This window comes from Pyrus communis, chromosome 10 (genome assembly GCF_963583255.1).
Source record: "Pyrus communis chromosome 10, drPyrComm1.1, whole genome shotgun sequence".
In the NCBI taxonomy this organism is placed as follows: Eukaryota; Viridiplantae; Streptophyta; class Magnoliopsida; order Rosales; family Rosaceae; genus Pyrus; species Pyrus communis.
This window is the reverse complement of record NC_084812.1, coordinates 14,528,649-14,600,737: the sequence shown is the minus strand read 5'-3', so window position 1 is coordinate 14,600,737 and position 72,089 is coordinate 14,528,649. Positions and strand designations below refer to the sequence as shown.

The 72,089-nt window shown below is 37.5% G+C and overlaps 5 protein-coding genes across 6 annotated transcripts; 3 read left to right on the top strand and 2 right to left on the bottom strand.

The window, feature by feature from the left end:
• The first annotated feature begins 12,269 nt into the window (after nt 1-12,269).
• LOC137747213 (putative zinc finger A20 and AN1 domain-containing stress-associated protein 8) lies at nt 12,270-13,010 on the top strand. Its single transcript, XM_068487280.1, has one exon. The coding sequence runs from the start codon at nt 12,522-12,524 to the stop codon at nt 13,008-13,010; it is 489 nt and encodes a 162-aa protein (XP_068343381.1). The 5' UTR covers nt 12,270-12,521.
• Nucleotides 13,011-13,238: 228 nt separating this feature from the next.
• Nucleotides 13,239-16,727, bottom strand: LOC137747212 (glutathione S-transferase zeta class-like). Its single transcript, XM_068487279.1, has 9 exons — nt 16,592-16,727; nt 16,105-16,161; nt 15,773-15,858; nt 15,587-15,658; nt 15,021-15,074; nt 14,829-14,904; nt 14,099-14,160; nt 13,720-13,779; nt 13,239-13,377 (listed from the first exon to the last, which is right to left on the bottom strand). Exons 1-9 carry the CDS (start codon nt 16,704-16,706, stop codon nt 13,279-13,281), a joined length of 681 nt encoding a protein of 226 aa, XP_068343380.1. The 5' UTR covers nt 16,707-16,727; the 3' UTR covers nt 13,239-13,278.
• Nucleotides 16,728-24,140: 7,413 nt separating this feature from the next.
• On the top strand, nt 24,141-27,201 carry LOC137746802 (uncharacterized). The gene is made up of 7 exons (XM_068486811.1): nt 24,141-24,372; nt 24,486-24,542; nt 24,670-24,795; nt 26,263-26,329; nt 26,611-26,703; nt 26,852-26,965; nt 27,064-27,201. The coding sequence occupies exons 1-7, from the start codon at nt 24,203-24,205 to the stop codon at nt 27,115-27,117; spliced, it is 681 nt and encodes a 226-aa protein (XP_068342912.1). The 5' UTR covers nt 24,141-24,202; the 3' UTR covers nt 27,118-27,201.
• A 10-nt stretch (nt 27,202-27,211) lies between these two features.
• On the bottom strand, nt 27,212-30,242 carry LOC137746803 (proteasome subunit beta type-1). Its single transcript, XM_068486812.1, has 7 exons — nt 30,087-30,242; nt 29,876-29,983; nt 28,281-28,362; nt 27,951-28,080; nt 27,728-27,870; nt 27,532-27,618; nt 27,212-27,436 (listed from the first exon to the last, which is right to left on the bottom strand). Exons 1-7 carry the CDS (start codon nt 30,131-30,133, stop codon nt 27,362-27,364), a joined length of 672 nt encoding a protein of 223 aa, XP_068342913.1. The 5' UTR covers nt 30,134-30,242; the 3' UTR covers nt 27,212-27,361.
• A 12,716-nt stretch (nt 30,243-42,958) lies between these two features.
• On the top strand, nt 42,959-46,606 carry LOC137748814 (protein cornichon homolog 4-like). 2 transcript variants are annotated; one of them, XM_068489003.1, is made up of 5 exons: nt 42,959-43,330; nt 44,206-44,387; nt 45,468-45,590; nt 45,683-45,751; nt 45,970-46,068. In XM_068489003.1, exons 1-4 carry the CDS (start codon nt 43,259-43,261, stop codon nt 45,714-45,716), a joined length of 411 nt encoding a protein of 136 aa, XP_068345104.1. In that variant the 5' UTR covers nt 42,959-43,258; the 3' UTR covers nt 45,717-45,751; nt 45,970-46,068. The 2 variants fall into 2 exon arrangements, with proteins under 2 accessions (XP_068345104.1, XP_068345103.1); XM_068489002.1 differs by lacking the exon at nt 45,970-46,068 and adding an exon at nt 46,112-46,606 and having other exon boundaries at nt 42,961-43,330.
• Nucleotides 46,607-72,089: the final 25,483 nt, after the last annotated feature.

Below are 72,089 nucleotides of genomic sequence, written 5' to 3'. Positions count from 1 at the left end.
AAAACTTATATTCAAGTGTCCCAAATCAATTAGGAACCCTCCTTGCAGCTGGGAATTAAGTAGGAAAAGATTAGGATTGACTAAGTCAAAACAAGGAAGTTTGACTCATGTTTCCTTCTTTGTGATTGATTCCTTTTCTTCCAAGTCTTGAATTAATTTCTTCCATCTTCTTAGCAGAAACCTAGCTTCCTTTGGACTTCAATTTCGTCCATCCATCTTGCTCCAAGCATATGCAATCTATTTAATGCCCAAAAGTGCTCCAAAATGCACTTTCTTGCTACTTTAACCATATGGACCTACAAACACATGAAAATAGCTTAAATCACTATAATAAATAGAAACTAACTCACTAAATATAACAAAACAAGCTAACTAAGTCACCTAAATATGCTCCTATAAGTTAATGGGTCGTGCAAGAAATTACCAGGCCTACGTGTGAGTGATAACTTTCATGCTTTTGAATGTGGGTCTTTCGTGGCTAAGTACGTAGTTGCATCATAATCTTGACGAGTTTGTAATTGTGAAGTTGCAATATTTCTTTTACGTGTTGATTTCTTGGTCACTTTTGACATATATGTCCTATATACGCTACTGATTGTTCTTGATAAAATGTCATGAGTTTTTCTGTTTACACCTCAAACACATATGAATTCATGCATCCAACAAAATTTACCCTCATAAGCTCATACAAATCCAATATACACTAACAAAAACCAGCAGATAAAAGGAAAGAAGGAAACCCTAGACAAAACTATAACCACAAACCGTACAACACCCTCCCCTTTCGGCACCAACCCCGAAGACACATTGTTTTTCTTTATCTGTGAAATTTAACCATATGCAATTACCTGAAGTGTCGAACTTTTGCTAGGCTTCATGCCTTTCCCTCTTTATCTCAAATTAAACAAATTCTGTATCATTTGAAAATGGATTTGCGTGATCTTGTTTTGGACATGGATTGGTTGACAACTTGTGAAGATAGACTGTGAAAAGCGGAAAGTCAGCGTAACTTCAAAAGGAAAAAAGAAGTAAAGCCTCGAAGGCTTACCTGATGAAAAGAAGTTAATTGTCGGGCAAATTCAGTTTTGTCCGACGAAATAAATCGCTAGGTAAAGATGCGTTGATCATCTTGAATACTATTAAAAACTTGACCAAATGAAAATATCTTATGACGACGCCTTTTCCTCACCCCACACCAACTTAAATACTATTAGAACCTTGACCCAACGAAGTTTTCGTAGGGTAACAATTTAAAACCAAAAAAATAATATAAAATAAAAATTTGTTCAACGAATAAATTCATCGGGCTAAATTTTTTTTATTTTTTTAAATATCTGGTTTTAAAATAATATGTAATGTGAAAATAATCTATTTAATTCTAATTACATTAACTTAAAAATCTAAAATTAATGACAACTTTAATGTAAAAAATTATTTAATTATATTTAAAATAAATTTGTCGTACAATTATGTAAAAAAACAAAAAAGAAAAACAAAACAAAACAAATTAACCTAAACTTTTCGAGTGCCTGCTAAGGTTGTTGGGCGAATGGCACATGAAGCTTCCCAGAGTCTTCTCTTTGGTGTGCTAGCACAGTAATGTACTTCGTTGAGCTAGAGTAGAGCTTCTCGCTCGCAAGTAGCTTCTTCTTGCAGGTGCACTCCTTCTTTTTGGCGTCAGCTTCTCTTCTTTGACGTGCTAGCTCCGATCTCCACCTATTGCAGTCTGGAAGATGTATTGGTTGAAGGATGAGAGCTAGGTGAAGAAAAAGATCCCATGACATCCCGAACCCGACCTGCTCCTGGGACGCTGACTTCTTCGCCTTTCCATCGCCCAACCTTGTCCACCAGCAACTGTAGAGACACCTCTGAATTAGGTGTCAACTCCTCCATTGGCACGTTCATTCAAACTTTTTTTATTGCAATGAAATTTAAATTTAAAACGTAGAATAAAACACTTACATAAATGTCGTCCGCGACCTGGTTGCCGTAATTGCATGTGTATCCCTCCAAACCTCCACTTGCAAGAGATGCGAACGACTCACCCGCCATTCCTTGACCCAATAAGATAGGGGTTAGGAACTAGAGTGATGAACATACCGCTTCTTCTCCTAGTTACCTTTATTTTCCACCAACTTATGTTGTTAATTAAAATAATAATAATAATTAAACTCGAATAAAAAAATAAAAAAAAATAAAAAATAAAAAATAAAAAAACAAAACAATTGAACTAAAATGATGACTGCACAGCCACAACCACTCGCCTATGCTCTCTCGAATCTCCATAAGTGGATCGGTAGGAGCTGCATCAGGAGACTCACAAGTCTTGTAGTAGCAATGCAACTCGTACTTCCACTCCTTATGATGCTCCCTCCACGCAAGGTTTATGTACTCGGCAATCCCCGAATCCACCATGTTGATCTCGAAGTTGGCCTGAAATAGGAAAAAAAAAAAAAAAACCAAATGTATTAGATTAAAACCACATTAAATAAGTAAAGGTAAGAGAAATAATAAATGAAGAAAGTTCTACACTAACACTATGTTTGGATAGAGAATTTCTAAATTTCCAAAAAAATCTAAATGACAGGAATTAAAATTTATAGTAATTAAAATTCATTAATTGAAATTTCATTGTTTAGATGTTGGATACATAGAAATTACAAAATAAAAAGAATTACAAATTTCATTGTTTAGATATTCGCTATAATTTGTATTCTATAGAAGACTACAAATTTAAAAAAGAAAAACGTTAAATTAGTTATATGCAACATCCAGTTTACCTTTTCTACAACGTTGCAATCTTAAACACCCAAATACAAATTAGTGCAATCCTCAATGAGTGCATCAGTGATAAAGTCATCAAACCAAAAATTGGGGCTGCCAATGCTTAGTACATAAAGGAACATACTAAAATTTCCAACAATTAACTACTTCTCGAAGCAATACTTTACAAAAAGTACAACTACAATAGTATGATAGAGTTGATTGAAGTAGAAAAATTCCAGTAAAGCACACTTGCTGATGTGAAAATTAACTTGACACACAAATTAAACCCAATTTGTGACAATTGTAGTATATATGCAAATAGGGATCGTTCTAAACCGAGGATTAACTAGGGATGCTAATCAACTCAAATAAGACTCAAAAACACTAAACTAGACTCTATAGACTCAAAACTAACTTAAAACACTCAAAACAACAACAAACAATCAAAAAGACTCAATTCTAGACCTAACAAGTTATTTGGACGAATTTTAACTAACTTAGACTCAAAACACTAAATTGGACAGATTCAAACACTTTTCTAACTAATCTAACACACTTAATGAAAGGGGGAATTGATTTGGATGAAATTAATTAAATTAGGCTGATTGCAAAACTAAATAGATTAGACACTAAATTAGGTGAATTGAATGGGTAAAAGGCTAGTTAGAGGGTCCTTCTCCACACATGCACATATGAAACACAAATTGATTTCCAGTTATTATCTCTTTAAACCATGAATGACAATGCCCCAAATTAATTGTGAGAAGCACAAATTAAATTTCAGATTTTCCTAGTTTCATTGAATTGGATGGAATACGCATCGACAACCAAATTATTCTTATCAAGTTCCCTACATGAACAACATAATAGAGATACAATCAAAGATCATTAAGCTTTTTGAAAATCATAAGCATTGACTAGCTAGACATTCGTAACTATGAACTGCATAATACTCTTGCCTAGAATTTACTTAACACAATTATGACTTGTGATTTTTACTACTTGTGAATATAAGTTCATAACGATTAGGTGAAATTCCTTTATACTCTAGCATCAAATTCATGCATGAAAACTAAGTATGCATCCTTAATCAACACACAAGAACAAGTTCTCAATAAATCAGTTAAGTAAATTGCATTCACAACTCAAGAAACAAAAACTGGAGGAAATCAAATCATATAAAACATATGTCCATGGCTTTGAATTCACCTCTAACTAAGAAAAACTTATTTACACATGTTCATAACAATTGAAAAGCAATTTAAAATAAACATGGAAACGAAACGAGGGAAGAAAGAACTTTGAAAGTCTCCAATGGATGCAAATTGCTTGCGGCACAAGGTCCTCTTTCTCCTATGGAATCCACGGCACACTCCTTCTTCTCCCAAGGTTGCGGCAAAGCTTATTTCTGAATGTATGGTGTGTGGTGTGGTTGAATCAATGAATGGAAGAATGAATGGATGCATAGGGTGTGTATGGGGGTGCGGCACAATTGAGATATATATATATATATATATATATATATATATATATATATATAGTGCACGGCAAAACCCTAGGAAATCAGAATTAGGGTTAGACTTAGCAGAAACAAAGGATTGGGGTTCCTAGGGTGCGGCAAGGCTTGGGAAATAATTCATAGCCCAATTAATTTCTGATATGGACTTATACAATCCAAATCCAAGAGGAAAAGGGCCAATTCAAATCAGAATCCAAGAGGAAAAAGGTTTGGGAAATTCGCCAAAAATTAGGCCTTCTAGAAACTATGTGTTTTGTGGCTGATTTTGGGTCTTCTAGAAGAAATAAAAGGGGGAAGGGTGCGGCACTCTTTTAGGATCAGATAAGGCTTTTAGAAATCATGTATTTAGGTCCACTTGCAGCTAGAATTAAGGTGGAACAAGATTAGGTTAGGATAAGATAAGGTTGTTAGGATAAGTTTCCATATTTCTTGCTCTTTCCTTATCTTCTTTGTCTTGAACTTGTCTCTTTTGATATGTAGCATGTTGCTAGCCTCTTTTGACTCCAAATTCGTCCATCCACCTTGCTCCATATACAAGCTATCCATAATAAGCCCAAAACTGCTCTAAAAGGCTCAAAATTGCCTTTTCTTGCCAACTTTGCCATTAGGACCTACAAACACACGAAAATAGCTTAAAACTCTATAATAAGTAGTAATTAGCTAACTAAATGCAAGGAAACAACACAACTAAGTAGCATAAATATGTCCTATCACTTGCAAATGTCAACAAACTTTCATGACATTAAAGACTTTTATTCTAACTAATATCTTACTAAACAACACTAAAGTGAGAAATATAATGAAAACAATCTTGTGCACCTCGTGAAGTAAGCAACAATACCATATCCTTTTCTTCTCAATTGGGATTGTCTTCAACATGAGAAATTTCTTGTCATTTTCGATCAACCAAGCACATGCTTTGATTTGTTCTTCTTCACTGAGATTTGGTATTACATTTACTTTATCATATACCTCGTTGGATCAAGCTTCATTGTGTCTACACAATAGAGCCTTGAAAGGATGAAGCCATCTTGGCAAGTGAATTTGCAATCACGTCTTTAGGGGTGGTTGGTTTTCTTGTATGTGGTACATCAACAAAACTTGGTAGTTTTCTCTTGCTTTAAGTCTTTTGACCATTGGTTGAATTAGGGAAATCTCATTAATAATTTCAATATCTTCTAAACCTTGTGTATCACCAACCAAATCAATATCATTAGGTTCATTATGTGGAGCAATCATAATCTCAACAACTTCTACATCTGTTTTAGCACCCTCAATCGTGGCTCTATCATTCCCACAAAAAACCACTATATCATCCCAATTTATAATGACCTTCAAACGAAAGCTTTTAGCACCACCATGTAACAACCAATCAAAATATAAAAAATCAATAAGTAAATCATAAGTATAAGAAGAATTAAAAGAAAATCACACACATAAAAGAAAAACAACAAATTTATCATATATTTACATACTCTTTCCGGACATGATCTTGATCTACACTTATCATCTTTTTAGTTGCCTCTCTCATACAAGTCACAATCAGAAAAAGTTTGTCTAAACACTATATTTCTACGAACTCCTAACAGTTGGTCATAAAAAGATAGAGTGTATTCTAGAAAGAGTGTAGAATATGATGTCGACTTTCACGTTCTTCTCCTGCAACTGCAAAACTCTACATTTTATTAAGGGATTTAGAATAAATTCAAAATTTCCTCAAAATTTCAAATTTGAACTTACTTTTTGGCTGATTGTAAAAGCCAAAATCTATTCACCCTATACAAACTCCTTTTTTGAAACTCGAGTGGGTTATCGCAATCGTGATGAAGACTATTGAGCCTCCAAAGGAGTGGCTAATCGAGGTCCAATTCTGATTTTTAAAAGTAGAGTGTATTCTCCCCCACCCCACCCGAAACCAACCTTCGTAAACGTTCCACCTTTCACAGATAAGGGTATACCAAACCCTTATCTTGATTGAGCCACATTTAAATTGAATCTCTAATGGGTATTTTTATTTTTCTTAATTAATGCTGACGTGGCATTTCGAAGCATATTGTTAAGTTTCATTTTATGTTCGAATTGGTATGTTAGTTTTTATTTTTTGGGAAATTGACATAAATGATCCATTTTGTTTTTTGGGAAATTGACATAAATGATCCATTTTGTTAATCTTAGGTCAAATCTGGTGTCTACTTTCTTGGTTCTAAGTTTGGCCTCCTTCGAAGATGTGACAACGACGGCAATGCGGTCTTTGCTGCTAGAGATTAGGGTTTTTTATTGTTTGGTTTTTGGGCCTTTTACTTTCTCTGTAGTTGTTTACCCAGTTCTTTTTGGACCTTGTACTAGTTTTTTATTATAATGAAAGTTGTCTTTGTGATAAAAAAAAGGTCAATGAATAATAAAGCATATCCACAAAGTTAAATCTTTTTTTTTTTTTGTCAAACGATAGACTTGTTAAATTAGTAAGCTAACGAGGTTCGAACTCATGTTGTAATGCAAATACAACACTCCTCTCTACCGTTGTGGTAGAGAGCCACTTGCACAAAGATAATCTACTTATTGTTAAGGAATCTGCTCCATCCTGACAGCAGACATGATCTGCTCCATCAACTGCTGCTCCATCAACTGCTGCTCCATCAACTGCACAACTGCAATATTCCTGACAGCAGACATCATGTGCTCTGCTGCTCCATCAACTGCACAACTGCAATATTCCTGACAGCAGACATGATCTGCTCTGACGTGTTGCAGCATGGGCAGCAAGCACGCCAGCTTTAGTTTATTACATGTGTCTTTAGTTTATTGTATATGTGTGTGTGTAAGATGTATATAAAACATTTAACTGTTATTACAATAAAAATCAACAGAAAACATATCATTTGTACATGGTATCACGAGCCCAAAAACTCCAACGAGCAATTTTTTTTTCTGATCCATCTCCTCCCTGTCTTCATCCATGGCCACTGACGCCACTACAACCAACCCTCTACCAGACCTCAACTCCACTACTCCCACCTTGATCACCATAAACGCTACAGCCCAATTACCTGTGAAACTCACACCCACCAATTACCCATCCTGGCGTGCTCAGTTCAACGCCCTTCTTTATGGCTATGATCTCATGGGTTATGTGGATGGTTCTCATCTCTGCCCATCAACCACTCAAACCGCGCTTCGCACCTTTTGGATTCGGCAAGATCAACTCCTCCTTCATGCGATTCTTGCTTCTGTCTCCCCGCAGGTCATCTCCCTTATTGCCTCTGCCAAGACATCCAAGGAAGCTTGGGACAAGCTTCTTCATCTCTTTGCTAGCAAAGCCCGTGCCCGCGTTCTTGGTCTCAAAGAACGCCTTACTCTCCTGCGTCGTGAGAACAAGCCTGTCTCTGAGTATCTACAAGAAGTCCGCATTATTGCAGACGAGCTTGCCATCATTGATGTCCCCCTCTCTGATGATGATCTCCTCCTCTACATTCTTAATGGTGTTGGCTCGGACTTCAAGGAAATTGCTGCGGTAGTTCGCTCCCGCGACACCTCAATCTCTTTTGAAAACTTGCATGACAAACTGGTTGAACATGAAGCTGCTCTCAAGCGTGATGATACCATTGTTCTACCCCCAGTGATCACTGCCAATGTCACTCAGACATCTCGCTTCCACACCTCAAATCGTGGCTTCCGCTCTCACAACTCCAACTCCAACCGTGGGTCCTTTCTCCCTCGCAATCATTCTCGTAGTTCCCTTGAGCACCCCCACACTTCTTCCACTGCCACCAATTCTCGTGGTTCCTACAAGTCCATCCAACAATCCTTCACCGACAATGGTCGCCGCTCTACCAACATGAACAACACAGGTTATCGTGGTTTCTGTCAATGGTGTGGCACTCAAGGTCATAGTGCCAAACGCTGCCCTCAACTCCAATCTGGACCTTCCAGTCCGCTCGTGGCCAATCCTACCACCCATGGCCGGTCCACCTCTTCTCCAACATGGTTACTTGATTCTGGTGCCTCTCACCATGTTACCTCTAATGTCAACACTCTCTCTGGTGCAGCCATATATGATGGTCCTGATGAAATAATTATTGGTAATGGTTCAGGTTTGGGTATCACACATGTCGGTTCAACCACTTTACCCTCCTCATCCTCCCAATCTTTCAGCTTATCAAACGTTCTATGTGTTCCTTCTATAAAAAAAGACATTATTTCTATCTCTAAATTTAATAAACAAAATAATACCTCTATTGAACTTTTTCCTGATTTCTTTCATGTCAAGGATCTGAGCACGGGGGCGGTTCTTCTTCAAGGCCCGAATAAGGATGATGTGTACGAGTGGTCTCCTAAATCATTTCATCAACCACAAGCTATGGTGGGTGTGGTGGTCTCTCCCAACCTCTGGCATCGTCGTCTTGGTCACCCCAGCCATCAAACTCTCCAACAAGTCCTTCGTATGTCTTCCATTAATGTGTCTTCCAAGCTGTTCAAGTCTGTTTGTCATTCATGTCTATGTAATAAAAGCCATCGTCTCCCGTTTGGAACTTCGTCTCTCACCAGTCATGGTGCATTAGACCTCGTTTATAGTGATGTTTGGGGCCCTGCTCCATACTCTTCAATTGATGGTTTTTCTTACTATGTTATCTTTGTTGATCACTTTACAAAATATATATGGCTCTACCCTCTCAAAAAGAAATCTGATGTGTTTTCCACTTTTGTCACCTTCAAAGCACTAGTTGAAAATTACTTCAAAAGAAAAATCACTAGGTTATACACTGATGGTGGGGGCGAATTTATCAAACTCCAACATTTTCTCTCATCCAATGGTATCACCCATCTTCTTACACCACCTCACACTCCTCAACACAATGGAGTCGCCGAACGACGACATCGTCATATTGTTGAAACTGGTCTCACACTTCTTCATCAAGCTTCTTTACCTCTCACCTATTGGTCTTATGCCTTTAAAACAGCTACCTATCTTATCAACCGTATGCCCACTCCGATTCTTAATAATCTCTCCCCATTCACTCAACTTTGATGAACAACCCAACTACTCCCGTCTTCGTACATTTGGGTGCTTGTGTTTTCCTTGGTTACGTCCTTACAATTCCAATAAATTACTCCCTCGTTCCCGCCCATGTCTCTTCCTTGGTTACTCATCTAATCAAAGTGCGTTTCAGTGTCTTGATCTTTCCTCCCACAAAATTTTTATCTCTCGGCATGTCCAATTCGATGAGTCCACTTTTCCTCTTGCTAACCTCCCTTCCTCCACTCCCCATGTCACGGTTGATAACTCTCACACTTGGGTCTCTTCTCTTTCTCCAGTTACTCATGTTCCTGTCCACTTACCCACCAGGCCTGTTGAGTCGGTTGTTTCCTCTTCGCTGCCACCACACGTCACATCATCATCATCATCCTCAGAATCTGCCCCTGTCTCAGAACCGTCACCATCCGCTGCCCCGATCCCTATTGCTGATGCTATCCCTTCTCTCTTACCGTCACCCAATCGCCAAGCATTGGTCCCTACCTCTATCGCACCTATATTCACCCCACCACATTCTCCAACCCAAACTGATCACGTCCAGCCACCTCCCTCCAACAACTCCGTTCGTACATACACTAGAAACCCTCATAGGACTGTTGTCACCTTTCCATCCTCTAACCCAACCTCCCCCAACCCCCCCGTACCTCCTATGCTCCCCAATCATTCCATGATCACCCGTGCCAAAGCCGGTATCCACAAACCCAATCCTCGGTATGCTATGACTGCTACTAAACATCCCATTCTCTCTTCAGTTGAACCGACATGTGTCTCTCAGGCTGTCAAGGATCCCCTGTGGCGACAAGCAATGTCCAATGAGTTCAATGCGTTAATTCGCAATGGTACATGGGAGCTCGTTCCTTCCCTTCCCTCTCAAAATCTTATTGGTTGTAAGTGGGTGTTTCGTATCAAACGGCATCCTGATGGCACTATTGACAGGTACAAGGCACGCTTAGTTGCCAAGGGTTTTCACCAACGTCCTGGTGTTGATTTTTCAGATACTTTCAGTCCGGTGATCAAACCTACTACCATACGCATTGTTTTGCATCTTGCCGTGACTCATAAGTGGCCAATTCGTCAGTTGGACGTCAACAATGCTTTCCTTCATGGCACACTCCGTGAAAATGTCTATATGGTCCAACCACCTGGTTTTGTTGACTCCAATCATCCATCTCATGTGTGTAAATTGAGGAAAGCCCTCTATGGCCTCAAACAGGCTCCCCGGGCATGGTACAAGGAATTACACTCATTTCTGCTCTCCCATGGCTTTGTCAATGCCATCTCTGATGCCTCACTCTTTCTCTTGAATAAAGGGACTGCTGTAATTTATTTTTTGGTTTATGTTGATGATCTTCTTATTACAGGAAACGATTTCTCACTTATAGCAAAGTTCATTCACCTGTTGGCAACTCGGTTCTCCGTCAAAGACCTGGGCTCCTTACATTACTTTCTTGGTGTTGAAGTCCTTCCCACAGCCACTGGCCTATTTCTCTCTCAGCACAAGTACATTCATGATCTTCTTGTCAATGCCAAGATGGATGGTGCAAAGGCTGTCAGTACACCTCTCTCCACCACTCACTCACTCATGCTCCATGATGGCTCCTCCCCAACGGATCCCACTCCCTACCGTCGTCTTGTTGGTGGACTTCAATACCTCAGTCTTACACGCCCTGACATCTCCTTCACAGTCAATAAGCTCTCTCAATTCATGCATTCTCCTTCCGAGACTCACTGGCAGGCACTCAAGCGTCTTCTCCGCTACTTGAAGGGTACCCTTTCCTTTGGCCTTCATCTTTGTCATCGCCCCTCTCATCGTCTCTATGCCTTTTCCGATGCTGACTGGGCTGGTGATCGTGATGATCGCAAATCTACGACTGGCTATGTTGTCTATCTTGGTGGCAATCTCATCTCTTGGAGCTCCCGCAAGCAGCGGTCTGTCTCTCGCTCCTCTACCGAAGCCGAATATCGGGCCATTGCTGCCACCACTGCTGAACTTATATGGATTCAGTCCTTACTGCGTGAACTTGGCATTTCTCTCCCCACAACACCGGCTGTTTCTTGTGATAACATTGGAGCCATGTTCTATTGTGCTAATCCGGTTCTCCATTCCCGTATGAAGCATATCGATATTGATTTTCAGTTTGTACGGGATCGTGTCACTCGTGGTCTTCTTCAAGTCTCTCATGTCTCCACTACTGATCAGCTTGCAGACGCTCTAACCAAATCCTTGCCACGTCCACGTTTCCATCTCCTTCGTTCCAAGATCGGTGTCTCCGATGGTGCCACCGTCTTGCGGGGGCGTGTTAAGGAATCTGCTCCATCCTGACAGCAAACATGATCTGCTCCATCAACTGCTGCTCCATCAACTGCTGCTCCATCAACTGCACAACTGCAATATTCCTGACAGCAGACATCATGTGCTCTGCTGCTCCATCAACTGCACAACTGCAATATTCCTGACAGCAGACATGATCTGCTCTGACGTGTTGCAGCATGGGCAGCAAGCACGCCAGCTTTAGTTTATTACATGTGTCTTTAGTTTATTGTATATGTGTGTGTGTAAGATGTATATAAAACATTTAACTGTTATTACAATAAAAATCAACAGAAAACATATCATTTGTACACTTATTACAATTCTTATTTATTTTTGCTTCTCTATTCTCTACAGCCAACCTATAGCATCTTAATTTTATAAAGTTATTACTTTGATTCTTTTTGTTGGAATTCTCCTTCGGAAGTAAAGCAAAATATCCATTGATCAATACTTATCCAAAAGATTGCCGGAAGAGGAATTAATTCGAACTTCTTGGACTCCTTCCACTGTTGGGAAATGAAATACATCATGACTAAAATCCAAAAGTTTCTAAAACAATAAATAATAAATAATGGCAGAAAAAGTCTTACGAAGTAATCCTACTCAATTTTGGAAACGAATTCCCACAACAAATCCTACGCGAACCATCGCCCTTGTATTATATAAATCGCACAGGCCATACAAGCTTTTGTATTACAAACTCAACAAAGTGTGCTGCTAAATTTACCCAGGAAGAAGCCTTTTGTATTACAAACTCAAGAAATTGTGCTGCTGAATTTACCCAGGAAGAAGCTTGGTTTTTGAGTTCGATCGCCGGAAGAAGAAGAGAAGAAGAATCACGGTTACTTGAAAAACAAGAAAACAAGGAGAAGGAGCAATAAGGCATCGATATGGAGTCGCAAAACAAGATGACAGAGCGTCTCTGCTGCGCAAACGGTTGCGATTTCTATGGCTCTGTGGAGACCAAGAACCTGTGCTCGAGATGCTACAGAGATTACCTGCAACAAGAGTCCCGAGAGAATATGAGGGCAGAGTCCGCCATGGTGGCTTTAATGAATAACCTTGATAGGGGTTCCGTCGCTGGGCGAATAAATCCCTTGCCTTCTTTGAAAGCATCAAACTCAGTTTCTCCCTCTGTCGCCGTTGCTGGTTGCTCCAAGAGTAGTAGTGGATCAACCTGTGTGAAAAATAGGTGCGAAAGCTGCAACAGAAAGGTTGGAGTGCTCGGCTTTAGCTGCCGGTGTGGTGGTGTGTTCTGCGGGACGCATCGCTACCCAGAAAAACACTGTTGCCATGTAGATTTCAAGATGGCTGGACGAGACGTTTTGGCCAAGCAAAACCCACTTTGCAAGGGTGACAAGCTAGAATACAGGATTTAGAGAGAATGAAGTTGTAGTAAAGATTGGCATGGCTGAATTTGTTTGTACTTTTAGATATTTTGTTTGATTTCGGAAATAGATATTTACGTTCTTTCTGTTCGATACCAATGCATCTGATTATACAAAGAATTTGAGTGATGTTCTCTTACAAAGAAGCAACCGATGTTTCAAATTTGACCTTATATAGATACAATAACACAGATGCCAGTATACATAAAGCAAGAAAATACCGAACTGTTTCAAGTAATATGGCGGCAAAATTGCAGACTTAATGCACAGCATCAGGTTGCATTTCTGGTAATGAAGCTTCGAATTCTGGTAAAATCTTGTATGATTCATACAGTCTACTTAAAGTAGGGAACTTGGACTACACCAAAAAAGAATGTAGCAAACATTAAGGACCCAAATAAGTAAAATGTTGGCTGATACTGAAGAAAGTGATGCGAAAGAAAACCAATATATAACCTTTTTCTAAAAAACTAAGACATCCACGCGTTACTGAACGATTCTTTTAGAGGAGGGAATAACTATATAAACAGTTAAGAGTTGCCCTAAAAGAAAGAAAGTGCCCCCATAAGTTTACACACAGCAGAGACATACACACACGCACACACACATACAACTCTCAACGTACAAAGAGCGGAGTGAAACTACTGGTACTCAAACCTACAAAATAAAGTTGGCAAATAAAAAAGTGGAAAGAGTTTACCATGTTAATATTAAACCTTGTGGTAACTACAGCGATCTGTGGGGCTAAGAACACGTCCGCCTGCAATTAAACCCCTTTAATTGGTTAGTTATACTCTAAAGAGGTCAAATGGGTGATAAAACGAGTTCAATTGAACGATAACAATTCTGTATAAAAAGAGGAAAAGAAAGCAAAAAGCAAAGGCTAAAGTCTCTTCAACTCCATGTACATAGACATCCAAGCATCGTGGAGATATCAAATTGACACTATTGATGTTCTCCAACAATGTATTGGGTTAGAAGCAGTTTGCTAGTTCAGATTTGTTCAAATTAAAAGAATTAAGATAAGATTGCAGTTAACGAAATGTAAATAACAATCACACAGCGTTCAGAAAAGAGACCATATACACATCATCTCCTGTGGCGTATCTGCTATCAAAATCCTTCAGCAATGTCTCGAGAGCTACATATGAGAAAAGAAATAACATCAATGAATAGAAATCTTTTGTAGTTGCACGTAACGAGATATTAATGAAGGTAGTTGAAGTCCCACTAAAACCAATTAGAAATATGGACAGTAGCACAACTCCTTCACATGCAACCTTAATTCCCCGATCTGGATTCACTCTCAACAATTACGATACATTTACATAGATATATGTAAAGCTTTAGTACATAGTTTATGACTTAACACTTCCAGACATAAATCAGCCTGGCAAGGTCTCCCATATAAGTGATGTAACTAATAAAGTCAAGCAGAACCCAAATCTAGTGATCCATTTTATACTTGACCGACACAATCATAAGCAATTTTTCATGTCAATTCTTTTGATCTCTCTTTAGTCCATAATTTGCACATGGAAAACATAATGACAGATGAACTGCCAATCTGCAAGCGGCCATTCATAGCAGTTGCTATCATACATCACTCTTACAGATCACAGGAACTTACAAGTATAAGCCTTCTCATGCATAGACCACAGAAAAGTATATATGGAATACATTACAATAACAAGGCTACAACATAACGACCAGACCCCACATAGCGGTAACAGGTTCTCCTAATAAGCATCCACAATGCAGAGAGTTTATGCTTAAAAACTGAACATGAGCATTCAGAAATTCACTCACCGAAGAAACCTTTATCTATATTCGATTGAGCCCAAGACAGGGACTCTTCAGGACCAGACTTCTCCGTAAGATACTTCTACAGAAACAAATGGTACATGATAAATACATATTAAAACAAATCAAGGTCTACATAGCTATGAATGTAAAGCCAAATTTCGTTCTTCAGATAAGGTATAAAGAAACAGAATGTACCAGTACTGATAGCATGTGAAGTGGCTGAATACTAGAGCTAATAATGCTTGCGGCCTGTGACAATATTCACTAATTGGCAAATTAGAAAAAACAATAAGTCCATGACGAAGTCATTCTTAACTTCAACAAAGACTTCACCTCTCTCATTATTTGAACAAGATACGCAACTTACATCAGTTCACGTCACGACATGGTTTAATTGAAGAATATAAAAGGGACAAGCAGAGAATAATTTGCAAACAAAAAACAAAAAGATAAGGTCTTTTAACACTTTGAAATACTATTTTTCTGAGCCCACTCATAGCTACTTGATTAGCGTTACTGAAAGCCTTCAAGGGCATCTAAAATTAGAAAATTCTTCAGCCTAGGACATAACATCATAAACTCCTTTACGTGGCAGCAACATATGTTGTTATTTCTTCAAATCCTGGATCAACAGCTTAGATTTGTGCACGGTGTAAAGACCAACTATCATTATAAACTAGGCTAGTCAACTTCAGGTGCAGAATATTCTAAAACCAAATTATTTAAATTTGATATGGACTTCACATTTAGTACAAACATACCTGGAGATTAAGAGCTCTTAGCCGAGGATCAGCTGGCAATAACGGTCTCTGAGGATACTTATCCTCTAAATACTAATCGAGCATCACAAGAACACATTGTACCCAAATAACAGAACACTTAGAGGCACAAGTAAAACCTTCAAAAACTGTAAACAGATGATCCATTTCCCAACAAATTACACTAACCAGCAATATCGCAAAGGAGTCTGAAACCACCGTATCCCCATCGACCAACACGGGAACAAAATGAAGAGGATTCAACCGCTTAAACTCTGCAACTCAAGCACAAAAAACAAGGCTTAATTATTTAAATCTTGCAAACATAGGCATCATTATTAAATGGGTTATCTCCGGCATATGACATTGCCTGGCAGTGAATTTGTAGCACACATTCGATAAGTATCCAGTATCCACCAACGCAAGCATTGATAGTTTTATAGTAACACTAACAATTTGACAACGGATTGTTTGGCAAGAGAATGCGACTTGTAGTGAGCATAATATCTCTTCAAACTCACCTGGACTGAATTGCTCTCCAGCTGGTAGGTTCACCGGTTTGTACTCGAACGCAAGTCCTACACATTCAATTGAACTAACAACAAATCAAAACCAAGTAAAATCCAACCCTAATAAATTGCACCACACATTTGGTAATTGATTCATGAATCAAAATAACCATCAACCAGAAATATTATTGAAATTCGTATACTAATCCAATTACTCCGGAAACACAGCCGAATCCCAGACAAAGTTCGAATTTTTAGCATATGGCGCTTTACGGAAAGCAATAATGCAACTCGCTATGGGTTCGGTCCTACCGATTTCCCACCCCCTAACACCTAACTATTTAACACACCAACGCTGCTAAAAAAAAGTTCGAATTTTTAATTCAACCAAAATTTTACACAAATTGAAATCGAGTGACATTAAATTCCAATGAATCATAAAACATTCAGGAGCACAAAAAATGCAAAATTTACACTAAAAGTAATCCTTTTTAAAAACCTTTAAGATTGAGAGCGAAGCGGACGCGCCAAGAGCAGGAGCTTTGCCAGTAGGAATAGAGGAGGAGCTTTGAAGCAGCAGGTAGCTGATTGCTGCTGCTGCTGCTGGATGCCATGGCTCTCCGTTGTTCAACACTTTTCTGGTAAGAAGTCAACTTCTAATGGAGTTACTGCGACTGTTTTTGTTTTCTGCTGAGCTGTCACTGTCGAAATGGCAAGCAAAAATTTTATCGGTTGGAAATTAAAATATTATTTTCTTACCCAATGTTATTCTAAAATAACTTTTAATATATGTATCGAAATATATATATATATATATATATATTTTATAAAAGTAATTTTTTTAAATTTTAATTACCAAAAAAAAAAAAAAAAAAAAAGAAAAAAAAGGGAAACCTCTAATACAACCATTTTCAGTACAATCAAACAAAAAAAAACTTCTAGTAGTAGCTGGTAAGGACCGGTCTCAAATATATGTCTGCTATATCAAGTGACCAACATTAGTAACTACATCGGCAAGAAATTCGCCTTACAAAAGACATGAGCCTAAGAAATAAAAGAAAAAGAATTGGTCAGAAATCTGATGTCATCAATGATTGTCCTCAATCGCCAATGTAGGTGTACTACACTTGACTAAAATGGCATCAATGATAAGCTTAGAATCTTCTTCAAGACGCATCTCCTTGAAACCCTTAACCTTTGCAAATCAAAAAGTATCATGAAGAGCAAGAGCTTCAGCAACAAAAATGATACTTTCTCCAAGATTGCGAGCACCAGCCACAATAGGTGAACCATAGAATCACTACTTATGACAAAACTAGTTGCAGCTTGTGAACCCACAGCAGAGCTAACAAAATTAATTTTGAGTTTAGGAGCATGAGGCAACCTTCACTTGATTGTTTGAGATGAAACATGAGTTGCATTTTGCGTATGAATTGATCTTAAGTTTTTATTGGCATGGTAATATTGTCTACCCTCTTTCTCTCGCGTGTGATGCAAAACAAGTAATTTGATGCAGGAATTCACATGTGAGATCAGCATTTTTGGTAACTAAATTTTTATTTGAACTCATTTAATCTCTTTTTACACTCAACTTAAATTTTAAATGTGAAATGTCTTTATCAATAAACTCACACTCAATAATCAAATATTAACCATCATGTAATCTTTCTTTGACGTTCTATCGTGGCAAAAATCATAATACGCATTCATAGAAAGAAAAAAAGGCCCTTTTTATGGATAAATAGTGATTTTGCAGTTTTAGATCCTCTAACTTTATTATCGTCATCATGACTACAACCACCATCATCCACCAACCCTACCACCACCATATCTCCAACACTACTCATCACCCGTAGGAAACCTAGTTCTACTTCTGCTGCTACTATTGCTGCCAAAACAACAAGCAACAGCTAATCAAGATCAACGGCAAGAAAAGGTGGAGGAGGAGGAGTGAGAGGGTTGGCATATGCTTTCACTAGTACTGCTACCTCTTATAAATGAGATCAAAACCCTACTTATTGCAAGAGTAGGGTTTCTCTGACAAAAGGGTTATCCAACTCTTTGGCTCAAGGGGAATCAAGCGTTTCGGTCCGATAATTTAGCTACATCAACCCAAGTAAATCCACACATACCTAGCTTGTTCTGAATTTTTGGCTACCAGTAGTTCTGAATCAAGTGTTTTTCTTCACTTTTAATTATCCCTTTTAATTAAGTAATTAAAGTTCTTTTCTTCAATTAACATCTAATTTGTAGTCTTGTTGTCTAGACGCACTGCAAACATGTGAGAGCATCATAATTATTGCACTTCGTTTTATTTTGTTTGTAAGATTTTGTTTGCACACTGTTGAGTGTTTATAATTGATGATATTCTGAAAGAGTTTCCATTTCTCAGTTTCTAACTCCTTGAATGCCTTGCTAGCTATTATTCCCATTACTACAAGTCGGCCTGCAAAACATTTGTGCATTTGTTAAACTAGCTAGGGTTTAGTTAATTTAGTTTGACTCTCATAGTCTCATGGCACTGTGTTTAATTAGATTAATAGATTTAATTAACATGGATCTTCATGAGACTGGTCCGGGAATCTTCTAATGTGAAATACAATGGGTGTAAAGATAAATTTTCATATTGAATTTGGTTTGCAAAGGTAGTTTAGGTAGTAAATTTGGGTTTAAAGAGATATTAATAGTTTAATTAAAAATGATATGGGTGTAGAGAGTAAGCTGTGAGTAGAGAAAAGTTATATGGGTTTGAATAAAATTTCAATTTTGGTAATTGATGTTGTAATATGGTTTCAAATTCACTTTGTGAGGATCCTCACATCTTAGTCATTCATTGTGTATCGTGCAATAAGAAATTATTTGACTTTTTTATTTAAAATTAAACACAAATAGTATCTGACAAAAATTAGCCGCACGATGTACGATGAACGGCTAAGATGTGAGGATTCCTAGGAGGATCCGGAGAGGATCCTCTTCTGTGACCAAGTATAGTCCTATAATAATTAATAAGGGGTCATGTAATATTTAAAGCAGTTTATGTTGATTATATAAAACAAAGTAATGTGAAAGAGATCATAGATTTGTATTATTATATTAGTTATTAATTGTGGCAAAGTGATATTCAAAAGCAATATTCAATAAGATAATTAAGTTCATCAAATAACACGCGCGGTATGGACACATTACTTGCGACATTATGTTGTACACAATGATAATATAAAAATGTCCCTAACATTTTTCATATAAAATACATTGATAAAGTGTGGTATGGATACAATGCTTATTTTTTGATAAAAAAAAAAAATTACTACTATTAAAGGGATGGGAGAGAATTCGAAATTATTACAATTATTTAGGAAATGTTCGTGGGAGTGTCAAACCCGGGACGCATGAGTAGAAACCTAACCTCTTATATACTGGATATTAGACTTATGAAAGAAAAAATAAACTTTTGAAATAACATATCCCATCTAAGGGTAACCACATTTTAAAAGACAGAAGAAGTCATCGAATGAGCCTCCATTGCACCGTCGATAAGCAAAAAAGTACCAGTCACACCAACTCCAATTGTTTAGCTAATTACAACAGATCAAACACAATACTCTCAACAATCTCTATGACTAGTGAAATTACACAAGACAACATATAAAATACTAACAATAACCACAACAAGGAATGAAATTGGAGCCGAGTAGAGGAGGCCAGCAAAGATGATGGCAAGGAAAAGAGTGGTTATTAGTTCAGGTCCTACGGCAGAGCCATTAGAAGTAGCAACTTGGTAATCATGCAGATCATGAGAAATGCCTCTGGTCAAACTCAGATTTATTGACGTTCTGATGGCCTTAATCTCGTCCGAACCGGAGATTCGATCATCAGCAGCAGCAATGCCTGGCGGTTCTGAGTCTTGGTCTACTTGCTTTACGTGAACGTTTTTACGATTGCATGCATGTTCTGCATGTAACAATTATGAATAAATAAGTTAATTAATAAACTCTAATTAATTAGTTAGAGATTTAATGTTCATTAACTTACGAACAATAATTTTTTGATATAACAGATATAGTTTACACTCAATTAATCTAAACTGCGAAAAGAGAGATTCGAGCTTGTGTACATTAACAAAGATTGAGGGAAAAAAAAACACTTACCAGTGTCAATCCATCCTTCACAAAGAGTCAATGCCATCAAGAAGAAGAAGATCGCAGAAACTTTTACGAAAGCCATGCATTCGATCAAAACACTAAAAAATTATGGAAAAAGAGAAAGAATGGGTAGATGAAGGATAGTTTGAGATTAATTGTTCTTGTATATATAGGTGAAAGATGTGATTCTTTAGCCTATAGGATTTTCTCCATGATCGTGAGGGAAACAAAAACTTAAACTTTCCTACAAAACTTAGGAAAGTTCATTAATTTCCGATTTTCCTTTCGTTAAAGAAAAGAGGAAACATTTGATTTATGAGTTATGAATCCATGGGGCTGGTTTATAGATTAGGGAAGGTAAACGATTTACCACCTTGATTATTGATAATCTATGATTTTTTTTTTTAGTACAACAATATATTTTACACTAAAAGGATGGAAGAGTTCGGCTAAACTATACAATGGACAATCTAATTTGGTATCGAATTCGCCATCTACGAGATTCGAACCTAAAACCTCTCGCTTACAATAAGTGCAGAGAAATATCACCAGACCATAATACTAAGTAGCATAGTCCAAGAAATTTTGAATTCAATAAATTAAAAGAGAATTAAGGAACAAAAATAAACGGGACATGCTAAAGAAGAAAAGGGTATTCAGAAATCTCTTAGCTATTTTGACCAATAAATAAATAAAAATCTCTTAGATATTAACCAAAAAGGAGATCCTATATGCAGAAACATAATCAACCCCTTTCCTAATATGATCTTTTTAAATCGGTCCAATTTAAACAAAATAAAAAAGAATAGTCAACGGCTTCAACAAAAATCGTAAATGTAATTTTCTCAGATAAAAAATCTAAGCCTTGTTAATAAAAAAAAGGATAAATTACACAAAACTACTTTAACTGAGGGTCAAACCACAATCTCATAACTCATGTTTGCAAACATTACAATGTCATACCTCCCAATTTCCATCGACAACAAAGATGTCCCTAAACATGTCCCTAAACTAGGCCTTGTCTTTGACAAGGGACATCTTGAATGTGTAACTCTCAGACAAGGCTAGGTCTGGTTGAGAAGTAGTAATGGTCATCAAAACGCATCATGAGGATGTGCAGTATCTTGAATTTTTGAATGCCAAGGTAGGCTCCATACCATTTGATTTAGTAATTCGAAGAAGGTGATAAATCTGAAGGTTGCTAGGGAAAGATTACAAATGGCCGTGTTGCAGCACAACAAGATACTTTTCAAGAAATCAGAAAGAGGAAAATGAAGATCGAAGTCCAAAAACCAAGGATAAATCCTAATGTAGAGATACTGAGGATCAAACAATACTGGGAGTGCTGCGTGAATATCTTGACCCCGCTCACACCAGATTTTAGATTGGCCCAAGAGATCTTGGTAATTTTCAATGAAGGTTTGACCTTCCTCCTAAGTATGAACCCTCGTTAGTGGAAGGCTATAAGCAAAATTTCAAGTGATTTGGTACTTTTGCTTGAAGAGGACATGGGTAAGGCTTCGAAAAACAAGGAGAGTTTTTGAATTGGTACGAGAAGAAAGTTGATTTTTTTTTAACGACGAGTGATTAGTTCTGGTTGAACGAAAGGAAATGATTTGAGGATATATAGGCGTCATTTGACAGAATTATCTGGCTGTCGAATACGGACTGACTTACTTAGGGGTTAGTGAATTCGACGGTTAAAACATTAGTACTGAATATCGAAGGAGATTGCTTATTTTTCGTGTACCTGCCACAAATGCAAAGTCTCATAATTACGAACGTTATGGCATGATACTCAGAGACGCACGTCTAAATCCGAAACACCTTCATTTTAACGCCAAGATTCAGATCAACACGCGAAGATAGAAAACCAAGCGGCACGTATTTCAGCTTACCCCAAAAGGTATATATGATTTGTGGATAATAATCCATCCTCGAGGAGAACAAGTTGCCTCTCAGATGCATAGTTAGGGGCAACTGTGCAACCATGATTTTCCAGGGTCGAAGTAAGGCTGATACACGAATTGATCGGGATATAATCATATCCTTTAAGTCGTAGAATTCCTAATTTAGAAATTGACGTGCACCACAAGTAATTATAATCCTAAGAGGGTGCAATATCTACTTCTAGATATCCTCTAAGATTCTCCCAGCTTAGAACGAGGATTCTATCCTAAAAAGTTCTCTCTCATGATGGTATAAATACACATGTCTAGGGTTCATCTTTGATAACATAATCTAAACACTTAAATTCTTTTACCCACTACTTAAGTTTAAAACTGTTCACTAACTTGACCATCGGAGAGCCTTTGCTCGGCACATTTTCCCCCCTCTCCCCCCCACTACCCCACCCCACCCCCACCCCCACCGCTCCCATCATAGGCTTGCTTAAGGTTGTTTATTGTTTTGTAGTTCCAACACTTACCCTTGCTATCTCTCCAACAAAACCGCTGGAAAATAAGTAGACAAAAGCCTAATGTTGGAAGGCTCAAGCTCTATATCATAGGGTTTCTTCACATCCTATTAATATGTGAGTTCCTCTAAATCTTTCACCCCTTGATTAGCTGTTGTATGGAGCGACAATTCACACACCAATTGGCCATTAAAGGCTAGTCTATCGCCACTACCTAAGTGTCCGAATAGTGATGCCCAAAAACCAGCAAGTTGTGTGCCATTAAACTTTTGATGCATCATTCCTAGAACATGACTTGCTTGAGAAAGGTCGTTAACCCTTTTCCTATATTATTCTTCCTCTTTTGTTGCTAGTTGAACCCATGAGTTGCCATCTTCTGTACACATAATGATATAAGCATTCAATACAAACAAATTGAACAATATATACCCTAATAACAACCAAATTCAATAATGTATAACATTAACAAAACATGTCAACAAGTTTTCATAACAATATATCTACAGTAAACAAACCTTCATGACTTCAGCAATATCAAGTTAATTAAAAAAATTAACAAAGATTTTATCAACACAAATCATTCCCTACTCAATAACATTAGCTTCAACAAAACAAAACTGAACGACCTATCCCTTTTACACAACTTGTCAACAACATTCCATAAACCCACATCCCACCAAAATTTCCAAAAATTCCACAAATATCCACAAATTTCAACTAACTTCATCAACCAACTTACATAATTAACCATAAACACCAAATTAATTAATCAAATTTACATAAATAACAAAATTTACTTCTAGGGTTCCAAATTTCCAAACTCACCAAATTTCAAATTTACTTTGGGGAATGAAGTATGACGTCAACTATTAGGGAATCAAGAACTCTAAACCCAACTCTAATCAAGCAAGCACCACGTCCTTTTTGTGGACCCGACTGCTCACCCTCGAACCAAAGTCACCTAAATTTCTAAACTTCTGTATGGAAGTGCAGTTAGGTTGGAGACAACAAGCACAACAAAACTACGACTGAGTTTTGAATGCAAGGAAATTTTCGAACGGTAAGCAAGTTTTCGACAGGAATGATGTTTGAGGGTTGGCGGAAGATGAAGAGTTTTGGGTGAAGAAGACAAATTTAAGATCGTAATTGCTAATGTCCCAGGGTGGGGGGAAGAGAGAGTTTAAATCCTAAAAATTTTGAATTGATACCAGGTGCCGTTTTCAATTAGTGAAAGATCATTTATGACCCGAATTTACCCTATACTTATTTGGATATTTTAGTTTTTAACCGTTCAAATTTGATCTACCGGCCCAAGTTCGGTCAGCATACAAAGTTCGCAAAGTGCGGTCCGCACTTTAGAAAACGCGAAGCCTATCCCTGCACACGGTCCAACCCAAGAAGTAGGACCGAAGACGAAGAGCTTGTCCAATTTAGTGACAGAATAAGAAAAAGGCGACAGCAATATGCTGATAAATACGCATAAACTTACATTGAACCCTGCACACACACCCAGCACAAAGAAAAATAGAAGAAAGAAACAGAGAGTAAAAAGATGGCTTCCATGGCATACCCAGCAAGCTCCTCCTCCTTCTACAACCACTACAAGAATTACAGCAAACTGAAACAGCGTACCAGTTTCTCCATTCCCCATCGTATCATAGTTTCTCAGAAGCAGCAGCAGCAGCAAAACGACCATAAACCCACCGACCCAATTGGTCGAAGGTGCTCCTCTCTCTCTCTCTTTACATATACATACATACATACATACATACATACATACATATATATATAGATACATAATTTCTGATAAAAACGTTATAATGTAACAATTGAAGGGAAATAATACTGAGGAGCAGCGAATTGGCAGTGGTAGGAGCCATCTTCAACTTGAGGTACATAGTTCAATCTTATCTATTACCCCAGCTGAATTTTTGGATCATTCAATTTATAATTTAATTTAAAAATCATGTTTTTCCAGAACAGTTTTTGTGTAATTTAATTGGGTTTGATGGGGTGCAGTGGTAAAAAGCCCGAGTATCTTGGGGTGCAGAAAAATCAGCAAGCTTTGGCTCTTTGCCCAGCTACTAAGAATTGCATATCAACCTCTGAAAATGTCAGTGACCTTACCCATTATGCCCCTCCCTGGTATCTTTCTTCTTCTTCTTCTTCTTCTTCTTCTTCTTCTTTAATTTTTATCCATTTTTCTTGCTTTTTTTTTAAGAGGTTTAATAGAGTTTGGCGATGCGATGAATTCAGGTTTCCAGAAGGTTTACCGACTTCCTAAACCTCATGATGTTGCTAATTCTCATGTCTTGCTTTTCTATTGTTTTAGTTTAGTGCTCATGTTATTTTATTGAGAATTTTCCCAGATGCTTTAATTAAGAATGTTAATCAAGTTGTCCAAAAAAAAAAAAATGTTAACCAAGAACTTTATATTTTATATTGTTGTGGTGTTTTTTTTCAAATCAAGAATTTTAATCAAAAGCTTTGGCAATCACAATATTTATACATTTTGATACACAAATTAAAATATGTTGAGGGATAAGAGATTTGGGTTAGGGTTCATTTGGAAAGTGTTAAATGACCGGTTGTTTTTAAAGAAAATATTTTTAGAACTAATCTTTAATAAAACTGCAAGTTAATTCTGAAGAAAAAAAAAATGCACGCTTTTGGAACACAAAAATATTTTCTTTATTATTTAAAAGCAATTTTTCAAACGAGTCTTCAACCTTTGTGTCGAGCGCAGAGTTCACATGAATCAAATCTATGACCCTCTTATTTACGAGGAAAAAACATGAACTATACTAAAAAGACATATAAAAAACATGGATGCTTTTGGTGAATGAACCATACCAAACATATTGATAAGTATAAATATTGTCTTTTTAGTATGGAAGGTGTCATACATATACTAATCCACTACATTCTCTCTTCTTTATTTATCATTGGAAGGTGTCATACATATACTAATCCACTATACTTGCTAAACCTTTTGTCAAAGCCCTAACAAGAACCAAATTAAAAGGACAAATTCGAAACATTACAAAAGTAGATAAACTAAACCAAGAACTAATTAAAGAAAAATAATGATCAAAATAAGTTGAGATATGATCAAATGAAGAAATTGGATTCACTTCGAACCTCAGTATTCAGAACCTAGAGATCAAAAAATTTGGACCACACAAATTAAATATGACAGTTCTCATTAACTCATTCTAGTGATACACCTCATACAAATCAACGACTTTAATTTCTTTTCCACACAAATCAAAGATCTAAATTTTTTAGTCCTTAAGCTGCGGACACTGAGGTCGGAGCAGATCCAATTCCCTGTCATATGAGTTAGAATTCGTACTTTTAGTATTTTTTTAGCTTAAAATTGTTTTGATCGGTTTTGGGTGTCTCAGACCCTAAATCGATGCAATGAGAAAATGAGATGGTTGAACTTTGACCAAACGAAGGGTCAAACCTGGAAGGCTGCAATCCACTAAACTTTCTAAAGGAAGACGCCCATGTGGGGAACGTATGATGGAGTCAATAGACCAAATGTCTCCTCATCCTTCCACCGACCATCAAGTAAAATGTGCTCTCTTTTTTTATATTAAATTACAGGAACTACAATGGAAGTAGGAAAAAGCCGGTCAGCAGAGAAGTTGCGATGGAAGAACTTCTCCAAGTGGTAAAAGCACTTCAAACATGTTTCCATTTGTCATTTATTTCCACTTAAATCATCAAAACTCGTGCCACTTAATACTACAGAATAGTAGTATTCCTCTTCATTTGTAAGTGAGAAGTCTTAGATTTGATTCTTCCCAAAGGCGAATTTGAACCACATTATTGATAGTCCATTGTGAGACATATCTCACTTTCTCAGCCCTTAATGTAGATAAATATTGTTTGTTTCAATAAAAATAAAAATAAAAAATCAGGAAAACTCATATCTCATAACTCAATTTGCAGATTAAATCGACAAAGCCAGACAAGTTCACACCGCAGATTATGGAGAAGAGAGACGACTATGTTCGCGTGGAGTACCAAAGCGCCATTTTAGGGGTAGGTGTAACCCGGAACCCGGATTTTAGAATATAAAATGAGCTTCTGACATTAGTGTACGTGTACGTGAATGACTGCCAGTCATCAATCAATGTAGGATCTATGGTCGAGTAACAATAACACATGGATTGTTCTTGTGTTGGTGCAGCTTGTGGATGATGTAGAGTTTTGGTTTCCACCAGGCAACGACTCAATAGTCGAGTATCGATCGGCATCCCGGTTGGGGATATCCGATTTCAACATCAACAGAAAAAGAATCAAGGTGAGCACTGCAAACAATCTCAATATTGTCACCTATACCTAACAACTGCATTCATAAAAGCAACCTTCAGTTGAACAAATTCCCGGCTTTTATGTCAGGCATTGCGGCAAGAGTTAGAGAAGAAAGGTTGGGCGTCGAAAGACAGCTTTTGAGATCCTGTTACCGTTACACAATAAGATCATATGCAATTCGATCAACAATCATGCAGATAGATCAACATTGAATCTCAGATTTTCAGATTTTGGCAACCAGTCGTGTCATGATTTTTGTATTCATACCAAAGATATCAGATATGTTCTTTTACTCAAGACATCCAATAAAGAGAAATTCTAGTCTTACTGTCTAAACACAACAAACAGTGGAGCATATGAATTTCCAATTTCTTTTGGGCACACATCAGTCCTTCCTCAGCTCCATATACTCATATCTGGTGCCATCCGCATTGAGGACAACAATCTCTAGCCTGTCGCCCTGTAACGCATCCATGAGTCAATGACACATTAAAGAACGAGGTTCATATGAGCTTGATACAAAATGGACAGATATTAAAAGGACCGGAAACTTACAGTGTAAATATCTCTTTCAGTTGCAGATGCAAAACAAGTTTTGACCAAGTCGATCGCTTCTGCTTCAGACAGCGGTGTGACAGCATCCTGCAAATTAATAACAAACAAATATGCAGTCCTAAATTGTGGGGTAGATTAATAACATACAAACAACCAATAGTATGATGCAAACTAGTAATCAAAATCGAGAACAAACCTGGGCAGGCAATAGGAGTGGGCTAGGAGACTTCAATTGGTTGTCCAGAAAAGGAATGATAAGTGTAGAACCAGAACCTTGGGAGCTATACCCAACCCTCTCATAGGAACCAACAGCATCATATGTGAAGACGCAACCCTTACCTGCAGATTAGTAATTAAAATGATTTGTTAGCAGCAAAAGTCTCAACTGGCAACCAAAGGTTTTAAACTCTAATATTTACCTTCACTATCTAAGCCACCCAAAACATTAAACGCGTAGTAGGGGAAGAACCGCTTGTAGTAAAGGGTGTTGGAAAGCAGTTGAGCCATCGCAGGGCAGCTCATTTGTTTGTTATGTTGATGCTGATAAGTCTGGGAAACAATGACAAAAAGGATGTATCATCAGTTCTTGGCATAACTCAATATTTATTACATGCCAGCATAAATAAATCTAGCCTATACATGGTAAAAAAACATCTGACACCATCTGTTGCATTGCAAACGAATAGCGTTCAAAGAAAGAAAAAAAAAAAAGAAAAACAAAGTATTGTAATAGGATTTTGAAGCCTCACCAAGTGCTTAGCTGCCAAATGCTTTTGCAAAGCTTTCACATCAGCTTGAAAACCAGAAGAAGCCAATACAGCTTTGTCCGCTCTGCAAGTTCAAAAGACAAAACAGTAAGACACAAACAATATCAACTAAATCTGTAAATGTGGTGAACAAAAAATCAAAACTCCCAACATAAAATAGTCCATCAAAGACTACTAAGGGCTGATGTACTCTTCTAATTGCACCTTCGCTTCCCTCAGTTAGCAACCATAACTTATCACTAACAATTTTTTTGGTACGTCTGGAAGTTATCTCATAACAATGAGGAAAAGGGGAAAAACCCATGCCAAAGTTGAACCAATTTTGCATCATGTTTTTGTCTGTTATACTAAACTTTTCTCTTCCCCAACTAATTTATCACCTTTGCAATCTGGGGGCATCTGATCATACACTTTTCATATGCCTACCTACCTTTAATTCTCTGCCTCACTTTTTTTTTTTTTTTTTTTTTTCCTTTTTTGGCTGCGGTACCTTCAAATTCATTTTTTGTCTTCGTCGGCTCTTATCTTTTAATTCTATCTTCCTAGTAATTTCTTAAGCTGTGCTCAGGGTCCTCCTCACCTGGATATAAGCCTATTTCTAAAATTAGTACAGTATGTTGGTCAGGGTTTCAGAAACCTATTGGTTCCTCAGCATCAAAATTTAGACTAAGGTGCTTTAACAATCTGGTCTGACACAGTGACACTAGCTCAGGTACTCAATCCTAGCAGCGTCAATTCATATCTACTTTGTTTTGCACCTTGATACTTTCATGCTTTATAATACTTCAATTAAGAATCTTTGATTTAGCTTATGAATACAGAAGCTTCACTTCCTAACTCAATTTCTCTTCAGCATAATTTCATGCTTTTTTATACTGCAATAACATGTTTTTGGTGCATATTACCTCTCATATTTATCATCTGCTAATTTTTTTTACATATTTCAGTCAGTGGAATCAACTATAAAAATGATAGCAAACACAATAGCTATCCCAAAAATCATTAGCAGTAAAACTGCAAGCATTACAAATGTCCAAGAAGCAAACTGTTATAATCACCACACTTCCTATAAGCCATCTAAAGAGAGCATTTTTGCTCACCACCCTTAAATGGTGACCATTACCACCGTATTAACCACCGTTGGACGAGTGTGATTTACTCTAAGTACTACACAAATCTCGAAACTCATACTCATCCAACAGTAGTCAATACGATAGTAATGGTCAGCATCGCCAGGGGGTAGTGAGCAAAAATCCCGCTAACTAAATGCAATGTACCTTCCCCAAAACCCACTAGGCTAAACCTCTAATACAGAAGTAAAACACAAACCCAAGTGGTAATTAAAAATCAAACCTAACCACGAGCAAAATAAAATCAGTTAAAACCCTAAAAACGCCAACAAAAAATTCCTAACACCAGTAAAATCAGATAAAAGTCATCTTTCCCAAGGATTAAAATGAAGTTTTCTATAAAAACACAGCGGCCAGACTTTCGAATCTCCGAAATCGAGTGCATAAATATAAAAATTCATGAAAAAAAATTATATAAATACGAGAGAAATTGGTATAAAAGCATACAATTTGCAGATTTTGGAGTAGTCGCGGGTGAGAATACTGTAACCGGTCGACATCCGAGTATCGGCGGCAATCACACAGTAGTTGGCTCCGGCGATCGCCACACAGGACCTGCAATAGGCACGAAAACATTAAAATCCCAAAAAATAAAAAATAAAAATAAAAATAAAAGAGGAAACGACGATATTGTTGCAGGGAACGAGAGAATACATACCCGCCATTGTTGTCGTAAGGGGACCAGTTAGCGTGCTGCTTGGTCATGGCGGATCGGTCTGGGTTGAGAGATAGAGAGAAGCAAAATTAGGGATTGGAAATGGAGAGTGAGGTCTCTGGGTTTCAAACACCTTGCTTTTCTTCGTTCAGATCCCACGGTGTCGTTTGCTTCAAGAAATAAATCGGGCTTACGGTGTCGTTTTGGTGTGGGGACTAGGACTAACGACCGAGGCCCACGTCGCACAGATTGGTTAGAGAAGGCCTCAATACACTCGACCAGCCCAAAACGTAGTTCTATTGGGCGAAAATTACGCTTTGCACACACCACTTAATGTAAAATTTTATTCTACCCTACTTATAATGAGAAGTTTTAGGTTCAACTCTCGTGAACATACTTGGTATTCGTATCGTGTTTTTCGTGTTCATGTTATTTTCATGAACACTTGTTAAAGTAAACGGGTAATATGATCCAACATGAAATCGACCTGTTAATATTATCAGGTAATATGACTCGACTCCTAACTGATTAGAGAAAATATATTTTAAATCAATAAATAATAAAAATAAAAAACATAATTTGACCAAATAAAAATGAAAATATAATACTAAATTAGTATATGCATACCATAATGTCACATCCCGACCCGAGCCCCCATCACATCCCGGGCTCGAATCCACTGTAGCACGATATTGTTCACTTTGGGCCCTGACCACGCCCTCATGGTTTTGTTTTTGGGAACTCACACGAGAACTTCCCAGTGGGTCACCCATCCTGGGATTGCTCTCACGCGAACTCGCTGCCTTATATGCAGATTCTCATCCCTACCTAGCACAAAGTCTTTTGGGAGCTCACTAGCTTACAGGATCCACTCCCCTGGACGAAGTGGGATGTTACAATAATGTCATATAAATATTACTTCAAAACATAAAAAAAACAAATAAAAAATTGTCTTTCAAGTATTATATACACCAAAATAAGAGCTTAATGAAAAAAATATTAGTACATTACTACAAAATACCAAATGTTGAAGAATATACAAAATGAAGAGAGTTGTATTTCAAGGTTGAGGAAACATGCACGTTTTTTTAATGTGTTTGATGTTTTTAAATTACTTGATGTTTTTATTCTCACTTTTTGCCTATAGTATACTATAAAAATAAATGCATAAATAAAACTTATATTTTTAAAATTTATATAGAATAATAATATAATAACGCATATTTAATATATAATATACACATATATACTGTGACATCCCGTCCCGAAAATATCGGAAATGTGCTTAGGAAATGACCTTTTTACCCCTAGTTGGTTTTCGTATTATTGTTTTTGGTTACTTTGTGTGGTGTTGGCAAGCTTTGGGCCACACACACACACCTGCACATACACTGTCTCTCTTCACCCTCTCTCTGTCTCTGTCCCGTGTCTCTCTCTCTCTCCCTTTCTTATTCTTCTTCTTCCAAAAACGTACGGACCAACACACATACCCCTCAAACTGTGGTGGATCGAGGAAACCAAGGACACATTTGAGCTCGTGAGGTCGAGGGGAACACAACCGTAGCATTTTCAGGTGAGAAACACATCGTTTTCACGTCGTTTCGAAGTGGTCCGAATTGTGTACTGTTCATGCAAAGTTTGTACATTAAGTTTTTGGGTTTTCTGAGCTCGTAGTTGTGTTTGTGAGGTTCCCAGGAGCCTCGGAGTGCTTCGTTGGACAAAATTGGACGTCGGGATCGTCCTGCTCGAAGTTGGCCGGTTTTGGAGAATTTGCACAGGTATAATCTCTTAGTTTTAGCCCTTAAAACTTGTTGGGACATGTTCTACTAGTCTAGGGCTTTCATTTGGTCCAAGAATCACGAAAAACGGTCGAGAAACGAGTGAGAAAACCTGAGTTGCAGGTTTTCCCAGGTTCCGGCGCCGGCGACGTTGCCGGCGATCGAAGGAAGAAGGCGACGGAATATTCCGTCAATTCTGACGGAATATTCCTAACGCCGTTAACGGAACCAGTTAGTTTTAACGGAATATTCCGTCAGTTTAACGGAATATTCCTGACGGCGTCTGTTGACACCGTCAGTGTGCCTGGCACGTGGCCGCGCGTGGGGGGCGCGTAGGTCCGTGCCTGTGCTGGCGCGTGGGGGCGCATGCGGGGTCCAAAAATTTTTCTAAAAATATGGTTGTGATCCTGAGGTTGTGTAGAGCACGTTGGTATATTCATTTGTCCATTTTGAGCAATGTATGAGAAGTTATTACGAGAAACGGGTTATGTGCTTTAAAGTTAACGTTTTTATAGTTGTTTCGCATCTAGGTGACACGTACCCAGAGGACGAGCGTGCACACGCGAGACAGGGGGGCTACGACCCTTCTACATACCAGTGAGTGGGCTTTTGTTTTCCGTATATACCTATATACATTTATATTCCCAGAAATTGAATTAAAAAGGGTTATTTGCCTTATGCCATGCACTTTATTATTTATCGTTTATGCATCTTTGCATGCATTATTTGTGGCATACATATACATATGCATATGGCATATATATTTATATGTGGGTGTTGTGGAGGCATAGGTAAGTGCCAGGTAAGCGTTAATTAACGATTGCATTACATAGTGTTTAGAGATGCTTAGAGAGCTCATAACCTGCACCCCCGGTGTTAGTGCTCCCGCCCAGAGTAGGGCACAGTCCTTCACGTGTTGTTCACCTCCCGCACCATACGCTCAGCTTGGATCCAAGCTAGGTGCATAGGCCTGTCGTACAGACCACATTAGGTGGTTCCGACTCGTAGGTGACCCGCGATTATTCGCACAGCCTTCATGTGATCGTAGCACTAGAGCGTATATATGTATTACACCCAGGCCTGTCGTACAGACCACCTAGAGTGGTTCCGACTCGTGGGCAGGTTCAGTTGTTGAGTTTAAGATTGAGCTCTATATGCAGCCGTACAGGTCACGTTAGGTGACTCCGGCTGCCAGATGTTATGTTATTGATATGATTCATACCTGAGCACATACGTTTCATTACGAGGTTTTGACATGGCATATCTTGAGCATGATTGGCATACCCTTGAGCATGTTTTGCATGTTTACACATACGTATATATGTTTATTTTCTGGGAAGTATACAGGTTTTACGGCGAGGGGTTAGAAAGTATTTTATAAATGGTTTTAGAAAGAATTGTTTTTGCCCACTCACGCTTTTGTTTTGCGCCCCTCCAGGTTCTAGTTGCTTAGCCGTTGCGGTGGTTTCCCTTGAGAGCTTTTCGGCGTTCTGACAGACACTCCCCATTGTAGGGTCGCCTTCGGGCGTACTACTGTTGTTGTTTTATTTGGACTGCTATAGACCTGCTCTGAATTTGTATCGCACTAACTAGCACTCATTCTAGTACTTGTATGCTAGTTTTTAATTATTCGTACTTTTATATTACTACTTATTAGCTTCCGCACGTGCACATGGCTACGTCACCTTTGTGTGACGGCCAGCACGCTCCGATCTCGGTCGGGGTGTGTCAGTTTGGTATCAGAGCCTAGGTTTGGCAGTCCTGTGTCCTTGTGAGTATTCTAATAATTTTGGTGTCTTCTGTCAGAACTATGCCGCCTCGTCGGGAACCCCGTCGCTCTTCTGAGCCTAGTTTCCCCGATATTACTCAGTTGGGGGAAGCTTTTGCTACAGCCCTTCAGGCAGTGATGCGCCCTCCCCAGAGGACTCCTCTGGAGACGATGTACAATCTGAAGTTGGATAAGTTTAAGGGCAGTGAGGGACCCGAGAGCGCAGAGCGCTGGCTAGAACACATAGAGAAGACTTTCCGGGTGCTACATAATCAGGGGAACTTGCCTATGGAGAGGTGGGTCGAGACGACCGCTTGGTTTCTGGATACGGAGTCGGCAGCTTGGTGGGAGCAGGAGCTTCGTAGGTTGACTCCGGATCAGAGGATTGATTGGAACGTGTTTACGGGGTTGTTTAGGAGAAGATATGTACCCCCTGAGTACATTGACCGTAAGAAGCAGGAGTTTTCCGAACTGAAACAGCGGAAGATGTCAGCGAATGAGTACTACCGTAAGTATACGGACTTGTCCCGTTATCACCCTGATGTCGCTGGTAATCCGGCGGAGATGCTCCGTCTTTTCCGTCTGGGCACCAGGAAGAAGTGGCGTTCTATGGCGTCTACGGTCCACAGCGAGACTTATCGGGACTTCTATGAGATACTGTTGAGGATCGAGGATTCCGAGAATATGTCGAGCGATACGGATGAAGAGAAGGACGGCAACCAGAAGAAAGATGACAAGGGCAAAGGTCAGGCATCGCTCGGGCCCCGACAGACTCAGAACTTCAAGAGAGGTGGAGCTAGTTCTAGTTCTTCGAGTGGTGGCTTCAGTGCCACTGGGCAGGGTCGTGGAGGTAGATTTTCTGGTGGCGCTAGAGGCCAGAGGCAGGGCGATGGTGGGCGAGGCAGAGCCCCTATTTGCCGCAGGTGTAACAACCGACATTTCGGTGAGTGTAGACGTGGTAGCAACGGTTGTTTCACATGTGGACAGGTGGGACATAGAGCGGCAAATTGTCCCCAGGGTCAGCAGCAGCAGAAACCACAGCAGACCTTTATGCCACCGCCTGCACCACTCCAGCAGATCCAGGGTCCTAGTAGTTACGGCCAGACGGGTCGAGGTGGTGCTTACCACTATCAGGGTGATGCTGTCCCTTATGCTCCGGGGCAGTATCAGTACCCTCAGGATCCCTATTCCCAGGGTGGCTATCCCCAGTATTCGGGCGGCTATATGCCGTATCCTCCAGCCCCAGCGGGTGGTTCACAGTGGTATCAGGGAGGACAGTATCAGCAGGGGGAGATTGCCACTAGCAGTGCAGGATCTTCGAGACAGGCAGGCCAGCCCAGTCAGGGGCGTGGTGCTCAGGGACGCGGTGTTCAGGCGAGCCGAGGCCGCGGTGGGCGTCAGCAGGGACAGGGGCGTCTTCACAATATTTCTCTGCAGGACGCTCAGAACAACCCAGACTTGATTATGGGTACGTTGAACATTCTTGGTTGTTTTGCTAGAGTCTTAATTGATTGTGGAGCTACACATTCCGTAATTTCTCATACATTTGCTCAAGCGACGCAACCTCGCCCCACACCCCTAGGGTATGATTTAGAGTTTGTTATGCCTAGGGGAGAGAGTTGCGTTGTAGATTGTGTGTACCCGGGGTGTCCAGTGATCGTAGAGGGTGTTGCTTTGTCAGCCGATCTTATCCCGTTAGATATTGTGGACTTTGATGTGATTCTGGGCACGGATTGGTTGCACTTCTATCGTGCCAACATTGACTGTTATGGGAAAGTGGTTACGTTTCACCGACCTGGACTACCTGTGGTTACCTTCGTGGGTGAGCAGAGTGGGGTGAGATATGGCGTTATTTCGGCGCTACGAGCGAAAAAGTTGTTAACTAAGGGTTGTCAAGGGTATCTGGCTCATGTGGCTGGATGAGGTTGTTACTAGCAGAATAGAGGATGTGAGAGTGGTCAGACACTTCCCTGATGTATTTCCTGAGGATTTACCTGGGTTACCCCCAGATCGAGACGTAGAGTTCACCATTGAGTTGATTCCAGGTACCAATCCTATTTCTTTAACTCCTTATCGTATGGCTCCTGCGGAGTTAAGGGAATTGAAAGTTCAGCTGCAAGAGTTAGTAGATAAGGGATTTATCCAGCCTAGTACTTCGCCTTGGGGTGCTCCAGTGTTGTTTGTGAGGAAGAAGGATGGAACTTTGAGGCTGTGCATCGACTACAGGCAACTCAATCGGGTGACGATTAAAAACCGTTATCCCTTGCCTCGTATCGATGATTTGTTTGATCAGCTGAGAGGTGCTTGCGTGTTCTCTAAGATAGACTTGAGGTCTGGTTACTATCAGCTGAAGATCAGTAGGGATGATGTCCCTAAGACGGCGTTCAGGACTCGTTACGGTCATTACGAGTTTCTGGTTATGCCATTTGGGTTGACGAATGCACCAGCCGCCTTTATGGATTTGATGAACCGAGTATTCCAGCCTTACTTGGATAGATTCGTCATTGTCTTCATTGACGATATTCTGGTGTATTCTAAGTCGAAAGCGGAGCATGTTCGACATCTTACTTTGGTGTTGAAAAGGTTGAGGGAATACCAGTTATATGCTAAGTTTAGCAAGTGCCAGTTCTGGTTAGACCAAGTTGCGTTCTTGGGGCACGTCATTTCTGCTCAGGGTATTTTGGTTGACCCTCAGAAGGTTGCAGCGGTAGAGAGTTGGGAGCAACCGCGAACCGTCACCGAAGTGAGAAGTTTCCTTGGTTTGGCAGGGTATTATCGGAGGTTCGTTAAGGATTTTTCGGTGATTGCCTTGCCGTTGACGAGGTTAACGAGGAAGGATGTTAAATTTGAGTGGGATGATAGGTGTGAGCAGAGTTTCCAACGGTTGAAGCATTGTCTCACTCATGCACATGTTTTGGCACTCCCAGACGATAGCGGTGATTTCGAGGTTTATAACGATGCTTCCTTGAATGGTTTGGGATGTGTATTGATGCAGCATGGTAGGGTGATTGCTTATGCTTCGCGGCAGTTGAAACCTCATGAGAGGAATTACCCTACACATGATTTGGAGTTGGCTGCTATCATTTTTGCGTTGAAGTTGTGGAGACACTATCTTTACGGGGAAAAGTGCAGGATCTTTACAGATCACAAGAGTCTCCAGTATCTCTTTACTCAGAAAGAACTTAATCTTCGTCAGCGGAGGTGGTTGGAGTTGCTCAGCGATTACGATTGCACGATTGATTATCATCCTGGTCGTGCGAACGTAGTGGCTGATGCACTTAGCAGGAAGTCACAGGGCCGTATTAATGCGTTGTACGCTAGTCGTGCTCCTCTTTTGGTGGACTTGCGTACTACGGGGGTAAGGCTAGAAGCCGAAGATCGAGATGTGGCATTACTTGCTAATTTCCAAGTTAGGCCGATACTTGTTGATCGGGTGCTTGAAGCCCAAGTAACTGATCAGGAGACTCAAGAACTTATTCAAGCTCGAGAGCAAGGAAGGAGGCGAGACCTCAGAGTTCGTGATTCGGATGGCATGTTGATGTTAGAAGGTAGAATGTTCGTGCCTAAGAGTGTGGAGTTGAAGAAAGAAATTCTCGATGAAGCACATATCTCGGCTTATGCCATGCATCCAGGAGCTACGAAAATGTATCATACCATTCGACCATTTTATTATTGGCCGGGTATGAAGAGGGAGATAGCCGAGTATGTGAGCAGATGTGCTGTTTGTCAGCAAGTTAAAGCAGAAAGGAAGAAGCCGTTTGGGTTGTTGCAGCCGCTTCCCGTTCCAGAGTGGAAATGGGAAAATATCACCATGGATTTTGTGTACAAGCTCCCGCGTACACATAATGGCTTTGACGGCATTTGGGTGATCGTCGATCGACTCACTAAGTCGGCTCATTTTATTCCTGTGAGAGAGAAGTATTCTCTGAGCCGTTTAGCGGAGTTGTTCATTTCGAAGGTTGTGAAGTACCACGGTGTCCCAGTGAGTATTGTTTCGGATCGAGATCCACGATTTACGTCGAAGTTTTGGGTAGCTTTCCAGGAAGCTTTGGGCACGAGATTACTTTACAGCACGGCGTATCATCCACAGACAGACGGACAGTCAGAGAGAACTATTCAGACCTTGGAGGATATGCTGCGAGCTTCGGTGTTGCAGTTTGGTGACGCTTGGCACCAAAGGTTGGATTTGATGGAATTTGCTTACAACAACAGTTTTCATTCGAGCATTGGCATGGCGCCATTTGAGGCCTTGTATGGCAGAGCTTGTCGCACACCGTTATGTTGGTCAGAGGTTGAAGAAAGAGTTTTAGTGGGTCCAGAGATTGTCGAGGAGACTACTCAGAATGTTCAGGTGATTAAGTCTAACCTGAAAGCAGCTCAGGACAGGCAGAAGAGTCTAGCGGATCGGCGTGCTACGGACAGAACATATGAGGTCGGAGATTGGGTATTTCTGAAGCTTTCACCGTGGAGAGGTGTTGTGCGGTTCGGAAAGAAGGGGAAACTGAGTCCTAGGTACATCGGACCATACGCGGTCACAGAACGGGTTGGTGAGGTAGCTTACAGGTTGGAGTTGCCTCCGGAGTTGGCTAGAGTGCATAATGTTTTTCACGTGTCTATGCTCCGACACTATGTTGCTGATCCATCTCATGTGATACCTCCTCAACCGCTTGAGATTAACCCAGACTTGACGTACGATGAGGAACCGGTGACGATCATTGATTGGAAGGAGAAGGTTCTGAGGAACAAGACAGTGAATTTAGTGAAGGTTCTGTGGAGAAACCATTCAGTCGAAGAAGCTACGTGGGAGACAGAGAATCGGATGAGGGATTTGTACCCTCGATTGTTCTTTGACTACTAGGGGGTTGCTGCGTTGTTGTTTTGAATTTCGGGACGAAATTCTTTTAAGGTGGGAAGGTTGTGACATCCCGTCCCGAAAATATCGGAAATGTGCTTAGGAAATGACCTTTTTACCCCTAGTTGGTTTTCGTATTATTGTTTTTGGTTACTTTGTGTGGTGTTGGCAAGCTTTGGGCCACACACACACACCTGCACATACACTGTCTCTCTTCACCCTCTCTCTGTCTCTGTCCCGTGTCTCTCTCTCTCTCCCTTTCTTCTTCTTCTTCTTCCAAAAACGTACGGACCAACACACATACCCCTCAAACTGTGGTGGATCGAGGAAACCAAGGACACATTTGAGCTCGTGAGGTCGAGGGGAACACAACCGTAGCATTTTCAGGTGAGAAACACATCGTTTTCACGTCGTTTCGAAGTGGTCCGAATTGTGTACTGTTCATGCAAAGTTTGTACATTAAGTTTTTGGGTTTTCTGAGCTCGTAGTTGTGTTTGTGAGGTTCCCAGGAGCCTCGGAGTGCTTCGTTGGACAAAATTGGACGTCGGGATCGTCCTGCTCGAAGTTGGCCGGTTTTGGAGAATTTGCACAGGTATAATCTCTTAGTTTTAGCCCTTAAAACTTGTTGGGACATGTTCTACTAGTCTAGGGCTTTCATTTGGTCCAAGAATCACGAAAAACGGTCGAGAAACGAGTGAGAAAACCTGAGTTGCAGGTTTTCCCAGGTTCCGGCGCCGGCGACGTTGCCGGCGATCGAAGGAAGAAGGCGACGGAATATTCCGTCAATTCTGACGGAATATTCCTAACGCCGTTAACGGAACCAGTTAGTTTTAACGGAATATTCCGTCAGTTTAACGGAATATTCATGACGGCGTCTGTTGACACCGTCAGTGTGCCTGGCACGTGGCCGCGCGTGGGGGGCGCGTAGGTCCGTGCCTGTGCTGGCGCGTGGGGGCGCGTGCGGGGTCCAAAAATTTTTCTAAAAATATGGTTGTGATCCTGAGGTTGTGTAGAGCACGTTGGTATATTCATTTGTCCATTTTGAGCAATGTATGAGAAGTTATTACGAGAAACGGGTTATGTGCTTTAAAGTTAACGTTTTTATAGTTGTTTCGCATCTAGGTGACACGTACCCAGAGGACGAGCGTGCACACGCGAGACAGGGGGGCTACGACCCTTCTACATACCAGTGAGTGAGCTTTTGTTTTCCGTATATACCTATATACATTTATATTCCCAGAAATTGAATTAAAAAGGGTTATTTGCCTTATGCCATGCACTTTATTATTTATCGTTTATGCATCTTTGCATGCATTATTTGTGGCATACATATACATATGCATATGGCATATATATTTATATGTGGGTGTTGTGGAGGCATAGGTAAGTGCCAGGTAAGCGTTAATTAACGATTGCATTACATAGTGTTTAGAGATGCTTAGAGAGCTCATAACCTGCACCCCCGGTGTTAGTGCTCCCGCCCAGAGTAGGGCACAGTCCTTCACGTGTTGTTCACCTCCCGCACCATACGCTCAGCTTGGATCCAAGCTAGGTGCATAGGCCTGTCGTACAGACCACATTAGGTGGTTCCGACTCGTAGGTGACCCGCGATTATTCGCACAGCCTTCACGTGATCGTAGCACTAGAGCGTATATATGTATTACACCCAGGCCTGTCGTACAGACCACCTAGAGTGGTTCCGACTCGTGGGCAGGTTCAGTTGTTGAGTTTAAGATTGAGCTCTATATGCAGCCGTACAGGTCACGTTAGGTGACTCCGGCTGCCAGATGTTATGTTATTGATATGATTCATACCTGAGCACATACGTTTCATTACGAGGTTTTGACATGGCATATCTTGAGCATGATTGGCATACCCTTGAGCATGTTTTGCATGTTTACACATACGTATATATGTTTATTTTCTGGGAAGTATACAGGTTTTACGGCGAGGGGTTAGAAAGTATTTTATAAATGGTTTTAGAAAGAATTGTTTTTGCCCACTCACGCTTTTGTTTTGCGCCCCTCCAGGTTCTAGTTGCTTAGCCGTTGCGGTGGTTTCCCTTGAGAGCTTTTCGGCGTTCTGACAGACACTCCCCATTGTAGGGTCGCCTTCGGGCGTACTACTGTTGTTGTTTTATTTGGACTGCTATAGACCTGCTCTGAATTTGTATCGCACTAACTAGCACTCATTCTAGTACTTGTATGCTAGTTTTTAATTATTCGTACTTTTATATTACTACTTATTAGCTTCCGCACGTGCACATGGCTACGTCACCTTTGTGTGACGGCCAGCACGCTCCGATCTCGGTCGGGGTGTGTCATATACTATGACTATTGTAATTTATAGTAAATTTTTTTAGTAGTTTAAAAAACTATAATTATCAAAATAACCTTTTTTTTCTTAATGTGTCGAAATGTGTTACCCATATGTCATACTCGTGTAAACCTACAAGACCCGTTATTAATGGATTCTTATTGTGACCCGATAAGGACCTAATTAGTTATCATGTTGACCCGAAATCTATTATTTTCGTATGATTTACTTGTCATGTTATTAGGTCGTGTAAAAAATTGTCAAGTCTACTTATGAATGTAAATTATTATGGATGACTTTTCGTATAGCTTTATCAAAATCTACTACTTGTACTAAATACTTACAAGTAGTGTTATAGTCAGTCCCCTAAGGGTGCATTTGTTGCACTGGATTATCTCAGACTAGACTAGCTTCAATGAATAACTTGGATTGGCTTGACATGGACTAAGTAATATAAGAATAATGAGGCGTTTAGTGCAATGTCGCACTAATTCATGTATTAAATTATTTCTGAGACCCAATATTTTTTATTATTTTCTAATTCATATTTCTAATATTTTATTTATTTATTAACAAACGATATTATCTATACTAAGATGGGTGGTGAAGTCAACTAAACCTCATAATAGGTTAGCAATAACGTGATTCAAATTCACTTTTGGAGAGAATCGAATATAAGATTTCTCATTTACAAGTAAAGAGAAATATCACTAAATTATATTACTAAGTGACAATATCTCTACTAATTAATAAAACCCTATTTGTCAACCAAAAGAGGGTGAAAAGACTACTTAGTCTTCTATCGCACAATAAAATAATAGGCAATAATGTAATGTCAAAGATCCAAAATTTCCTGTTTTTTTAGTTAAAATACCTCTAACATTAAAAAAAATAAAAAAAAATAAAAAACCAAAATTTCCTGTTTTTTAGGTAAAATCCCTCTCTCTTTCTCATTATCTAAAAAAATATACTCATACACACAAGTATGTAGACAAATGCTATTTATATTTATTAAATCCACAATTTTTTGTCTCTCTCTCCCCTTTCTACCTTAACTTTCCTCTCACCCTTGTTTCCATCCAACTCTGCAATCTGCGTCTCTCTCTCTCTCTCTCTCTCTCTTAAATTCACTTCATAATCTCCTTCGAAATAAAAATTAGCGAACTTGTTCGCTGAAATTTGAAGGTGCCATTCGAGCAATCTTGTTCATTGAAATTTGCAGGTGACATTTAGATTGGCCAACAGCTAGTCGATGAGCTTCGTATAACTTCAAAGTCCTCGAATCTAGAACGTCTGATGTGGGTTTTTGGTTTTAGACGCACATCGATTTTGTTTCGAATTGGGGATTGGGTCTAGAACAGGTGTGCATGTTTGAACTTTTTTTTTGGATCTGGAATGACTGTTGTGCAGGATCTGGGTTTTCAAATGGTTGTGGGACGCGAAGGAGCAGCTGGGAGGCGCTAAACATTGCAGAATTGGGATTAGCAGTCCGCCCGATTTCGAGCGGTCTCGCTAAGACCGTCTAGCGAAAGCTAGTCCGGACTACGCTAACATTTAATTCAATCTAATGCGGTGAAAGCTAACGAGGCAAACAAAGACACCCTGAATTAACTTCACTGACCTTTTTTTTTAATTTTAGTTAGATCGATATTTTACATTAAGAGGATAAGGGTTTGGTCATACCACGTAATAAACAGTTTAATTTGGAATTGAATTCATCATTTACGAGATTCGAACTTAAAATTTTTCATTTTTACACAAATTATTACAGGATGAATATTTTTATTTATTAATTATTTAGTTAACCGTTATTCCATTTAAACGTGACTCAATGAGCATAATTTTTAAAGGAAAACTAATGAAAATGGTTTGAAAACTTTGAGTTTTAACAATAAGGACAAAATAAAGGGTAAAATGAATAGTACATGATTGACTTTTTAGTATAAAAATATGATTTTTCGTTAAAATAAATAGTACTTAGAGCTTTTAGTTAAAATTCTTAATTTTTAATTTCATGATATCTAGATTTTCGTTACAACATAAAAAGTGGTATATATACAAGTATTTTTTATTTCATAATTTTATGAACGCTGCTCTGCTGAACGGTTCATCAGGAACTTCCGCTTACATCCAATTCCGAATTCCGAATTCCGAATGAACACGTGTTCACTCGGATTGGATGTAAGGAGCTCCTGCTGAAACTTCAGCAGCCAAGTATTTTCCTAATTTTATTTCTAGAAGCCAAAGTATGGTACAACGAGAAATACTTACCTGTCGTAAACAAGAACTGGATTTCTGCTTGCAGAAAGAAAACAGCAGAAAACTTGATTCCTGAAATTGTTTCTCTGTGAAAAAAAAAGAAGACAGAAACTGAGAGAGAAGATCGAAGCGCGGAAACAGGGAGACGCAGACGAAGACAGAAAAAGTGGAGAGAGAGAGAGAGAGAGAGGGGTGGTTGGTTATGGAGATGCTGTGGACATGGCTGCTGAGTTTCTTCTTCATTCTAGCTTTGTTATGCATTCTGGGTTATCAGGTAATTCTTCCACGATTTCATCCCACTTTTTTAATTAATTAATTAATTAATTTTATTTATTCAGAACATGCTCATTGGATCACAGACTCGGATCATCTGGGTATTTAGATTTTACCTTTATAGCGTAACTGGTTTTTCTTGTTTTTTATTTTTAAATTTTGAAATCAAGTATCTATTCACATATGTTGTTTTGGATGTTCATGGAACTAGAAAAGGGATTATCTTTTCATTTCTTCTTTTGAAAAATTTCACGCTTTGTTTCCCTTCAAATCAAATGTATGTTGACTTAGAAAGCATGGTGCAGAAGCAGCCTGGTTTTCTTTTTTTTTTCTTAAAAATTTGCAGGAAGAGCTTTTGCAAAACTTGTAAATAAAAAGAAATACTGGCTCTAGAAATTGATACTCAATGCGCCCAAGGCTGGTTCTTTTGCAAAATTTGTAGAACATGTTAATCTGTAGGACTTGCACCTGTGCGTGTGTGCGCGTTGTAAATTTAAACACAGTCTAAGTTACATTCTTGTGCCGAATAACCTGAGTTTTGTAAGACATATATAAAAACTTGATCAGGCATAAGCTTAATTATGATGAAAACGATACTCCTTGACGTTCTGCGGAAATTCTAGTTAAATGAAGGGAATCCTTTGTTTAGAGCTGTCCAACAAGTCATATTTAGATATGGATTGACGTTCTTCGGAAATTCTACTCAATACAATTTGTTGTCCTTAAGTGTCGATAACACCTATTTTTACCTAGTAGAGCTGCCCAACAAGTCATATCTAGATATGGTCTTGCATTGTGTGGTTGGTCTTGGCATTTATACACGGTTCTTGAGATTTTTAGATATATGACCCTGACCCCTGTGAATGTTGAATGCAGCTTGTGTGCTTGGTGGACCTCGAGTACGACTACATCAACCCATATGATTCATCATCTCGGATAAACAGTGTTATTTTGCCAGAATTTATTGTTCAAGGAGTTTTGTGCTTCATTCTTCTTATAGCGCGACATTGGTTCATGCTTTTCATGGCTCTGCCGCACCTTTATTATAATGTCAATTTGTAAGTTTCTTTCTCACCCATTACTCAAATGTTGTTAGTGTCTAGAATTATATGAATGACGACCTCTGTGTAATCCATAGGGTACAGCTTAAGTTATGTAGCGTCCACAACATGGTTATGTGTTTCTTTTTGTCATATGCCTTTCCATATAATCTTGTTAATCTTGAAAGAAAAAACTTGCTCATGATGGATTATGAATTCATCATTTTGTCACGTACTTCAGTAAAAAGTGCGAAACTTGAATATGATTATACTGTAACGTTGTTCCAAGTGAAGCATGCTTACATGGTATATAAGTCAGCTAGGTAATCAACTGAACATTGTAAGAGAATGGTTGTTACAACCCAAACACTACCCCATTTGCATATTATTAACAAGTTGGGATAAGAAATTTAGACTTGATTACAATTTGGTTTTATTGGTATGGACATACGGTCAAGTTATGATCTGGAAATACTTTTTGGTGAAATCTGAGTCTTTAGAATTTCTAGTTCTAATAAGACTGTGTGCTCATTACTTTTTGGTGAAATCTGGATCCTTACCATGAACTGTCAATTGGCTGAGAGGCAGTTTGGGAATTTTGTAATAAGCTTTTACAAATTAAATCACATTTCACCACCCCAGATAATGAAATCGTACTTTTTCATAACATCCCTCCACCTATTGCCCACCCTTTCTCTGTGCTCCATCCCTCCCTCTCTCTATGTGTGCGTGTTGAACAGAGCCTTCTGCCATTCATAGCCTACCTATATGGATGCTAGTACGTAAACTAAATGCACAATGGTGTCTGGACGGCATCATGTTATAACATACTTTGGATTGCAAATTATATTGAATGCATTAGGAGATTATATCAATATCGGTGTATTTACTATATTTTTGGCCCTCATAATTTCCAAGTTATCAAGAACACAAGTTATTTTTGTTCTTTAAAGCTAGGTAATGATTGATCAAGAAAAGAATCATATTATTACATTATTTCATATGATTAGAAGATGAATAATTTTATTCACAAAACCTCTTTAGATACCACATTAGAGCTTATCATCATATCTGATATGATCCGTGACTCTTTGTCAGGTACATCACGAGACGGCACTTGGTAGATGTGACTGAGATCTATAACCAACTGAGCTGGGAGAAAAAGCAACGCTTTTTTAAGATTGGCTATCTTTTGGCCCTATTCATTCTTTCTTTATTCTGGTATTGTTTTCAACTCCCTTAGTAAATTGTTCTTGGCTCTTTCGAAGCACTGGCGTGAAATTACATTTTCCTTTCCTGTAAATGTGATTTAGGTTGCTATGGAGCATTGGAGACGAATATGATTAACCAGACATCATTGCTCCCACCAAGCATTGCACATCGTAAGTTATATTACTCTTTGATTTCTGTTGTCTATTGTGGCTAAGAACCACATAGTTCAGGTGATTGTGCTTTTATTGTCGGGTAAAAGCAAGTTAATTACTTAACTCAGATTCTTTAGGGAATAAGAAGTGACTATTGCATCATCGACTTGCTGGTGTAATGTGTTTTTCACCAAAATGAATCTAAATTTCACAAGTTGGCATCATTTTGTATTTAGGTCGACCCTCGTAATCTCTCTCTTATCAGAATTGTAATCAAGTGCTGAATTGCATGTCATGTTTTGAGCTTTGGTTGATGTGGTCGTGGTATCAGGTATGGCGTTTTTCATGAGTGATGCTAATTACTGTGGCTAATATCAGGTTTTTATGATGGAGCCGGAGACGGACACTCGTGGATATAAAATCATGACTTGCGCGTAATTCAGCCTGGTTTTGGCACCTGATTTGTAAAAAAATTTAAAAACTATTATTTGATTTGAAATTAAAAATTAAAAAAATATTTGTTAATATTGTTGAGGATGACCATTTGGGCGAGAATGACCAGATAGAATGGGTATACTTTCAGGTCACATTTGTGTCAATTAAATAAACCCATATGTAAGTTTGTGTAGTCATGTACTTGTTTCATTGGTATGAGACAGGATGACACGTAGTAGTGTAAGTTGTTTTCCTAGAGTACAAATCCTTAGAGATTTTAAACTTAGAAGATTACATATGGCTATTTATAATACAATGAAAGATATGACACAAGATTTCTAGTTGAATCCTGAAATCGTGATTTGCTCATGTAAACATGGTTTCCCATTATGTAACGAGTTCATTTCATATGAATGAAGAGTTATATATTACACGAAGGGTTATGAAATGAAGCATATCTTCATAAGTAATTTCCTTAAGTATTAGCAAATTGTTCTGTATAAGTTTCAAAGAATAATGTCATGAAGTGTAGAAAATTCCTGAAAGATTCAAAAGCAAGCCCTAGAATAGAGGATAGCAAATGATGCACTCTGATATGATAAATAATAGCACACAAATTAAATCCTCTTTTTGACAATTGTAGTAAAGATATAAGTAGGGATCGTTCTAGGCCGAGGATTAGGAGGGATTGCTAATCTAATAAAAACTGACTCAAAGATACAAAATGTGACATCCCACATCGCCCAGGGGAGTGATCCTTAAATGTATATTCCCATCCCTACCTAGCACGAGGCCTTTTGGGAGCTCACTGGCTTCGGGTTCCGTAGGAACTCCGAAGTTAAGCGAGAAGGAGGCTAGAGCAATCCCATGATGGGTGATCCATTGGGAAGTTGCTCGTGAGTTCCCAAAAACAAAACCGTGAGGGAATGGTAAGCCCAAAGCGGACAATATCGTGCTACGGTGGTGGAGCGGGCCCGTGAAGTGATCCGCCCCGGGCCGGGATGTGACAATTGGTATCAGAGCCTAATCCTGGTTGCGTGTGTGCCGACGAGGACGTCGGGCCCCTTAGGGGGTGGATTGTGACATCCCACATCGCACAGGGGAGTGATCCTTAAATGTATATTCTCATCCCTACCTAGCACGAGGCCTTTTGGGAGCTCACTGGCTTCGGGTTCCGTAGGAACTTCGAAGTTAAGCGAGAAGGAGGCTAGAGCAATCCCATGATGGGTGACCCATTGGGAAGTTGCTCGTGAGTTCCCAAAAACAAAACCGTGAGGGAATGGTAAGCCCAAAGTGGACAATATCGTGCTACGGTGGTGGAGCGGGCCCGGGAAGTGATCCGCCCCGGGCCGGGATGTGACACAAAATATGATTAAAAGCACTTAAACAAACTCAGAAACTCTTAACTAAATTATATGACTCCAAACGAACTCAAAACAACACAAAACAACCAAATGGACTCAAACTAGACTCTAAGACTCAATTTGGACGAAAATAGGTTTGGTTTTGACTCCAAATACTCAAAAACACTAATTAGGACAGATTTGACACAACTAAATAAAGGGGATTGTGTTTTCGACGAATTTAAGAGAAAAACAAGTAACTGAAAAACTTAAGTAAACTTTGGACGAATTTGAGAAAAATTATGGATGATTAGATAGCTAGAGGATTCTTTTCCAAACATGATACATTCAAACACAAATTGATTTCCAGTTGCTTTTTCGATAAACCATGAACCTCAAAACCCCAGATTAACCATGACATCATTAATTAACCCTCAGATTCTCCTTTAGTTATTGGAGGACATCATACAACAACCCAAAGTATTCTTCAAAAGTTCCCTACATGATATCATAATTGAGATACAATCAAAGATCATTATGTTCTGTGAAAATAATAAGTATTGACAAAGCATTCGTAAATATGACATCATGATACTTATGCTAGGAATTCACTTAACATGATTGTGAAAACAACCTTAACTATTTGTGAATATAAGTTTGTAACGATTATGTGAAACTCCCTTATATTCTAGCACCAAATTCAAGCATGCAAATTAAGTAGGCCTCCCTAATCAACATACAAGAATAAGTTATTCATCAAACGGTTAAGTAAATTGCATTCACAATTGAAATCACAACTGGAATTAATCAATTCATATCATAAACATAATCATGGTTTCAAAGCCTCCCCTAGCTAAAACGAGTTTAACCTTTCATGTTCACAACAAAACAAAGGAAACTTGAATTAAACATTGAAAACAAAAGATAGATTACACCTAAAAATGTTCAAACACTCCAACTTGAATGCAAAACGTCCAAGGCTTCTTCTTCTCCTCTTCTTCCTTGCAAAGCTGCGGCACAAGAGTTTAGGGGTGATTTTGGATGGATTTATAGGTTAAGGATGGATTTAGATTGGTAGGGTAGGAATGGTGTATGAGTGTTTGGGTGAAGGTATGGAAGTATGGAAGTGGTGGGAGGGTGGTTGATGGCTGCGGCAAAGGCTTAAGTGTTTTGTGAATGATGGCAGATTGTATGAATGAGTGATTATGGTTGAATAAAGGTGCGGCCTTGGGTATTTATTTGAAGGGAAGAATCCTAATTTTTATTACATAATTTAGGAAAGTTTAGACCCCAAATCCATAAGGAAAATGAGATATAAGATCAGAAATCAAAGGGAAAGGGGAAGGAAACTTGCGGCCAAATAGAGTAGGAAAGGGAATGTGATTTAAGGCTAAACTAAGGCAAGGATTTTGAATAGAATAGGTATGTAAGGTGCGGCTTTGAATGGGGTGAAATAGGAATGTGATCTTGTGACACAAAATAGGAAATATGCATTCCCCTTGCATGGCAAGGAAGGGGAAGTTTAGGCAATGCACGGCAAGGAACTATAGGATGCAAGGAACGTTCAATTTGTGTCCTAAAATGCATAAGAGTCCTTCAATGTTGCTGGAACATAGGGCTTTTAGGATTAGGAAAGGTCAAACCAAAATAGGAAACCTTGACTTAACTTTCCTACTTCAAGTAGGAAACCTTCTTTGATTAGGTATCCTTCTTTGATTAGGAATCATTCTTTGATTATGAATCCTTCTTTAGGTCTTCAATTTCGTCCATTCCTTTTGCTCCAAGCATATGCTATCCATTCCAAGTCCAATTTTGCTCCAAAAGGCTCCAAAATGCACATTCTTGCTTCCTTAGCCAAATGAATCTATAAACACACGAAAATAGCTTAAAATACTAAAATAACTATGAACTAACAACATAAATGTAAGAAAACAAGTTAACTAAGTCGCCTAAATATACTCATATCACACTCAATACTAATAGATGATATAAATTGCCTTAATTGAGTACTTTCATTGTGATATTAATGCAACAAAATCTCTTGCAAGAGTTGCTATTAGAGTGGTGCTTCTTAAGAGTTTATAAAGATTATAAAATGTTGAAGAACAAATATTGTTTCGAGCTGTAGATTGAGCAATATGCCAACATGATTCTAATCCATCAAAAGGCTTATAGCATTAAATAACCATATGGATTGAAGATCATGAGACACTCAAATGATTAACCAATAGTTGGACACTAAAAAAGATAATTCCACTAGTGAGGAAATGATGATTTATACTTGGTCCAAAGGTATCATATTTTAGTGAAGTATGTGCCTTACTCTATATAGCACAATACACAGAATCAGATATTAAATTTCATGTCAAGCACAATGCCAAAATATGGATACTGAAATGAAATGAAGCTTATCTATTGTTATATCTGAGAAATTATAGACATGTGCTTGATCTATTCCAGTGAACTGACTAATAGCCATGATCTTATTAGGCAAGCAAAATCTAAATATCTCTCTAATCTGCATAAAGATCGCTCATAGAAAGGATTTGTATTTACATATGAAAATATGTGTTAAGTACAGAAATCAAATGGTTGTATTGATTGCCACTTGTCAATAGATTAGTAAGTTTGTTGTAATAAGTTGTCATGAGATTCCTTAGTCAGTAAGAATTCATAACTGAAGAATATATATGCATCATTGTAACTGAACCTTGATTGAGTGATTCATCATTAATCAATCATAATTATTGTTCTCTTTATTCTCTCCAGAATTCTCTCAAAACTCTCTCGATTCTTCTTCTTTCTCTTTATTCTTTCAGTAAGGTTTACATTGTATCTTGGCTGGAAAAGCTAATCACTTGGTGATTTTTCTGATCTTGGTTTCTTCTGCTTCCGCTCAATTTCTATGATTTCACTCTCCTATTCTAGAGTTCGTTCTCATCTTAATTCTTTGATTTCTTGAAGAATTTTTCCCACACACAAGATGTTTGATGTATTTCCTGAGTCAATTTTCATGAGATTTTCTTGTTATAATTGCAACAATGGTGACTGCTAGTTGCAGATCATTCAATCCCGGATTACTTTTCTCGTTTCTACTATGTCGACTTTAGTGACAGTAAAGCTAGATGATTCCAATTACTTGACATGGAACTTCTAGATGCAATTGATGCTTCAAGGGCATGAAATTATGGGTTTTGTGGATGATTCTACACCCTGTCCTGCTCAATTTCCCATGGATGCTTTTGGTGATTCAGAGGTCAATTGTGGTGGTTCTTCTGTAAGATGATTTCAAGATATGGAAAATGCATGATAGAGCAATTGATATTACAACTTTCTCGCCACCTGCTATTTCCTGTGCTATTGGAAGCACCAACGCTCAAGACTTATGGACTCCTCTTAAGGATAAATTTTACATTGTGACTGCAACTATTTTCCAGATGAAGTTTGAATGGCAGAACATATCAAAGGTTACTGACTCCATTTCTCTATATTTGCAAATGATTAAGGAAGCTCATGATTATCTATATGTGGCTGGTGTCTACTTTGATGATGGTGGCATTGTGATTCTTACTCTCAATAGCCTATCTGCTGAGTACAATACTATTAGGTCAATTATTAGGGAAAGGGAGGATGTGATCTCTATCAATGATTTACGCTCTCAATTGTTCACTGAAGAAGCAATACTTGACAATGCTCCTGCTATTTCTTTTCTCTCTACCATGGAAGCTCGAAATAATGGGTCTAATTCCAAGGCTTCTAAACTCGCTTCTTATTCCAATTATGGGAATCAATCCACTGCTTCTTCTCCTCGACGTTCTTCCTATTAAAGTTTCTATTGTCCTGTTGACCTTATAAATTACGAAGCCTATATGGCCCGCAAACCGAATAACTATGAGCTAACTATGTCCTTCTTATGAAGGCGAGCGTACCAACTCGGAGGAAACATGTATATATACACTCCACATCCCTTGCGGTACAAGAAAAGTAAACAGACTAAAATCCTAACCAACTGGGAAATACAATCAAAGCTTTAATTTATAAGTACAATCCTAATTGAATAAGGACTCAAGTCAACATATGCCTCGAGAAGGCCAAGGCTTATGAAACCGCTAAAGCCGAGATTCACGACTATAACAGCTATGCAGACTGCTCTGCTTTCTACGAGAAGCACGTGTCCAGCCGCCGGCTCTATAAGTTAAAAAATTTGCAATATGTCCTGGGAGGAACAAGGCTTGTGTAGTTGCTAAAGCCGAGATTCACGACTATAGTAGCTACGCGGACTCACCTACTTCCTACAGAGGCTACAAATTCTGCCACTAGCTCTATAAGTTAGAAATCACTTTTTTTTTTCCTCGTGCAGGTAAAGCTTCTTAAGCATTAAAGCTGAAACTAAAACCTAAGTAACAACGTGGGATCGACTGCTTCATTAAAGCAACTCACCCAGCCACCCGTCCTATGGTAAAATTTTGCTAAAAACATGGCGAAATAGAAGGATGAAGCAAAGCAAAGCAAAGACAGTTGTTTATTAAATTTCTAGCAAATTGATAAACCGGCTAAAAGGCCAACAAAGTTCAAATAAAGCAAAACATAAAGGAAAAGAAGAAAATTCCTAAGTCTAAGCAAAAAGACTACTCATCGGCAACCTGCACAACCACTGGTCCCTCGACTGCCATGCATTCAACAGCCACACCGATCTCAGCAGCTAGAGCTTCCATCAGCTCATCCATAACTGTTCCTGCTTGGACTACCTGACCTTCAGCTGCTCCAAGCAGGCCCAGGCCTCTTGGCTTAGGTCATCGGAACCGAAGGGCTGGCCCACGCCGGGCTATTCCACTTTCTTTCCTTGCGCCCAGCGCGTCTGTCACCTTGGCCTGAGCTGAGCTAAGCACCTAGTCCACACTAGCTGAGCTCCACCGTCGCACCACTTGTGCATAGCAGCCCTGTGGCACCTCAGCCTTGTTAAGCAAATTTTTCAAGCCCTAAGACTCCCAAAAAATCAAGAAGAAGGAAAATTTCAAATTTTTCTTACCTTGGCGTGGCACGGAGAAGAAGAAGAACAATTAGAGGCGACTCTTTGCAAGGGCAAGAGGATAAGAAAGCTAGGGGATGGGGAACAAATTTCCTCTAGCTTCTCTCTTCCTTGTTGGAATTATGATTGTTCTCCAAATTTATTTAATCCCCTGCTTAAGGCCTAATTAAATAGGTATTGGGGGCAATTGGTTTCCTTTTCTTAGAAGAAGTCTATCTCCAAATCTAGAAAAGAGATCTAGTTCAAATTGGGAAACAACTTTACAAGCCCATGCAGCTTAGGATTTCTACTGCCATTTTCCTACGAGTAGCCCAGCAACTGTGGTGGGATTCGAGAAGCCTAAAATAATCCCAAATATTTTGGAGGCAACACGTGAACTTTTGCTCAAGAAAGACAAGATTGCCCTTATTAAATGGTCAAGCTCCTCAGATATTCTCACGCACAGCTAACCCCCTAAAGGTCCTAGCAGCTGTATACGACTGCCCACAGCTCACCTGCCATTGGTAAGGAAAATTCAAAGCATTAAAGATAAAGATTAATTACCCAAATTCTATTTTTAATACATTTCCAATTGAAGATTGACTCCATTCAAGTAAGTAATCCATATTTAAATCAATTAGGGAAAATTACTACATTATCTCAAGATATTATTTCCTATTTAATATTTATTTAATATCTTGAGAATATTTCTCCACAAAACCTTGGCCAATAGGATGCTGCCATATGTACAGTAAAACTCTAACACCATCACCAGCCACTCACCTATATATACCCCATATTCTACCAAATTTCGGTAAACTTTTGCTACCCCCAAAAAAGCCCTAAACACTTTATTCTTCTCAGAGATACTAACTTAGGCATCAGAGATCCATTGACCTCACCTCCCCCACCCCCACCCCACCAACCTCGTGGGTGCGTGAGGCTTAGGTCCTTGATCAAATGTATTGATTGTTTTGTAGGTGCATTTGTCAAAGTTAGAGACGGCAGAAATTTGCATCGATAGAAACTTGCAATAATTAATTCATACCATATATAACACATGTCTACACAAAATGTTACAACTTCAATTTCTTAACATTATTTAAATTTTGAACTTCAGGTCAAAACATTATACATATGTACTCGAAATTTATTCTCGATATCGACATCATTAGAATCCTTAGGTTCATAATTCATGCTCATACGTAATATGTACATGGATTAAGAAATTTATGGTCATCATTTACATGAATCAAGAAACTTCTGGTCCTCATTTAATAGTATGTGGACTGAGGTGCTTATGGCCGTCATTTCAATTAAGTAGAGAAACTGTTGTTCTCTCAATTGATTAAAAAACTTAAGGTTTTAATTTTTGATAAAGGAACTTAGGGTTTGATCTTTATATATGATGAGGATCAAGGAACTTCAGGTTCGGTCTTTTTATACGATGGAATTTTAGGTTCAATCTTTTTATATGATGAAGATCAAAAAACTTCATGTTCTAATTTGATCAAGAAATTTCGGGTCCTGTATAAACTCATCATAAAAATGTACTACAATAAATAAATTAAAGCAGAGAGCTGTAATTCTAGCCACTATAAATAAATTGCTTTAAGTAAGTAATGATTGTGACATGAGTTTTAATTCAGCACTGTTCACATATTCACATACATTTTAAAACTTAAAAGACAATAATTGTTATCATAAGAAGGGCAACAGTGATGCACCATTCACAAATATATATTAATATATGAAGGGTGAGGATAGTCAATTGGTACTATTCATTTTATAATATATATATATATATATATATTCATAATGAAAATAATGAATTCAAAATAAAGATGCAATTATAATTTTGAAAGTAAGTTTTATTGCAAAATTTATATTGAGACTTACAATTGATTTGTTGATGATTGAGTCAGCAAATAAAAAAATGACTGATGAAAAAGATATTAGTGCACGCAGACATCCTTGACATTTTAAAATTAAAAGTATTTACAATTTTGATTTATTTGGGTACAATGTGAACTCAAAGAAAATTTTGACTGAGAAATGTAGAAATTGAACTTAATGTCTCCTTCCACTGAGTACCCTTCATATAGACTTGGAAAAGATAATTGGATGATTGATTGCTTTATTGTGGAAGCATGTGATGAATGGTGACTTGCTTTTACTATTGATGAATAAGAAAATGACTAATGAAAAGGATATTGGTGCACGCGGATATTCTTGACATTTTAAATTTGAGAGTGGACATTTTAGCTTTGGTTTTGATCTCTAAATTTGAGAATCCGCTTTAGATACGTATTGGGACATGCAAGTCTTTCATTTGTTAACCCTTGTTGTGCCATGTATGCATAGGTCATTGTAGCCTTCAGTTTTCGACCCCTAGGATGATTCGTCGTAGCTGAAACCTGGGGTCTATAATTTTTATATATTTTTAATTGTATCGCCGCTTTAATTGCCCTTGCATTTTCAGGGGTTATTGTAACAGTAAGTTCGTATCGACATTCACTAATGAATTGGGCCCTGCTAATTCACATCAAGAATGCAAGTAGCTTTTCTTTCGACAATATTTTGCTTTTTCTGTTTAGGGATTAGTTGTGGATCTCACATTACATCGAACTTTAATGATTCAAAATGTTTATTTTGCAAGTTGCACCTCATAGATCATCTTTGCAAAATATTAGCCAAATCAGAAATGTTTGAGGTATCTAATTGAGTCCAAAGAAATTGACAAACATTTTATTCTATAAGAAACATTGAAATTTTATTGTGATAATTAAATAAGCAAAAGGCTTCAGATTGAATTTAATTTTTGCAATGATGATCTATAAATTGAGACTTATAAAATAGACTATTTGGATCGTTGAAGTTTGATGTGGAAAGGTGCCACAACTAATCCCCAAATAGACCGTCCTTAAAGGGCCCAGTATCTTATGTATTCATTTATGGTTGGGTTTGGCAGCACTCAGCCCCATTTGCCACCACCATTAATGTCGCTAATGTGGTTTATCGCGTAAAGGTGTGAACTTGGTGTCGAAGGTGTGAACTTGGTGTCGAAGTTTACAATGGAGCTCTTTTTGGGAAATCAAGTTAGGGTTAAACATGGCTGAAAAGTGTCGATTTGGGATTCACAGACGTTTCAATAAAAATCAGCTTTAGTATTAGTTCACATCATCACTTTGGTGCTAGTGATATTATCACTTAAAGTTACTGACCTAAGACACGTCCAATTTAATAGATGATGTGTAGATGAAAATCAGCTTCATTACTTAACGTTAGTAATGTTATCACTTAAAGTTAATGATACAACATAGAATAAAATGATACATAAAATACAACAAACACTACATAAAATAAAATGATACATAAAATAAAAATGATACATTTAGTTCAAGGGAAAAGGGGAAGAAGCACTTGTGTGTCTTTTTTTAATACAATGATACATTCAGTTCGAACTCACTATTGATGAAAACTAAACAACTTTCTACTTATAACTAATTAAAACTACTAATAACCGGTTTTATGGGCATAGGTTTTATTGGTACAAGTACTTGAGTAGGTTAAAAACTTCAACCCACTTATATTATGACACTTGGTATAGCAAATTATGTTCCTGATACACTGAAAACTCTCTCGTCTCACAGAATATATTCTTGTCACATATCAGAGATATAAGAAGAGGGGGTTCTGGTAGCATGCTAGAATCTCCCCTAGGAAGAAAGATTTTTGAGGCTGTTGAATGGATTAAAACAAAAGACTTGATAAATTTTCTAGATATTACTAATGATTTTAACTGTCGTACGTAGTAATTATTTTGGAGATATGTATTATAAGTCTTGAGATTTTTTAGAATATATATGTGATTTGTTTATAGAATATATATGTGATTTGCTTACCTAGCCAGGATAAAGTTATGCAAGGACTTGATATTTTTTTTTTTTTTTTTTTTTTTTTTTTTTTTTTTGGAGCAGTATTGCAAGATAATACGAATGCATTTAGATCGGAAGAGCCGGATAAGTTTGATTCCATTGGAATGGTTAATTTATTTGTGTGAAGTCTCTCATTGGTTTTTCAATATGTGAGAAATATGTAATCGAAGGATACTAGTAAAGGTGCTCGCGCCATGCTGCAGATTTTAAAAATGTATAAAATATATAAAAATTCTAAACATATGTATGATATACTAGATTATTTACATACGTATAAAAATCTATTTATAATCCTATTTACAATAAGAAACAAAATAGGTGTCCAAGGGTGGGATTGACAACTCTATTTACGCTTACACTTATTTAAAACTATATTTACAACCCTATTTACTTAGATATAGATATATACTAGCAAAAATGCCCGTGCTCTGCTACGGGTTTTGAAATCGTAACCATAGTTCAACACACCCATATATAAATAATTCATAAACCAATGATAAAATAAGTCTTTCAATTTGCATCCTATGTACAACAAAAGGGCGGATTTCTATGTCCAAGCTATATACAATTTGCATGAGTTTTTCATATGAATTTGAGAATAATGGTGATGCCTTGGTTTAGGACTTTGGACATTTAACTATACTCATCTTCTTTTTTCCGGAAAAGAATCCTCGCCGGACCTTTTTCTGGGGATCCAAGGAATTCCATGATCGTGATCGTGATCGTGACCTTTCATCGCATATCGTGCGGTCAGAAATTATTTCAAAATTTAAAATTTGAAATTAAATATAAATAGTACCTAATAAAAATTGACCGCACGATGTACGATGAAATGATCACGATCGCGGGACCCCTCCTTTTCCCTTTTTTCCCACAATTAATTGATGCTGAGATCATGATCTGCTGACACCTTGATGACATGATGACTTGATTAATTATGAGCAATTGTGACGTTCACAGCTGAATATAAATATGAGTAGCTTTACTAGAAATTTTTTCTCAATATATCTTTATATTCCAAAATAAAGAAAGAAAACTTGGAATCCAAGAAATGGTCTAACAATCTGTTGTTGGCTTGTATTGATATGGGGTTTGATGTGGTTGATATTGAATCAGATTCTAAAGAACTTGTGGATATGATTAACGGCAAGACTCAACCAAATGTTGCAATTGAAGAACTCCTTGTTATTCAATAAACATGTGAAGCAGCGGCTGAGGTCAATGGATGTCATTTTTGCTGCTCGTATTTGTAATTTGACAGCACATCTAGTGGCTGCTTTCGCCGTACGGGAGGGAGACTCTTATGGATGAGACTATTTTGAGCCAAAGTGGTTGTTTAACATTTTGGCTTATGATGTAAACATTTCAATTTGAATCTAATAAAATTCTTTCCTTCGATAAAATATATATATATATATATATATATATATATAATATTACACAGCAACTATGTTTACATTCATATCACATATGACATCAACATATTTAAGTCCCAACAGTGTCCTTTAAAAAACAGAACTTTGAAGAGACTAATAAACCCCAAACTTCATCATCTAACGCTAAAAAATTGATGAAGGGGAGAAAATTTAAAGATTAAAACCCCCAATTACAACAAAATGAAAGTTTTTCACATTGAACTAGCACTGAATTAGAAATATATACCAGAGCTAGCTAGAGACGGATGATTGTGACTCTATTGAAGCCATGAACATATCATAACGCAACTCCTCTCTCCATTTCGTTGTGACTTTGGCTATGAAATTCTCGGTTCTCCTCTCTAAGTCACTATCTTTTTCTTCACCAAAAAATTCTTCACTATCAATATCATCATCATAACTACCATCATCATCTTCGTCTTCATCATAACCATCGGAACCATAATACTCACTGCCTTCCTCATAATCACTACTATAGTCACAATAATAATCGTCAACCTTTGTTTCTTCTTCTTTTGTATCATTTTTCACTTCATACCGTTCAAACTCTTCTTTGGATGGCCTGAAACTCCCGAACACAATTGTGATAAAGATGACATTAAACATGAAGAACACGACCACACGATTCGATTTTGCCACCACGATGAATTCGTAGGTGGAAAGAAGAAAGTTGTGGTGCTGTGAAACTGAGAGAGACAACGAGAAGGAAATAAAAAGGATAAGAGGGATTGCTAGACACAAGAGAAAGAAAACAAATAGTGCTGGTGCTGAAACTGCCTTCATATTGCTCTTCTATAAGCAAGATTAATGGTGTTCTTTGTTCGCTCTAAATTTTCTTGTAGAAAAGTATTATTTCGGGTTCTTTTTATAACCCAGTTGAAAAGGATACCGTTAAATAACGGTGAAGAAGTTTTCTGAGAAACTATGCCAAAAGTCTACATCTGGAAGTTATAGTGCATTACGTACTGATATTGATTACTGTATAGAAAGTCTATGAATATGTTATGCATGTCCACATGACCTTCTGTAAATATAAAAGAGAAGAGATCTTCCCGGATCTCTTCCACTAAGATCACCGGATTAAGTGATTCGGACTTTTCAAATTTCATTCAACGGTAAAAAATTATTACAGCTTTTAAAGGATCAAAACAGGTAAGTTATTAGATGAAATTTGAAAGACCCTGATCATTTGATCTGATGACCTTGGTAGAAGAGACTCAATATAAAACTAGGCGTTAATTTGTCACTCAATATAAAACTAGGCGTTAATTTGTCAATAACGCTAAGATATAGTATATTACTGAGAAATTTCCCAGCTTGCTTGCTTTTAGGTAACAATGAAGCAAATTAAGAAAAGTATTCTAAGAATAATATAACTAAATAAATTATGATGGTAGACTATTCATATAAAGCAACGCTCTCCGTTGGGTGTTTGGTGGTTTATAAAAGAAGATAGATGATCAAGAGTGGTCCCCCGTCCACGACATGGAATGTGAAAGAGTAGAAATTTGGAGCAAAGATATCATTAATTATTTCATAAATAATTATGGATTACTTAGGAGTATACCTAATCGGTTTTAGCTAAGGTCTTTGTTTATATTAATTGGTATATAAGATTTACTCTCGGGAGTCGCAGTTTTATTAGTTAATCCTGTTATTTACGTGGGGCTTGGGAAGCATGAATCATAAACAAAGTCAAGCGACTCTAGCTCTTGCAGCATAACACTTAATTTTTAAAGAAAATTAATGAAAAATGCTTGAAAACATTGAGTTTTAACCATAAGGACAAAATAGAGGATAAAGTAAGTAGTACCATGATTGACTTTTTAACGTAAAAATGTGATTTTTCATTAAAATGAACACTACCAAGAGTTTCTCGTTAAGATTCCTTAATTTTTATGCAATTAAGCTAGGCCTGCTGCAGGCCAAACACATACGGCTCTATGAGAAATACATTTAGAATTTTCTTTTTCTTGGTCAGACAATAAAATTTAAATCCGTGGAAAACCATGACCCAAAATTACTCAGAAAATCTATAAGATAAATGTTTTCTTGTCTTTTCTTTGGATGAGTAATTCCAGGATGATTGCGTTTTTTAATCACATTCGTTCATTATTTGATGTGATAAGTGATGTGTACATGTTACGTTAATTAATGAATTTATCTCATTGAATGATGATTGTGTACATCATATGCCACACGAAATGATATATCAATGTGGTATAATTATGTGATCTACTAGCATATTTTTCATTAATTTTTTATTCCAGAAAGCAGCTTGCTTAATTTGCACAAAGAATTCTATGTAGGACCTTAAGGGAAAACTTTAACGAAAATTTCTCGATACTGTTCACTTTAACGAAAAACCATATTTTTACACTAAAAAGTTAATCTTGATACTATTCACTTTAGCTTTTATTTTGTCCTTATCATTAAAACTCAAAATTTTCAAACCATTTTCATTAATTCTCACGCCTTAAAGAGGAGGGGAGACCAGAACCATAGAGTCAAGAAAGATACATCTAAATGAAAATTCATAGAAGATTCATAGAAAACAACTACCCAACAGTTTATAATTTAGTAAAAACAACTATCCCACGGTTTATAATTTATTATATTTTCTTTTTCCTTTTATTTTGGGTCATAATCTATCATTTGTCATATTAATTAACTAGAAGGTCTGGGTGGCGCTTTTTTATTTTTTTATTTTTTATAGAGAAGAAAAACTTGATTAAAGAGAGAACCCACCGCAACCAGAGTCAACGAAGTCCAAATCAAAGGTAGCTTTAGCAAACAAAGGGATACAAAACTTCCAAATTTATGTTGAACGAGAAGATCCTGTCAAGTGAAAGCATCCAGTCATAAATTTATCTCTCATTAAATGTGTTTTAAATGGAAATCAGTGAAGTTCGAGGCCAACCAATGGAACTCATCTCACAATGACCCTGGGCCACCTGGATGATGAGATGGGAATCACCGTCTACCATGATCTTCTTGAAACCCTTCCTCCTAGCACAAATCAGCCCCTCTTTTAAAGCGTCGATCGCCTCAGCTTTGTTAATGGTAGCACCATCAAAGTAAACCGCTTTTGGCCTAATCATATTTACCATGATCATTTCTAATAACACACCCTGCACCTGCTTTCTCTTGCACAACATAGTCATCAAATTTTATTTTTGTTTTAATTTTAACAAACGATATTATCTACACTAAAAGTGTGGAGCAAGTGGGCTAAGCCTCACATTAGATTAAGTCATAATAATGTAGTTCAAATTCTTTTTTAGCGAAAATCGAATTTAAAACTTTACATTTGCAAGTAAAAAGAAATACCACTGTATTGTACGTAATACTACACACCCATCAACATTTAGTTCAACAGAATCATTATCAAAGGGATGCCACTTAATGAGAGTGGAGTTATCAGTGCCCTTCTTCAAACTATTTCTCAAGTTGGCATTGAAATGTCTAGCTACCCCAAAGTGGTAACAATCATTTGTGACCTTCTAGGGCAAGGAAACATTGCCCCGAAAAATCAAATTATTTCGATTATTCCAAATTCACTAGCAAATTACTTTAGTCTAAAGAAGGGTTTTCAATTGCACTGTTCAAATGAACAGTGACTCCAGGTGGATTTTGAGTTATTTGCAAAATTGCCATCGCCTCTTCTATTTCAAATTGGAAATTTCAATTTATTTACGAAATTGCCACCCCTTCAACCGTGCACTTATCGACCATCGTAAAAAAGAGAAGAGATCCTTTTCAGATCTCTTCCACCTAGGTCGCCAAATTAAGTGATCCGAGCCTTTCAAATTTCATCCAACGACTCATCTGTTTTGACCCCTTAAAAAGTGTAATAATTTTTGACCGTTGGATGAAATTTGAAAGGCTTAGATCACTTGATTTGGTAGCCTTGGTGAAAGAGATTTGAAGAGGATCTCTTCTTTGTAAAAAGGGCTGTTTTCGCTTTATTTATGAAACTACCACTGTCTCTCTCTGCCACTGATCTTGATGCCGCGTGTTGATAATTATGGAAAGGCAGGGGTGCGATGGTCATTAGACTTTTATTTTCTTCTTTCTGAGCTCCTGGACTCGGTGAGACCATGCCGTTAAGAGAGAGAGAGTGAGCGAGCAGAGAGAGAAGGGAGAGAGAGGGAGGGAGAAGGACAGAGGAGTAAGAGAGAGAAAGAAAGAAAGAGAGAGAGCTCACAATGACTGGAAGGTTGGAGATTGAGGACAAAGGCAATGCTTGCACATAATGACTATTTGAAGCCCATGACTGCCTCAGCTGATTGGAAAGGTGAGGAGTCGTTTTCAAATCTTTTGTGCTTTGGGATTAGGTTTACAAACTCTATTTGTATCATACAGCTTCAGATTCAAAATTGTGATTGTTAGAGCCGGCCCTGAGATTTTAGGGGCCCTATGCGAAAGTGAACTAGAGGCCCTCAAATTGCGAATTTAATTTTTTTTATTTTCAATTTTCAATTTTTCTTTCTATAAATTCTAATAGCACAAACAAATATAACAAATCAACTGACAAAAAGGTGAATTATTATTTTTCTTAATTACTTAAAGGTGCAGCCACTTAGTATTATAATCTAGTGGTATTTCTTTTCACTTGTAAGTGAGAGGTCTTAGGTTCGATTCTCGCCAAAGACAAGTTTGAACCACATCATTACTAGCCTATTGTGAGGCTAAGCCCACCCCCCTTCTCTTTAGCGTAAATAATATCGTTGGTTCAAAAAAAAAAAAAAAAAAAAAAAACCCTTAAAGGTCCAGGGTTAGAATTTTTATTTTAGTTTTGTGGAATTTTTATATTATTTTTGTGGAAGTTTATGCGTATTTCTCTTCACTTATAAGTGAGAGGTCTTAGGTTCGATTCTCGCCAAAGACAAGTTTGAACCACATCATTACTATCCTATTGTGAGGCTAAGCCCACCCCCCTTCTCTTTAGTGTAAATAATATCGTTGGTTCAAAAAAAAAAAAAAAAAAAAAAAAAAAAACCCTTAAAGGTCCAGGGTTAGAATTTTTATTTTAGTTTTGTGGAATTTTTATATTATTTTTGTGAAAGTTTATGCATTTAATAATAATAAAGCAAAAAAATGATGCAGGCAAAGCCTCGAACCCATTCCCAAACGGATACAAAGAAACATAAGTACCACTTGTGCTAATAATTGATTTTATAATTTTTTTTTTTTACATATATTGGTATATATACGTATATTCATGTAAAATTGAAAAATCGGGGGCCTTTCCAATTTGGGGGCCCTGTGCGGTGGCATCACTTGCACATCCTCAGGGCTAGGCCTGGTGATTGTGGTCAGCAAGAATTCTAGGGTTTGTGAGGTTTACACATGGGAACATTCGTTTGCAGGCCCACACACAAGCAACTCCATCCGAAAGCCAAAGGGAGCAGGAATCTCTCCCCTCTTTTTTTCCCTCCCTCTTCCCTCCCCTTCTATTTGAACGGTCACGCTTAAGCCACATCAACATCTTATATTAATTTTTTATAGAAAGAGAAAGACAAAATAGAAAATGTGAGAGGAGGGGATGCAAGAGGATGGAAAGAGGAGAGGAGATAATCCTAATCCAAGCGGAAGAATCTAAAGGTAAACCCCTTCAAACTCTTCAATTATGGGGTTCTTTAGTAGATTGCAAAACTAGAACTTGAAAAACTAACACATGCATATAATTTTGGTCCCCTGTGTATTTGTAATCTGACTAATCTGAATTAGGATTTTTTTTATTAGTGTCCGATTAGTGAAGAAAGGATACTTCTTTTTGTTATCATGTATATTTAAGCTGTAGACATCTGAAAAGCTGCTTATTAGTGTTTTTGAGCTCAATTTCAGGTCTTGAGCTTTGAATTTGTTTATATGTAGCCCAACTGAAGCTATCTACGTAGTAGTTTGAAGTATTTGTCTTGTTAATTATGTGTTTTCATTGCGCAATCTGAGTTGCCCCAATATCTTTTGTATGCAATTTGGTGTAGATAAGTGGTTTTTGATGTTTTGATAGGTGTTGGAAAAAAAGATGAAATTGTTTTGCGCTCAACGCGTAGTTAATCTTAAAATAGGGTTTATTAAATTGGTTTGATGATATATAGGTGGTAGCAAATTAGTGATGTCAACTCCTAGAAGGAAGAGGCTGATGAGAGACTTAGAGAGGTGCAACAAGACCCGCCTGCAAGGATTAGTGGGGTGCCTCAGGATAACAATATAATGATGTCGGCGAGGTTAGTTATTTTTGAGGCTTTGCTTCTGCAAACGTGAACTCTTTACATGGAAATCGAATTTTATGTGAATTTTAATTGTTATGTACCAAACTCCTCTGCACTAAACTCTGTGTATTACAACAATTATAATTAGAACTTGGATGAAATGGGCTCCATCCAGCGAAACTCCTGCCCTAACAATAATAATTAGAACCAAATTTGATAATTTCTCATAGTTTAGGCCATTTGGCCAAGTCAGAATGAGAAACACATATGTTTCCTTTATCTTATGCTATATGTTTGGCTGTAAATCGTATGGAGTAAATCTCTTGGTGTCACTCTAAATAGACTGGAAATATGTCTCATACAAAATTAACGTTGATGTTTATCAATGGAAATAAGTTTTGAAGTGATTACCTTTCTTTATACAAGATCTCTTCACAAAGAAACCTATATTATAGTTTCACTTTTACTTGCTTTCGCACAGGGGGAGGTGTCTGGGCATGTAATTGGCCGTTGATGTTTATCAATGGAAATAAGTTTTGAAGTGATTACCTTTCTTTATACAAGTTCTCTTCACAAAGAAACCTATATTATAGTTTCACTTTTACTTGCTTTTGCACAGGGGGAGGTGTCTGGGCATGTAATTGGCTTGTCCAAGGTTCTAAAATATTCTCGGCGCTAGTCAGACGGCAGGCTAGAGCCTAGCACCTAGGCAGACTAGGCGAATTTAAGTAAATCTATTATATTTTGTGTAAATGTGTGTCTATTTATACTTAAAATATATATAATTTTATCATAAACTACAAAATAGAATGACATATATATATATATATATATATATATATATTACGAAGTATTGGAACTAGGGGTGGTTCGGTATGGGATACCATACCGAAACTAGTATCCCGAATCCCAAACCAAAATATTTCGGGACGGGAATTTGAAGACCAATCCCAAACCAAATTTTCGGGAATCCCAAATTTTCGGGAATCCCAAATTTCGGGAATCCCGAAATATTTTCAGGATTTTGGGACAAATCGGGAATCCCAAATTGAAATATGAAATTATGAATTGTTCTTCAAATATATAATTTAAGAACACATTCATGAACTAGGAATTTCATTTCATTCACACTACCATTTAATTGAACACTGACATGTTTGACTGTTTTTATCATAGTCAAAATTCAAATTAATTAAACCCTTTTTGCAATCTGTTGAGAAACAAAAGAATCAAGTCTTCTGAAATCATCAGCCATGACAGCAACAATAATAAAATCCACATGAATATCAAACAGAACATGAAAAATATGCAAGGTGTAGGGCATTCCAGGTTGCAGAACATGAATTAGAAACTACTAGCATCAATTATAAAAGAATAATATATATATAATAATTAATATTATATATTTTCGGTTCGGTATGGGATTCCCGAAATAGCGAGAAGCCAATCCCGAATCCCATACCGAAATTTTGGGATCGGTTCGGGATAGCATCCCGAAAATTTCGGGAATTTCGGTTTGGGAAACTTTTGGTTTGGGATCGGGATTTTTTCGGCTCGGTTCGGGATTTTTGGGAATTTTTTCCACCTCTAATTGGAACATAATGAAAATATAGGGAACAAACATATAATGTGTGTTCATTTAAGTATTCAACAAGTATTTTACAATTTATTAAAAAAATAAAATGTAAAATGAAAGTTATCTGTTTTCTGTCTAAGTGAATCGCAACCTAGACAGGCGCCTAGATGGGTCTGGACGGGTTAGGCGGGTGTTTAGACAGTCTAGGCGGGTACCTCAGCAACTTTAGGCGCCATTTTTTAATTTTCAAACGCCTAGACATTAATCGGGACGGTTGCCAGCCGCCTCTAGGCGGTGATTTTTAGAACAATGGGTGTGTCATTACTCGGTAATTTTTTTTTATCCGTATCTTATATATTAGTATCACCATTTTTTTTGGGTGCTCAACGAGTGGTTTGGCAGATAATAGATAAAGGTTTTAATGCATTCATTTAATGTTATTGCTGATCCGCTAAATTCTTCAAGAAGTCCAGTTTACAGAACCGGAGCTGTTTAAGCACAAGGTGTCCCAGTTTATAGCCGAGGTATTATAAAATTTAAAAAGGGTCAATATTATCATTACTGATCCTTAACATTTCACTATCAAAGCTTGAGTTTATAATAATTCATTTTCAGTACCAAGACAATGCCAGTCGTCATGAAATTGCTGCAATAAGGATGGATGCAAAGCTAAATGTTCCTGGGTGGTTTTGTGAACAAATATTTGGTGTCAGGTTGGACTAATTTTTTCAAGTTATTTGTCTTTTGGCCTAATCTTTACTTGCTGTACCTGTTCCTCTCTCTGCAGAGTGTATTGTCGAGAAACCTGGAAATATCGGTTATAATTTCCAGTGCGAATGAAATAAAAAATAACATCTTATTGAAGGATTTAAAATTTAAGGTTCATTCCGGACCTTGCCATTTTAGCATTTTTACACACTATCCTATGCATCTCTTTGGAATGCTTTCAAGTTTTGTGGAATTATTTTCTTATAGCATCAGAATTGAGGTATGCATGAATTCATTTTCTTAGTTACTATTTATTCCTGTCCCATGACAAGTTGATATATATACCCACTTTTAAAGAGGAGAAGTATCTCTTGGTTGTAGCCGCTTTTGATAATTAGTAATTATAGTAAAGCGGGATTCCCTTGCCTTTTTAGTTGTGTGAAAGTCGATTGTTTCAGAGTAAAAGCGAGTTGAAATTGTGTAATTAGATCATATAATTTGAAATGCTTGTTCCAAGTGTGTGTACTTTGCTTTATATACTGAATAACAGTTTGGTTTGGGTGATTATCTGCCGTTTCGTGTTAATTAAGAAGAAGGTTAATTTTAATAAGTATCATTTTAAGAGCAATGCTTATTAATCTGGCAATCGTAGTTAATTGGCTATTAAATAGGGAATGAAAACGTTTTATTTTCTGTCCTAAATGTATTCATGTGTTGTTTACCTCCTCGAACAGGTTCCCGTGCAAGCTGCGGCTGCTGCAGCTGTTGCTTATGCTATTGCTGGACTGCCTCCACATCAAAGGTTTAGTCTCTCATCAACCTCTGAAGAATTGAGCTCAATATATGGAAGCAGACATCTTGGTCAAAAAGTGCTGGAGATAGAGGAAAAATTCTATGAAGAGTTGCTACTGTATAATTATGTTTTTTTTTTATACATTTTCATTTGAATTTTCACAAAACATAACACATGAGGAAGTATGTTGGTATTGATTTTGATTTTAGTTGTAGAAATTAACAAACATATAATACATACCTTTTCAGGTGATGACATCGACAGTGTCGATATCAGGGACATGGGGTTGTGGTTTGTCAGCTATTTCCAGGCCAATAGTTTAAAACTATTGCCCATTTGTTCTGTTGAGGTGGTTTTTTTTATTTTTTTAATGTTTATATTTATATGTTATTCATCTTTTGTGAGCATTCGTTCCAGGATATTTTACGAAATTTTGAGAATTTTATTTAATTAAGCTTATGGTCGTTCAGTAATTTTCTTATTTCCAGAATCTTCTAATCCTATTGATGCAACGAGTCGAAGGGGAGCTGCGCGTTCACCGAAGCTTTCAAATTCTGCCCTCCCATTCATTGTAATCTCTCTCTCTCTCTCCCTCTCCCCTGTTTTTCTATCCTGTTGCATTTGGGTTTTCCCCTATTTCTCTTTCTGTTGATCTAATTTGAGGTTAAGTTTGAATTTTGGTTGAATTATAATGTGGTTTTAATGGGTTTCCTTTCATTTGTCGATTTGATTTTGTTAGGATTGGCATGTGGTTTTTCAAGCTTTTGCAACCACTTTGGGTCTGGCAAAGGTAATAATCTTACTCTTCATTCCATAAGCTTCATTTTGTATGCCCAGAAGAATTTGAATCGAAAACATGGAGTTTTAGGAAATGTTCTGGAATTTTCCCTTTTATTTTTTTTAATTTAATTTAATTTTTTGCAATTTCCTTGATCATGTTAGCCATATAAGCATGTTTTCCTATCTTCATTACATTCCGAATCTTTAAAATCCTTGCCAATTCGTGTATATTCTCATATATGTCTCTATATTTGTTTGATTTTAGTTTCTAGGTTATAATCTTAATCGACAAGATGCAAAACGAGGAGGGAATCATCACGGAGCTCTACATCCCAAGAAAATGGTATTCAATCGAATCTAACTGGTGAACGTATACATGAGAGTTAACATCATTGTTTCTTTGCAAATACCGCTGCTGACCATATTCAAGAACCATTTTAACATAATAGGTTCTGTTTGGATGATTAGAGTTTTGAACCTTTTTTCCCCCAATTCCACATGAACTTAAGCTTTATTGCTGAACAGACCTTATTAACCAACTAAAGTGTTTTCTTTTGATTATTTTCTAGTATATTTTAGCCAATTGACAAGCCTAAAGTGTTCTATAAATATACCTAAGATGTAATGCTAGATACCTTTTTATAGTTTCTTGTGGTGTAATCTATGTTGGGCTAGTACTTTTTTTTTTGTATATATGGATCATATGTGAAATTGAGATTTTTAAATTGAAGAACTTAATAGAGAAAATTGTACATATAATATTATCCACGTTCATGTTATATAAAAAATTTTACAGTACTCTCTCTGCATGAATTTGAAATTTTTTATATTTTCTAAGAAGAGAGACAATGCAATTGCTTAAATAATTTGTCGTTGTGCAAACAAGTCCATTGTGGGCATGAAGGGAATATGTGAATATTTCTTACATGAATGACTTTATCATTTCTAGATGCAGCCATCCATGACTACAGTTTATCATCTTTATTACTTTCGGATTTGAATTGCATTTTAAAGACACAAAAGATACAATTTGTAGTGTGTTTCATTCGTATTTTAATTTCTACACTATAGTTGGAGTGCCAAAAGTTTAATTGGAATTTGTCAAAAACACTAGATATGTCATCTGACTCTTTATAGTGTATGTGATGTGCATGTTAGCAATTGGCTCCCAACCCATTTCATTTCAAGAGAAGAATCCCAATGTCTTCGTCTTCTTTATCATACTTTTTCACGTCATTATTTTAAAATATTTTGAATGTTGTCACCTCAATTCAACATAAGATGGTTTTTCATGCTCAAGTCAAGACTGCAGGTTAGCATTCTATGATATTTTTGTAATTTTGTTCCGGATTTATTTTCCCTTTGCAAGCAAAAGTTGCAATTCATATGTTAAAAAAGTAACCTCCACGTTCTACAAAGTTTTCCCTTTGCGTAGCAAAATTGCATCAGTTTGGATTTATTTCCAACTGAGTGGTTTTTTTTTTTTTTTTTTTTTCCAGGAACGGTTGCTACCCTTAACCCCTCACTTTCATCCAACGCACAATAATACAAAAAAAAGGGCTGAAGAGTTACAAACACATGAAGAGAGAAGAGGACTTGAATTTCTAAATCCAATTTTGGATTAATCTTTATATTTTCTCACTTTCTCACTGCTTGATTGTTTGGCTTTGATGTTGGCATAATCAATCAATATGATATTCTCTCTGTTTTCTTTTGTTTTTTATTATTGTTCAATTCAAATTTTGGTTGGAACGTAAAGCAAGCAGGTGCAATCATTGATAAGTATTGATTAGGATGTAATCCCTTACCGCTTTTGGCTAATTTTGTGTTTAAAACGATTTAGCTAATTTTGATTAGGATGCAATTCGTTCATAGAAATTTTGCTTCTTTCTTTCTTCGTTCACTTAGAAAGTTTTGTAATTTTCTTAAGGATATTCCTTAAATGATTGAAATTTGGCAGAAAAGAACCACAGTTAAAACTACAAAATACAGTTTTGTACTCAAGGTAAGCAATTTAAACTTTTTGGGTTATTGAGTTCAGAGTATTGAATTACAGTTTCTGTTTAGATACTCAGAGAGATAGGAAACTGCACTTTACTTTTGATATGCTTTATAAGAAACAGCAGTTTACGTTTGGATTTAATTCTTCACTGATGGGTATGTTGTGATGGGGTTTAGTAATTTTTAGTATTCTTCAATTCTTTTTAAGAAAAACTAATGAAAATGGTTCGAAAAATTTTAGTTTTAATCAAAAATCATGTTATAAGTTTTGTTAATAATTAGTGCAAGATCCAAATTAAAGTAGTCCAACTAAAAATGGCCCAACTATAATAAATTATGATTTGTCGATTTTACTCCTAACTTTTTTTAGGTTGAGTTCCGGATTTTCGTCGTTAATGGAGTTCATTGTTGTTTTGTAGAGCTTCTTCATTTTTTTTGAAACAAAAATATAGATCCTCATGCTATTTAATTTATATTTTGTATTATTTCGTTGAAATGTGATCGTCGTTATTATTCATAGTGTATTCAAGATACTAGTTTTCAATTTTTCTTCGTCAATGGAGTTCATCGTTTGTTTTTCCAGAAAATAAATTTGAGATTTGCATGCTATTTAATAATAACGACATGTCATTGTTTCTAGACTGTAAAAATAAACTGTTTCTGGATTTTAAGTAACAATGTTTCTAGAATTTAAGTCACTATTTTTGGAATCTAAGTCACTGTTTTTAGATTCAAATGAAATAGACACATTGTTTTTTAAATGTAAGCTAGAAAAGAAATAGTGAAATTCACTGCATTTGGATTTAAAGAAAAATAAGCACCATGTTTCTTAAGTATAATCAACTTATGCATGAAAGAAAAGAAACAGTCAAAGGTATTTTATAGATTGAAAAGAAACAGTCAAAGGTTAAAATATAGACTGTTTCTGGAATCTAATTCATTGTTTCTAAAATCTAAGTCACTGTTTTTAGAATCTAAGTCACTGTTTCTGGAATCTAAGTCATTGTTTCTAGATTTTGGTTCTTTTCTTTCCAGATACAGTGTTTGTTTGTTCATAGACAAAACAAACACTGTATCTGATTTTTTTTTTCCAAAAACAATGTTATGTTTTGGTTCTTTTTTTTTTTCCAAACATTTTTTCACCGATTTCTACCATTAAACTTCTTTGAACTTGTTTCGACAACTTTGTTCCGATGAATGCTTCCTTTTTCAACTTTGATTTGAACTTTGATTTGGTTGTTTTTGAAATGGGGGAATTCGATTTGATAGGAAGACAATGAGTTATTATGGCGGTTTCGTGCTGGGTTGAGGTTGGTGAAGAGTCCGGCTAATATCAAATCATTTAGGGATATTTAAGGAAAGTGTAGATTTGTAGTGGGTTGAGTTTGTAAGTCTAATTCATGGACAATAGTTTTGCATGATTTTTTTAATTAAATTTTGAGCTATTTTGGTTAAATAACATTTTGGGATGGTTTTTTTGTTAAATATTTGTTGGCTCAAGCCCTTTTCATTAAAGCTCCCTTCTTTTTAATCTGCAAAATCAAATAACCCATGAAATTTATGACATACAATCAGTTCCTTTCAGTTGGGTTGAAATGATACTGATTGTGATGTTATAAAGCTCATTTTTATAGTTAGGTTGAATCATATTAATAGATTCTTTATTTGGTTAGTCCGATCTGTAACAGATGGGATTGTTTTGTTTGATGTTAGAATCAAAATTTGGTCTTTTTTTGTGTGAAATTAAGATGGAATCACAAATTTGTGAGGAATATCTTAGATTATTGGTTGCATAGTCACCTTCCCATAACTATTACATTGTCTCTCGACTAGATGAATTTTTATAATTTCTAGGATCTGCGGTTGCAATGCTTTTGATGCATGCAATAAGGAGGATGCTACTACTCTAATGCAGCTTCTTTAGCATTGTAAGTTGAAGTTGCATATCATTTATTTTTTTCATTCACGGAATTCATTATCTTGCTATCCTGGCAATTAGTAGTGTTTGACAACTGGTGAAGTGTATGAATAAATGTTAGACCTGGCATTCGTGTCGTGTTTCTCGTGTTCGTGTCGTTTTCGTGTCATACTCGATAGCTTAATGGGTCGTGTCGTGTAAT

Coding starts and splice junctions, on each gene's coding strand:
- LOC137747212 (XM_068487279.1), bottom strand. CDS start 16,706: ATGGCATCCAGCAGCAGCAGCAGCAATCAGCTACCTGCTGCTTCAAAG. Junction 14,905..15,020: donor TTCACATGCTATCAGTACTG/GTACATTCTGTT, acceptor TTGTTTCTGTAG/AAGTATCTTACGGAGAAGTC. Junction 14,161..14,828: donor TATAGATAAAGGTTTCTTCG/GTGAGTGAATTT, acceptor TCTCATATGTAG/CTCTCGAGACATTGCTGAAG.
- LOC137746803 (XM_068486812.1), bottom strand. CDS start 30,133: ATGACCAAGCAGCACGCTAACTGGTCCCCTTACGACAACAATGGCGG. Junction 27,871..27,950: donor GGGTGGCTTAGATAGTGAAG/GTAAATATTAGA, acceptor ACTAATCTGCAG/GTAAGGGTTGCGTCTTCACA. Junction 27,437..27,531: donor CTGAAAGAGATATTTACACT/GTAAGTTTCCGG, acceptor GATGCGTTACAG/GGCGACAGGCTAGAGATTGT.
- LOC137746802 (XM_068486811.1), top strand. CDS start 24,203: ATGGCTTCCATGGCATACCCAGCAAGCTCCTCCTCCTTCTACAACCAC. Junction 24,373..24,485: donor ACCGACCCAATTGGTCGAAG/GTGCTCCTCTCT, acceptor TAACAATTGAAG/GGAAATAATACTGAGGAGCA. Junction 26,966..27,063: donor TCAACAGAAAAAGAATCAAG/GTGAGCACTGCA, acceptor CTTTTATGTCAG/GCATTGCGGCAAGAGTTAGA.
- LOC137747213 (XM_068487280.1), top strand. CDS start 12,522: ATGGAGTCGCAAAACAAGATGACAGAGCGTCTCTGCTGCGCAAACGGT.
- LOC137748814 (XM_068489002.1), top strand. CDS start 43,259: ATGGAGATGCTGTGGACATGGCTGCTGAGTTTCTTCTTCATTCTAGCT. Junction 44,388..45,467: donor CTTTATTATAATGTCAATTT/GTAAGTTTCTTT, acceptor ACTCTTTGTCAG/GTACATCACGAGACGGCACT. Junction 45,591..45,682: donor TTCATTCTTTCTTTATTCTG/GTATTGTTTTCA, acceptor AATGTGATTTAG/GTTGCTATGGAGCATTGGAG.